The 71,486-nt window shown below is 41.0% G+C and overlaps 3 protein-coding genes across 6 annotated transcripts; 2 read left to right on the plus strand and 1 right to left on the minus strand.

Annotated features, from left to right (window-relative positions):
* Positions 1 to 4,400: 4,400 nt before the first annotated feature.
* On the plus strand, positions 4,401 to 36,130 carry LOC309695745 (uncharacterized protein). Its single transcript, XM_082516612.1, has 5 exons — positions 4,401 to 4,903; positions 16,830 to 16,911; positions 19,408 to 19,922; positions 26,900 to 26,953; positions 34,975 to 36,130. Exons 1-5 carry the CDS (start codon positions 4,835 to 4,837, stop codon positions 35,098 to 35,100), a joined length of 846 nt encoding a protein of 281 aa, XP_082372738.1. The 5' UTR covers positions 4,401 to 4,834; the 3' UTR covers positions 35,101 to 36,130.
* Positions 36,131 to 38,134: 2,004 nt separating this feature from the next.
* On the minus strand, positions 38,135 to 46,953 carry slc4a1ap (solute carrier family 4 member 1 adaptor protein). 2 transcript variants are annotated; one of them, XM_082517131.1, is made up of 14 exons: positions 46,171 to 46,953; positions 44,251 to 44,449; positions 43,992 to 44,120; positions 43,571 to 43,631; positions 43,323 to 43,462; positions 43,081 to 43,241; positions 42,630 to 42,699; positions 42,367 to 42,556; positions 42,187 to 42,277; positions 40,801 to 41,056; positions 40,364 to 40,462; positions 39,822 to 39,901; positions 39,659 to 39,728; positions 38,135 to 39,135 (listed from the first exon to the last, which is right to left on the minus strand). In XM_082517131.1, exons 1-14 carry the CDS (start codon positions 46,921 to 46,923, stop codon positions 39,086 to 39,088), a joined length of 2,349 nt encoding a protein of 782 aa, XP_082373257.1. In that variant the 5' UTR covers positions 46,924 to 46,953; the 3' UTR covers positions 38,135 to 39,085. The 2 variants fall into 2 exon arrangements, with proteins under 2 accessions (XP_082373257.1, XP_082373258.1); XM_082517132.1 differs by having other exon boundaries at positions 42,187 to 42,274; positions 46,171 to 46,952.
* On the plus strand, positions 46,332 to 51,118 carry supt7l (SPT7 like, STAGA complex subunit gamma). Of its 3 annotated transcripts, none has more exons than XM_082517148.1 (5): positions 46,332 to 46,415; positions 48,500 to 48,970; positions 49,201 to 49,525; positions 49,742 to 49,979; positions 50,641 to 51,118. In XM_082517148.1, exons 2-5 carry the CDS (start codon positions 48,534 to 48,536, stop codon positions 50,934 to 50,936), a joined length of 1,296 nt encoding a protein of 431 aa, XP_082373274.1. In that variant the 5' UTR covers positions 46,332 to 46,415; positions 48,500 to 48,533; the 3' UTR covers positions 50,937 to 51,118. The 3 variants fall into 3 exon arrangements, with proteins under 3 accessions (XP_082373274.1, XP_082373272.1, XP_082373273.1); XM_082517146.1 differs by lacking the exon at positions 46,332 to 46,415 and adding an exon at positions 47,136 to 47,224; XM_082517147.1 differs by lacking the exon at positions 46,332 to 46,415 and adding an exon at positions 47,151 to 47,235.
* Positions 51,119 to 71,486: the final 20,368 nt, after the last annotated feature.

Consider the following 71,486-nt stretch of genomic DNA (forward strand, 5'->3'; position numbering starts at 1 on the left):
TCATCCTTTCACACTTATCACCTTGCATGAAGTTGGCCATCAGCCACGTTACCCTTAATAAACTGACCTTTTTATTTAGGCTGCAGAACTTAGCAGACCATGGCCTGCAGACAGAAACAAGAGGATAAAACATACGTATTCAGCTGAATCTTAATTAAAATACCCAATGAAAACCCCCAAGAATGTTAACCACCTAAAGCTGAACTCCATGGCATACCTGCAGACAGAAAGTGAGAGACAGTGTTTGGAGTGTGTGTTATAAATAGGGACGTGGAGTGTGGAGGCACACTCAAACACACCTGCCTTCAATTAACTCCCAAGCACAAGCGCTGGCTCTGAGCAAATGCGAAACTCAATCCACAAAAACAAAACCAATCCCAAATTAGTACCAATCAATGTGAAGGTGAGTTGATTGAAATAAATGACAACAAATTTGTGGGATACAGAACCCAGTTAATTAAATAAAAGTAAAAGTAAAGTGAAAAGTCCTGTCGAAGGGAGTGTGTATAGTAGTATTCTCAGAACCAATTCTCAGAAGGGGAAACAGGTGTAAATACTGATTTCAGACAAACTAGCATTTCATAGTTGATAAAAAAGAATGATAAAAAGTCAAATATACTTTGAATCACAGTTCATAATTCACAGGTAAAGAGATTAGTGTCAGTAAGAACACGTGAATGATAAGACAAGACTGACGTGGATCAAACTCAGAGTGAAACATGGTTTCTTAAAGGCTTGCTGGGGGTTTCAGAGACATGCTTGACCTTCTGAACTGCATCTGTGTGGAGAACAGTTCACCCTGCAGCACAATGATGAAGCCCAAACACGCCTGAAAGGTTTCAAAGAGGTGACATAAAGATCTCTTGTTACATTGTAAATTTTTTATTGTGTCTTTTCAAATTGGTACAATAAATCAGTTAAAACCAGCAATCAAATTATCATCCTATAAAATGTAACAGACCATTTTAAGCACTTCAAACTTAAACCACTCCCAGCACTCACACACATGCTTTTTCTTTTACATTCTGGATATTTTCTTTGACATGATTCTCTTAGTCTTGTCTTGCATACAAATACTGCCCTCATGTGGGGGAAAATGTCAAGCAAGAACACCAAAAGTAGCATTAGACTTTCTGTTAAGGCATTACAATAACAGTGATGTTCTTTTTCTTTGGTAAAAATTATCTAATTTTTTTATACTTGACTAAAAACACAGTAAGTGTGTCACGGACGTTTCTCAGGTCTTGAGTACTGTGTTGTTAACAGCTTACCTATATTCAGCCGCAAATAGGATTTTCATTGAGCTTGACCGAGAGCCAAGCCACACAGGTTGTTTAGAAAGTTGAACAGGTCATTGACCGGATGTGTTACTCCATAAAAAGAAAGCCTCTATCTCTCTCTTTCTCCCTCTCACACATACACATGCACACAAATAAGCAAAGCCTGAAGCCTTTAAAGGTGCAGCAGATACAGCGTGTGTGGAAAGGTGTTGAACAATCAGAAGAAAAGTTATGGTGCACTAATCTATTGTCCATTTAGGAATAACCTCATAAGGAGGTGGACTGATGTGGCATGAAAAGTAACTGGTGTCATGGCTGAATGGACAAAAAAAGAGAGCTAGACCTGCAGAAACTCTCCAAAAATTCAAATCAATAATCTTCTGAATTGCAATGCATTAGAAGATTTAGCAATGCTTGCAGTATGCTGCAGAGCAGGACATGTGTGGACTATCTGTGCATGTGCAACACACTTGCAAAGAATGACATCATTGAAACTGGATGCCTCACTTACACCAATTATACCTGCCATGCTCTCCCACTCTGCTGAATTCTCTCTCTGTCTTTATGGGAAAATGTCATGAAATGGTCTGATACACTGTATTTGTTTGCTTTATATCTGCAGCAACTGCAACTGTTTCACCTTCATCCTCAAACCTGAATTATCGCTGAAAAGAAGGATTGTATGATTGTATCATGCTGCCCAGGCTTTAAAACAGTCCTCTGCGTTTTGTTGAACCTTAACAAAAAGCAGCCCCAATTAGAAAACATGCACTACTGGCTATTACTATTATCTATTGTGGGGTACACTTTGATTTATGTTTTAAAACGATGCATGTTTTAAAATGTTTTCATTCACTTTCGACTGCATACTGTCAGTGGGTTTTTGTGATTATTTTAAGTTTCTGGTTTCTCCAGTGCCTCCCTTTCTCTGTTTTCGGTTGTTTCTCGTTTTACTTTGATAGCTGGAATTCTTTTATGTCTTGCTCTGAGCTGTGCTTCCTGTTTTCTGATTGCATTCATCTATGTCTTCTTCACTACCTGTTTTCTAAACCCTACAGTTCAGTCTTCACCTTAGCCTTAGTCAAAATATCTCTTATGTTATGTTCTTTGGGTATACTTCCTGTCTTCTTGTGCTCCTTTTCATTTTTTCCCTTCACCTTTAGCATTACTGTTTGTACCATTTTCTCTTTGTTTTGGATTTTTAACCAGCCACAACAGAGGTCTGCTTTTTGTATAGCATCCATCCTCTGGTCCGACGACCGTGAGACGTGCCACAGAGCTCATGTTCATCTTACACTTTTAATCACAATGTCACAGTGATTTAATTAAAGTCACATGGTTGAATGACATATGGTAAATGGAATGGTTCTTATATAGCATTCAAAGCGCTTTACACAACTTGTACATTCACCCAGCACCTTTTTCTAAGTGCCTCCTAACAAACATCCACACATACTCCGATGGATGCATCAGAGAGCAACATGGGGTTAATATCTTGCCCAAGGATACTGGGATCAAACCACCAACCTTCCGGTGAGTAGGTAACCTGCTCTACCACCTGAGCTACAGCCACCCTAAGAATTCAGACCATATTTTGATCACACAGACACAAACGGTGAAGGGCAGTTGCACATCTTAAGTAACTGAAACAGCTAATGAGCTGTGTTTCTGTGTCTAAAGAATACTCTTCTTGTCATAGTTTCTACAATTACAAATATAGTTTCTTACAATTCGAAGAACATACTGCCGCTTCCTTTTCTTTGTAGTAGTTTCATTCAATGTCAACAAAATTCAAAGCTTGTTACTCTTTAGTGCCATCTAACTTTCTCAGATGACTATGGCATCCTTACTCTAATTAAAACAAACAAACAAACAAAAAACAAAAAACGCTGTATACATTGGGTAAAAGCCAGACTAGAAAAGTGCATTTCCTGTAGAACCTGTCAGAATGTGGGGCATCATCTCAAGATGTGGGACAGACAGACATAGAACGAAAATACTGTCTGGTCACCATATAGTCTTATGCTTGTTTTATACACTGAAGGTAAAAGGATGCACTACATCTCTACTGTAGTTCCTTTTACCAGCCTCCTCTTACCTAAGTTTTCCAAATGCATTTCCGTGAGACATCCTTTAACACTGAGAATACAACACTAATGTTGGTTTCCAGGTCACAGGCAGGAGGACACGGAAAAGTACCGAACTGAGAAAAGCCTTATGAATAACTTATGTGCAAAACCTTATTCTTCAAAATATTTTCTACACTTGTTTTCTTCATTGTATTTATTTTGCTTAGATAAAATAAGTATTTATAAAGCTGTCATGTAAATAGTGTACTAAATAAATATGTAAGTATAATTTCCTTTCTTTGGTTCATTTAAAAGGAAAAAAAAGAAGTAAATGACCAACTGAAAGGTGCAGGCTGAAGCTAAAGGTTATGTAACACCTATCCCTGATTCAACAATCAGAAATGAAGGAAAATTAAATCAGCCTCATATGTGCTTGTTATCTCTCATTTAACAGCTTCGGGATACGAAGTGAGAATTGGAGTATTCAATTTTTTTTATATTGACTACACTGAAATTGAAAGATAAAAATAAATATAATATGACAAGGACCTTATTATGATTGAAGGAATGATCTTTATTGTCATCATAAATAGTACAATATAATTCAGTTTGCCTTTCTCTTAGGATAGAACTTAAAATAACAATAAATATATACAATTAACAAATAAACAGAATATATAAAATAGGTAAGTACTTACAGATAAAAAAAACAACTAAAATTAGCAGCAAACGTAAAATGTAAAAATGTATATGGTCAGTTGTATAGGATAAAAAACATTTCTCAGTCTATATATGTGTGTGTGTGTGTGTGTGTGTGTGTGTGTGTGTGTGTGTGTGTGTGTATAATGTAAATGTAAATGTACATATCATATTTGGGCTTTTCTAAGCTGGCTCACATCAGATGGGCCCCAAGCTGCATAATGAAAATCCTGGATACGCCCCTGTTGAGGAAATAAACATAGGAGAACGTACGGCTTTAACTCTTAGCCCGCCTCCTCCTAGAGAGAGTAACACGACGTCACCGGGCCCGGCAGCCAATCCGAGAGCGATACGCTCTAGCTAGAGGAGATCTCCTATGTATTGGTGAAGCTGGTGTGCATTCGGCTGTGTGTATGTGTGTGAGTGTGCGTGTGTGAATGCGAACAAGTTGATATTCATTTAAATTTTTATTACCCCCTCCTCCCTCATCATAAACATATTTGAGTTAAACTCCGGGAGAGATAAAAGTAGTTAAACATACAGCAAAGGCAGAGTGACTCCGATGAACTCGAAAATAAGTTTGCTGCGCACTGCCTTTGAAAAGAAGCCGCATCTACGCAGTTTGAGGAATCTCGGTGTGTCGGTGTTTTTATCGACACCGGAGAGAGTCAGTGCAGCTGCTTTGTTGTGTGCCTTCTTTCAAAGTCGCTGGTGAAGTTGTTGTAACCGTCACGCTATAGGAGGCAGTAAAGCGGGGATAAGCCATTCACGAGAAAATAAGACAAAATGCTGAAGACGCTGACGAAGAAGCTGAGAAGACATTCACTCAATGAGATCCATCCTTTCCAAGTGAAGGTAAGTTCATTACACACCGTGAAATGGTTGTCATGAAACTCGCAGCACAAACAGCTGAGAAAGAAAGTGACTCGTGTCTGTGTGTATGCGTGTGTGAGCGCAGCGTGGCTTTACTTTTGTCTCGTGACTCGCTTATGAACCTTTATTAACACTATTTCTCTTTCACACGCACAGAGCAGCAGTCATTCCCAGCCTTATACACCCCGAGTGGCCACAAGCCCTATCAGATGGACTCCTCCATCTGCACCACCTCTGGTGGTCAAACGAGTTCATTTGGACTTATTTAAACGGAATCTGGACCACTTTCAGCTTACTGTTTACTCTTAGTGATTACATTCTGCTGACCATTTATCAGTTTTGGTTAGTAAATTGTCTCAGCTGTTTACCCATGACTCTTGGACGCTATTTTAACCATTAGTCCATTACTTTTAGTTACAAATTGAATTATAAGTTATTTATTACATCAAGCTACCTGTTTGAACAATGTATCCTTTATCTTAACGAATAGTTGTTATCTACTATTCATAATTTTGAGGTAAAGTCCTTCTAGGAGCTACTTTGACTTCTTGTTTATTACTGTTTGACCAATTCCTAAATAGCGTTTTCTTTCTGTGGGACAGGCTAGAGCTTCATCACTGCTGTGCGTGTTTTTGGAGGTACTCTCAGCCTCATTCATTATCAAGCAATTTACTCTTCATGGATACTACAGGACTTTCTCTGGTGTTTACAAGTTAAAGTCTTAAAAATCCCTCTTGAGCTAAACATGTTTGCCTCGCTGTCATATAAGAAAGGAGAAACACTGAGAAACATTGGCCTTCTGTGTGTAAGAGAAAGGCTGGTGGAAGTAGTTCAGAGTGTGCATATGTGTGTTTGGGGTGAGTGTGGGGGTACAAATTGAAGCTCATTTAGGATGTACACAAACAAACATTTCAGTAAAAACCTTATTACTGCAAGCTGCCCCCACATCTACATCTTTACCCTCCAATTATCCACCACAGAATCCATGTAAGTGCTCCTCAGTTGTTGCTGGCTGTTCAGCTTGCATAATGCCTCTTTTTGGGGAGTTGAACGGTGAATTGTAACTTGCACGGGTCACTGACTTGCTCCAGCTACAACACTATTGTGCGTCAACCAACTGTATAGTCGCATGGCAGCCATTTTGTGCCAAAGTGTGCCCATTCAAAGGCCTGGAGGTGGATATGGGGGAAAGTGTGCCATCCCTATTGTCTGCTATTGTTTGTGTTTGTTGATCTGCTCACTGGTGGAAACGTTCTGCCTGTCGTAGTGATGGGAAAAGTGAGTTGTGACAAGGCTGGTTGCCTTCATGCTGGACTGACACAGGATGGCCTGTGAAAGCCGCTACACAGCACTCTTAAACCAGTACAATGGTGATTTATAAGGAATTTCTGCTGGTATGACCCCTGCTCCAGGACCTGCACTAATGCAGTGTAATGATTCAAGAAGAGGCAGCCAATGGAGCACCTTTCACTGAAGGAATTTTAAATGATAATCAAGGTTTAGTACGATCTTAGAATCTTAGTTAGTGATAGAAAGTGTACTCATGTCGATTATTGTGACACAAAGCCACAAACAGGAAAAAAATTGTTGTTGTTTTTTTTTTTTTTTCCATCATGGCTGATTTTTTTATTTTATTTTATTTATTTATTTATTTTTCTTCTGGTCCTGCTTTTTGTTGTCACTAAGATAGTATTTAGTATTTTATCACTCAGTTGGAGGGATGAAGCTCGCTGAGGCCTAGAGACTGGTTGGCAACCATCTGGCAACCTTGAGTCATGAGGGAAAAATGTTTATTCTTTGATCTTATTGTGAGCGGTTGCTGGCAGTTGCTGTGGAAAACAATTATTAATGTCCTACTGATGCAGCCCTAGAGACCAGACATTGAGCTTCTGTAATCACTAGCTTCTTGGGAATACTCCCACCACTTTGAAAGTGGTTGGTGGAGGTTGCAAAGAAGTATGCAGTGGCAATACTTCCTTGCAATTGTTTTGGTCACTTGCATGTTGTCGCTGTCACTAATAGTGTGCATGGAAGACATTAACTGTCTGCACAAATTTGCAAACTAATTGCCAAGTGGCCATTAAATTGAAAAGTACAACGCAAACTGAAAATGAAGAACTCCCACCTTCAGAGTAAAAGTGCCTTTTACAGCTTTTACTTTGAAGTAAAAGTTCAAAGCGACAAAGGGGGTCATCTGATTTTTGGCGTTTTCTGTTTTCTTTGTATTATTGTTGCATGTTTTCAATATAAAGCGCCTCGAGGCAACAGTTGTTAATGTGCTGGTTGGAGTGTTAAAGCCCCACATTTTTTCTATAGATGAATGTTTCTAGTTCGTGTCACATTTTTTCAAGTAGCACTGCAGCTCGAAGGGTAAACGGTGAGTGTCCACATCCAAGTCAGTGTCTTCCATGTAAGTTTCTATCTGAAATCTGCTAGCGACTGAAATAATCACAAGGATGATTTTGGTGCAGCATCATCTTTGCGCTGATTTCATTTGTTGAAGTACCGTCTGGCAACCACCTCCTAACCATCTGGGGAAAACACGTTTCCTTAGTGACCGGTGATTCCCGGGTTTTGTGACAAGTCCTTAGCCCTGTGTAATTGAGACCTAACCAAGCTAGCTACCATTAGCTCATAACTTTGCTATCTAGCCTCTTGTCTAAATAGAGCTTAACAATAACTGCCCACTTTTTAAGGGCCCCAGTTCCGGAATTGAAATTCCTATTCATTCTGTCCATTGACGTTCCAGAAAATCCTTGTACAAAGAGTTTTAATCCTCAAACCAAGCCAACCAGCTTTGAAATTAATCATGACCATAAAAAGATTTAATTTGAATGTATAAGGGGTCAGTAGGCTCTAATTATATGTTTTAGCAGATTTTTATGTCAGATGCCCTTCCTGATACACCCTTAGTAGGATTTGTGCCTTTTCCCGAGCTCTAAAGGGAATATTTTATTTGTTAAGGGAGTGTGTAAACCACTACACTGTGGAGCCACAGGAACTACTTATCACACAGTGCATGCACAGCATATGCAAAATCCACAGCAACCTTCAAACCTTTTGAGTTTAATCCATGTAATGTTTTATAGTAGTATTTGTGAATATTAAACATTCATATTTCCATGGTAACAATGACCACCAGCAATCACAGACATCACAGTTTCAATTGCGGATTGTGGATAGAGTAGATCTTTTCCACAACATTGGAAACAACACAGTTTTTGTTAAAGTTGATATCTTAAAGATTTCTAGTTTCTACAAGAGCATGCACCATTGTTTCACAGTGTTGTAGCTCATCTACTTTAGATGTCAGTAACATCACTATGACGCATAATCCATAAACCCATACGAAGGACATGAACCTCACTATTGAACTCTGTGTGACGCTGCTGATATTTTATACCTAGTAAAATTTTGGAAATTATGGTCCAGATTTAAATTTTTGCAGCAGATTTTTCTTGTACACTTTGACTCCTCCCCTTGCTGTGTTGGCCCTTTACAGACTCAAAGAAGCCGATGTATTGGCTTCGGGATAGTTTAAAAGAGACTAAACGGTCTCTCAAGGTCCTGGAGCTTCGACAGATTAAAACCACTTAGAGCTACACTACTGTGAGGAAGATCCACCAGCTGAGTGTGAGCTGAAGACAGGCAAGCATGTCTGTCCCTATGCTGTGTGTCTTTATGAGAGGGGGAATGGAGTGTGACAGTGTCCATGACAGTGTGGAAGGGCAGAGCAAAGCTGATATGTGTGTGAACTGGGTGGTGTGTATTTGTGTGCGCGCACGCTGTGACATTGCCATTGATCCAGCTTAGCAAGCTGCTCAGTGATGCAAGGCACTGACAAGGATTTCATTCAACTGTTCTTGACACACAAACACACAAGTCTTTGTATGTGTTTGCATGCGTACACAATAGCAGTTTCTATGCTTTATTCCTGCAGGCTCATTTTCATTTTTGCTTATTTGTCCAAATGAACTTCAAGCACTCTCTTCTTTCTTTCTTTTTTCTTGTCTTCTGTCTTTTTATTCAGGACTAATGTAAAACTGTACTGTGAATAAAACAAAAGTATGACTCAAACTTTTCTCAAAATATCAGCAAATTACCAGGTGAGGAAATGTATGGGTCAACCAAATCTGAACACAATTCTTACCTGACCGCTTCAGAATCAGCTGATTTGTTTGGTTTAATAAGTATACCACATTTAATGAAGCCCTGCAAAATTTTACCTTCAAAATATGAGAATTTTTCCAAGTTACAGGCCCTCGAAGTATATCAGATTGGGCTGAAATTTGGTAGATTTTAATTCATGTGAGATTTTTTTTTTTCTCCTCAGCATGTTTCAGGAACATCAGTATGGTGAAATGTGTATCATATTTAAATAGCAACACAGTAGCAGTTTATTGTCTGTGATACAGAGTAGCAGAAGCAGGCATTGGTACCCCAAATGTTTAATTTCCTTTTCCACAATTCACTGAAAGGAAAAAGTGAAAAGTGCAATTTGGGTAAACTTCCAAAGGCCTTAATACTATGTGGGATAAGTGGCTAGTCAAAGCAGCATGTGCCTACATTGATTCCAGGCTCATCCTGTAACTGTGATTTATTGTGTGTCATAATAACTTTGTATAATGTAACTTGTAGTCACTTCCAACAGTTAAATGAGTTAAATGAAATCATGTTGATTTTGTGGGTAGTTATTCCTATGTTGATTCCAGGGAAATGGATAACTTTTAGCTCTCCATTGTAGGCTTTCTAAACTCAAACAACATATTGGCCACTGACATCTGTAAATGCTATCTTATTTGCTGATATATTGGTTCATAAAGGTCACCTTTTCTATTTTAAAGTTCTTCTGTCATACTTCAACTCTCTAAATGTTTTTTAAGTACTATATAACTTTACTCTTACTGAGCTTTGTAGTTAGTTTGGTGGAGTTATTCTCAGGTGTAGTGCAGACCCACAGCTCACAGCAGTCCAAGCCCTCACCTCAAACTTAATTTGAATATTTGTCATGCAAAGTAGCAGCACAGACCTGGGTAGTAGTTGGACCGGAAGATGAAAATCACCACCAGTGATTAACATCAAAATGATATTTGAATGCTGTCACTGCAGAGCTACCTCCTAACAATGTGAGAATGACTGTGGAGGGTCATTAAGCTTTTCAAATATTTTTTTCACACCTGTTTTCAGATTCAACGCGATTGGGACCTTAAATATTAGTGCAATGCTAATGTGGAAGGTTGTGCCGACTGAACTCCTGATTAGGTTGTGTTTGTGTTTTTTTTTTTTCTTTGCATATAGTTCTCTATATCAGTTAAAGAACAAATATAGTTCTTGGCCAGCTTTTCTTGGTGGACTGAAGGCTGGGTGAGAGGTTAAACTTGCCAAGCAGATGTTTCTCGCACAGCTTTCACCTACTTCCAAAGTGAATGGAGGAGATCATAAACTCATCATAAGACATATGATAACATTTATTAAGAGGCCCAAGAATAAGTTGCCTTATTTTCTAAATATTGACATATCCAAACATAACCTTCATTGGATTAGGTTCTTGTCTTTTTTTGTCTAATTGTGTTTCATTCTTGGCTCTCAATGTGTACTTCAGTCACAACATAATATATAATCTTTAGATATAGAGTAGCTAGGTAAGCTTCTGCTCACTTCTAATTTCGATGAACCTTGTAAATCCTTTTTATTGCAATGTTAAACCTAATCTTAAAACATTAATTTATGAGAGCTGAAAGAATTTTTGAAGAATGTGCTTACAGGTGGGGCACTACTGCTTTATATGCTATTTTTAGCAAATGTATTAAGATAAACAAAGTCTGTAAATAGTTGGGATTGTCTTGAAACTGATTGTTTGAAACTGGATAAAAACTGGCAGCCTGAAAGAACTAGAAAGTGTCTAAGTTTGCAATATTTAAATGGACAAAAATGTAGCGATATTGTATTGTGTATATATTATTGCTAGTGCACATGCAAATACTTTTGCAGAAATACTGTTTGCAAGGCACCACCCACTTTTCTGTAATCCATACCTACTCTGGTGTGATGCTGTGACAAGTCAAATGTGGTTATTACATATTCTCTAAAGAGTTGCAATTCCTCTAATAGCCACTTGAGGCTGGATAAAAAATGAGGCAGTTCCCATAGACTACCATGTTAAAATGCCCAACTTTACAGCAGAAATGAACATGTTTACTGCCTGCTACGGAAAAACTGCTTTAGTCTATATTTCTCATTTCCATATTTATATTAACTGTATATAGTTTCATTTTTTAAGTAAAGCAAACTTTTGTATTTTAATCATGTTATTAGAACCTGTTTGAGTCACAGGTCAGACTTGGGCAACTGTAGCTGCTACCTGTCTGCTAGGCTTGCTGTCAGCTGATTGGATTTACTGAACCAGAGCTCTGGACTGAGAGCATTTTAATGCAGTTATCTCTATCATTGTTTGTTTGTTTTTTGTTTTTGTTTTTGTTTTCGTAGCATCCAAGAGAGTCTGGGCTTCATTTTTTAGTGAGTGATATTGTAGTATGCTCAAAAGTTTAAATTGGAAGTCCATACCAGATACTTTGTTAGGCACATTTTGCTAATACTGGGTTGGATATAAGGTAAACCATAAGCTCTACGCTTTTTCTTATCAGACGGATAAAAATGCTAAGAAAATACATACATTTCTGTCAAGTTAACCAACTCAGAATCTTTAAATTAATTACATGCTTCCAATCGCTCATTTTTATCCAGGAAAAAAAATCGTAATATGATGCAGCCTTTTTAAGTTGGAGTTATGCATTCCAGGCTTGACTAGAGCATTATGCATGAACTGAACTCATTATCTTATGCAGACTACTAAGTGAAATACTGCTCACTTTACAGTAGCAAGGGAGCAACCATTAGCACCATATCCTGGAGCTGAACAGCTGGTGCTACAGCACAGTGTGATGGTGAATGTCAGTTAAGCAATAGCTAGAGTTTGTTGTAGCTAGCTGTGCCAAAGGAGTACCCGTATCAGATGTGGTTCACTGAGAACACATGCAAAGTTTTTCTCTCTTTCATAGTAATACCTGATATCAGATAACTGTCACACGCCAAGTTTTTGCTGTCTAGAAAAACAAAGTGAAACTTATTCAAATACTCATACATGCACCACGGCTTTGCTTCACACTCCCAGAGGAGATTTTGCATAGCTTATTTTTTATCATCTGTTGACATGTACTTGTTTTGCATTAAGAGAAATTCATCAGATGCTGTAGTAGCTTTTGAGTTCATGGGAAGGGGTCTCGTTCTGTTCATGCTTGAGCTGTTGTTGGTCTTTTAACCCCTTCTGGTGAGAAACTAGAAGCAAAGAACTTCTAAAGTCTCATAGCTTAGATAGTCTAGCCCTAAAGAGCCATATCCTCTCCCTCAAAAAACTTTCATGTGGTAAAAGTTATTCTTCTGTCAATTTTTATCACATTTTTAACTGAAGAGGTCTCCAGTTAAAGTCATTTTTGCTTAGGAAGATTTCCAAGTGAATGAACGATACCACTATATCAGTGCTCAATGCTACATTTATTGCATCCTTTAGCAAAGGGTACTTTGGAGCATCCTTTATGAAAGGAAAGTCCCACAATTCATAGCAACCATCAGTTTGTGAAAACAAATAAACATAAATAACAAGTAATAGAAGTCATGTAAATATTAACAGTGCATTTTCCATTTTGTGACCTAACCTGCTAATATGTATGATTCTTTAACACAGTGTTGTTAAACCCAAAAATGAACTCTGAGAATAGATTTTCTATGATTAAACAATTAAGATTATGAGCTTTATCAAAGTGATCAAAGTCATTTTAAGGTTCACTATAATTTAGTTTGCATTAGTTATGTCCATTATTGTATTGCAGTCTTTAGGACTGTCTTGACTTCAGTCCCAGAAAGTCAGAATAAGATCGTCTCTCCAGTAGGACGAGAAAATATGAGTGGACTTGATAAGCAACTAATCACAATCACTGTGACCTCCATGAGATGAAGTATTTAAGATGTGGATGTCATTGTCATCTCCGGCTAGTTCCATGTCAACAACATTCACATTGTTAAGTAGTCTTATGTAAGTATAGTTGAATTCCCTGAGCACCGTGGTTCACTTTTCCTAAGTCCTTAGAAATTCTCCTTTACAAATTTCCCTGACATGTTTTCCATTGAGATCAAGGGTAAAGTGATTAGGAAAAGGAAGTCATTTTTTTGGTCTGTTTGACCGCAGCCGGGGTCAAGAGAATAGCTGTTGCTCTATTTTCAGATTTTGATTGCATTAAAGTATCTTTCTGTCACAGTCAAAGTACCATGAGCCACTCCACCATCTGCCATTTTGATTTGTCTTTTTCCAGACACGAGTCACCTTCAGCCACCACAACCACATGCTTCTCACACACATGGGGTTTCTGTTGTGGTTCAACCACTTTACTAATGTTTGTTATCATTTGGAAACGGTTGTCATCGAGGGAGGACTTCCTACCATATATCCTTAGCCAACCAATTAGCATGCATTAGCAGACTCCTTTTTTGATGGACAAAATTGTAAGTGTTGGATTTTTTTTTTTTTTTTTTTTTTTAAGCTGACATTTTTTGGAGGGGGCGTGGGGGGGTCAAGATGCAGTCAGAGCATGTTCATGGACATTGGCATGAAAATGTCAAATGTAAACATGCCAGAATTTATCAGAATCATTCATTTTTCCGACTGACAGAGATTTGTCTGTGAAGAAGCTTTCAGAATTCCAAAGAAGCAGAGAAGCAAAAGCTGCTAACTTGATCTCAGTGGTGATCTCACTGCGAGTGAAAACAGATTTAAGCGACTCAGAATAAATTCCTGTCTCTTCTGAGTACAATTAAAATGTTTATAACCCGCAACTAGTACCAGTTCGCTCTTGGTATCCTACAACAGTAATGTTAACAGGATTTCGACTGCTTTATGGATGCTGCCCAACAATAACTCTCTGTAGTATACAGTGGAGTTGAAGCCCAAGCCAACCACTTGCCAAAACACATTTCCTCCTCACAGTTATTCCTCAACGTCTTTTTCATATGGAGTTCATGAAGTGAAGCTGTTTAACTCGAGACTCCCTCAGCCAAGGGGTTTTGTCTTGTGAACTGGCTCTGGGTCTGTTCATTGAGTATCCTTCCCACAGCTCATGCACCAGTGAAAAGCATGAAGGCTACACTCTTTTATTGCATGGAATATACCCTTTGTTACACTTTTAGGTGACTTCTAGATGTCTTCATTAAGATAGGATAGCATCCTCTGTATATGTTTTAGAAAATGGTTGGTGATAACTTTTTAAAAATCTTTAGTGGTAACATTGTTAGAACATCTTGCCTTGAGGTTCCTGAAGGTGGCATGTTTTTTAAAATGAATAAATTACTTTGAGCAAGTGGAGCTTCTGATTTAGCATTTTCAGCTGTAGCTCGTTTTCAGTTCGTTTCAGTATTTGTAGGATATTTATTGCTTCAGTTAATGTTCCTGTAGGGTTAAAAAGTTCTGTTAATTGTTGCCTTTCATTTTTAAGCATCGCCATGTTGTTCCCTAAACTCCTTAAACTCTTGTTGTTAGATTGTCAATAAATGTAGTAATTGCATTCATAGGAAATGGACTGTTTTGTACACTTTTCCATGCTTTTTCCTACATGAGTGCTTGGTGTCTAACATTCATACTACAATGGATGCATCAGAGAAAAACTTGGGGAAACATTAGCTGGGCTTCTCTACTGACTTAGCCTCTGGGTGCAAATTTTAAATGCACTACTCATGTAGTCAGCTGATATCTGGGACCAACCTTGGGGTTTGGTATCTTGCTCAAGGATAGATTGGCATCCAGACTGGAGTAGCAAGGGATTAAACAATCAACTTCCTGATTAACAGAAGACCTGTAGCTCCTGAGCTATAGCGACCCCGAATGGCCTTTAGTTGATGAGCCATGTCATTGCTGGTAGTATGCTATATACTCGGGGAATAAGTCATATTAATTTAGCACATAGCACTTGGTCAAATTGGACACTTTGGCATGTAGTGCTTACTACCTACTGCTAGCACTGTCACCTCGCACCAAGAAGGTTCTTGCTTCAAATCTACTTTGCCTTTCTGTGTGGAGTTGTGCATATTCTGTTAAAACCTGCTTGCATTCCCTCTAGATACTCCGGATACACACATGTTTATTTAACCGGTGATTCTAAATTGGCAAATGACATGTATGATTATCTGTTTCTCTGTGTTAGACCATATAGAATCTGGAATAGATTAGGGACTTGTCTGTGGAGCACCTCAGCTCTTGGTGGAAGTAAACTGGGACAGGTTACGTTCATTTCACAAACCTACCACCAGAAATGTTATCTGGGCTTCTCTGCTGACTTAGCCTCCGGGTGCAAATTTTGAATGCACTACTGATGTAGTCAGCTGTCTTCTGGGACCAAAATTTCTCTTTTGTTCTGCAAATCTTTGTTTAAGGATTCAAATTGATTAAAAAAATAATAGAAAGCTAAGCCTTTGATAATAGGCATTTGGGAAAAAAATGTCCATCTTTTGCACCCAGCTTGGATTGTTATCAGACTTGCTCTTGGAGAGTATAAGCAACTGAAGTTTTTAAAGGAAGCATTAAATGAAGGGGGAACTCCAGTTAAACATTTGTAAATGGCCAATCACAAGGAGGTAAAAAACCTGTTATTAGATGGTCATAAAGTTTTTTGGTCTAGTCTAAAATATCATCTATAAATTAACATTGTTTTCAAGGGTCATTTAGACACTGTCCTACTTTGTGAAAGACAAAAATCATTGAGCTAGCAACATAAAGTGTGGAAAGAGTGTTTGCAGTGTTACATCATCAGACTTGGTTTGGCCTATTCTTTGGTCTGCACTGATATGACACATTGGACTGTAAGTATGACATGTTTTCAGTCAGTTTAGCCTGTAGCAATTTAAGGAAACTACATTTATGATTAATAGGAGTTTTGGCTGACAGAAAGTCGGCCAAAACTCCTGTTATTCATTACTGCTGATATAAGATGTGAATAATGTGATTTCAACGGCCTTGATGTTGTTGCATAACAGCATACTCTGGAACTTCCACTTAATATGAATTGAATACTGTCCTCCCTGTATTTGTCTTTGAAACCCTGGCTCATTTCCCCCTTTTTCACTGTATTTTTTTGAAGGCCTTCAGAAAGAGGAGGAGGAGGAGGAGGAGGAGGAGGAGGTGGTGTGTGTTACACACTAGAAGGGAGGACACTGTATGTTTGTGTGGATGTATGTGTGTCATCGTACACACAAGCTCAAGCACAGATGGCAGCTGCTCAGCGAAGCCTCGGAGTGGTAATTACTGAGTGTGAGGCGCATTACTTAACTGTTAGCTTTGCAGTCTGCAGGGTATCTGTATTGTTGTTGCTGCTGTAGAGGAGGAAACGATTTTTAAAGAGACAGTCTGGTTTAGGTTGAATGTTTTTCTGTACAGCAACTTGTGTATGTTTACTGAAGCCAGGCAAAAATTTACTCTCAAGGTATGAATATTTTCTAACGTAAAGGCTCTGGAATTATATAAAAGTGAGTTAAAGTTTTGTGATTTTTAGTTTGCATTATTGCTGTCAAAGCCTGTGACCTAAAAGAGATATACACATGAAATATTCAGGGCTAAAAAAACCACTTTTAAGCCCTGTTAAAACGGCAAACAAATCAGTTTTACACCCACGCCAAGTGTCACGATCTAAGACCAAAATCTTCCTTTTCTTTGGCTTGAAAGAGAAGGACCCTTATATATCCTTGTATGATAAACTTTGTTTTTTTTGTGTATGTGTGTGTAATATTAAGATTCATATCAGCAGGGGATATGAGGGGTTAATTTAGCATTGCATGTTTGACCTACAGTACAAGCTGATGCTTTTTCCAGATTTCCTACCATGGCAGCGGAGAGGGAGGGGAGAGCGATGACTCAGAAGGGGAGAACCAGGAGCTTGCACAGATTGACAGAGGTATGTTCCCACTGCCAGGCAAATCACCTTTAATTGAAAATAGACGATGATTTTCTGTTTTGGGTCAAAAATAAAGATTAGAGGGGAACACTGATTACTGGAGGAGAATTTTGACTCTGGAAATGTCCTTCAAATTATTACAGTGTTTTCTGGGAAACGAAAAAAGTTTTAATCACCTAAGAAATGCAGTAAAGGTGAAAAGAGGATGCTGAAAGAGCCATTGATACTTATACTTGTTGTTGGCCGTAACAGATTGCTTACAGGAAACTTGAAAAGCGTTTCACTTCAATCAACTTCAGCTACTTCAGAAAGCTGCTGGCAGAAGTTTCATTAGAAAAAGGAAATACGGCCAAATACACTCAACAAAAATGTAAACGCAACACCTTTGTTTTTGCTCCCATTCCCCATGGGATGGACGTAGAGACCTAAAATTCATTCCAGATACACAATATAACCATCCCTCCCAAACAGTGGTCACAAATCAGTCCAAATGTGTGGTAGTGGGCACATCTGCTATATTGAGATAATCCATCCCACCTCACAGGTGTGCCACATCAGGATGCTGATCTGACATCATGAGTAGTGCACAGGTGTACCTCAGACTGCCCACAACAAAAGGCCACCCTGGAATGTGCAGTTTTGTCTCACAGCAAAATGCCACAGATGCCACAAGCAATGAGGGAGCGTGCAATTGGCATGCTGACAGCAGGCATGTCAACCAGATCTGTCGCCCGTGCATTGAATGTTCATTTCTCAACCATAAGCCGTCTCCACAGGCGTTTCAGAGAATATGGCAGCACATCCAACCGGCCTCACAACCGCAGACCTCGTGTAACCACACCAGCCCAGGACCTCCACATCCAGCAGGTTCACCTCCAAGATCGTCTGAGACCAGCCACCCAGACAGCTGCTGGAACAATTGGTTTGCACAACCAAACAATTTCTGCACAAACTGTCAGAAACCGTCTCAGGGACGCTCAACTGCATGCCCGTCGTCCTCATCGGGGTCTTGACCTGACTCCAGCTCGTCGCCGTAACAGACTTGTGTGGGCAAATGCTCACATTCGATGGCGTCTGGCACGTTGGAGAGGTGTGCGCTTCACGGATGAATCATGGTTCACATTGTTCAGGGCAGATGGCAGCTGAGAATGTCCCAGTTCTTGCATGGCCAGCATACTCACCGGACATGTCACCCATTGAGCATGTTCGGGATGTGCTTGACCGGCGTATACGACAGCGTGTACCAGTTCCCACGAATATCCAACAACCTCGCACAGCCATTGAAGTGGAGTGGACCAACATTCCACAGGCCACAATTGACAATCTGATAGACTCCATGCGACGATGTGTTGCACTGCATGAGGCAAATGGTGGTCACACCAGATACTGACCGGTTCTGGGTCCCCAGACCCCCAATAGCGCAAAAAACTGCACATTCCAGGGTGGCCTTTTGTTGTGGGCAGTCTGAGGTACACCTGTGCACTACTCATGATGTCAGATCAGCATCCTGATGTGGCACACCTGTGAGGTGGGATGGATTATCTCAATATAGCAGATGTGCCCACTACCACACATTTGGACTGATTTGTGACCACTGTTTGGGAGGGATGGTTATATTGTGTATCTGGAATGAATTTTAGGTCTCTACGTCCATTCCATGGGGAATGGGAGCAGTAACAAAGGTGTTGCGTTTATATTTTTGTTGAGTGTAGCAGCTGCACTGAGGTCATTTATAAAGCTTCTAGTTTTTAAAGTAGCTACGTCGTCTGGGATCTCATTATCTCTCAGACACCTTAAAAAGTAGATGTATTCATTGCACTTTTCTTGACTGATTCAGATTTTGTCTTTCTTTTAAATTCTAAATGTGACCTGCTGATACCGAATTATAACTGACAGAGCGTACAAACAATTTAAACTTTTCCTCAATGTAAAATTAGATTTTCATAGTAAAATAAATTGGTAAACTTCACAATTTTGACTTTATAGTTTGCACAAAGCTACAGGATCTTCTCTCACTTAAACAAGATGAAAATAAAGTGCTCTGCTACTGGAAGGAGGTGCAAATGATTAAAAAAAAATAAGTTGCCGAATGCCCACTTTTACCGGACATGTTTTACCTTACAAAAAAAAAGCAAATGCAACAGATTTATATAACAAATCCAAGTAGTTTTTGATGCGTGTCAGCTACAGTGATTGTCTTTGTCCCCTGATTTCCAAGAACTGGGAGAACAATAGAAAATAAATATATATTTTGATAGCGTAGAGTTGGGGTAATCTGGAATGATTACTTAGCCTTTATTAGGATTCCTGGTGACTTTTGTTCCTAGTCCTTTAGAGGAGGGAGAGAGAGATAAATCTGACTAGTGGTTAGCTTAAAAGTAGGAAACAGATGAGAGCAGAGGGGTACCTTGTTTCAGTGTAACTGGTCTGTTCGGTATTAAATTATAATCTTCTACATTTTTTAAAATTTGACTTATGAGTTTTTAATTCTCCTAGAGAGGCGGAGAAATTGTGCCCTCACCCCTCTGGCCACCAGCCAGCAGCACAACCAGGGTCCCCTCTCTCCTGCACGGCTGCGACGCCTGCGCCTCCTTTTAGATGCCAATCTGGATCGCCACTCTTCAGAGGAAGAACTCGAGCGAATCAGCTGCGGCGATAACAGGAAGTGGGTATCTTCACTCTCCCAGCGCCATGGCGATCACCACAGCAGTGCCTCCAGTGATGAGGAGGTGCGGGACCTCTGTGGCTGCAGGTCGCCTGCCGCCTCCGCCAGGTCGCTGGGGGAGCCCGGTGCTTGCCTGGCTGCCTCCCCCAGCCCTGTACTTTTCAGCTCCAGCCCACCACGTAGCCTCAAGCCACCCCCCATGCGATTTCAGCTGCAGGTGGTTCCGCCGGTTGCACGACCCATCATCTTGACCCACTTTGACCAATCAGCACCTTACAGAAAGTATCGGCACAGCTACGGGGGGGAACCAGGGAGACCCAGTCTGGACTTGGAGAAAATGCAACAGGTCCGTGAGTTAAATACGAGGAGCATGTATATGTTAGCGCTAAATTATTAAAGCAGGGTTTTTCCTGCAGCTAGTATAATGCACCCTTTTTATTCTCCCCTGAAAGAAGGCAGTATGTAATTAGTTCATTTTGTTTGTCTGTCTGTTTCTTAGCAGTCTAAGATTTACAGTTTTCAAGATGTCATATTTTTTGTGATGGTAGATGCAAAAAAACAGCTCAAACAGATTAAATTTGGGTAAAATCTGGGTCAAGGTCACACTAAATGTAAAAAAAAAACCCCTTTTGTATTACCCACAATTTGTTTTTTTTTTATCGCCTTCAAACTTCTCAACAATATACTAGGCCTCAGGAGACACGAGTATCTAGGTTGGCCAAGCATTTGACTTTGACCTTCATTGAGCCCAAGGTCAATTTTGACCTTGGAAAAAATCGCAAGAAACCGTACTGAGTAATACATCCTCTGAAAGGTTGTGGAAAGAACTCTTCAACACACTTTTAATTTTTTCCATCTGATGTCCTACGACGTCTGTGTTACCAATAACACGTTGAAGTCATCATATTGTAATAAAAACAAAGTTTTACTGTAGTATAGCTCTTGCCTTCGGGAGGACTTGCGCCCTCTGACCAATCTTGTTTGTTATGTTGCCTTAAATGACAAGAAAATGCCTACAATTTTGCAATTTAAGGTAAAACTTGTTGTTTTCATGTAGACTTATTATGTTATGTTCAGTCAGCCCCCAACAGCCAATTTTGAGTCCGTAAAAACCCTGTTAACGATCGTAGTATCAATGGGCCCTGAAGGAAATGGTTTTGTTGTCCATATTGGAGAAAATGGCATGCGTTTTTATACTTCCTTGACCATAACAGGGAACTCTCTTTTTGAGGCAACTTGTGAGGGCCCGGGGCACTTGCCTTTCACATATATCCTGCAGCACCGTGTACCACATTGGCTACACTTCAGTGGAGGCTCATTACGTTAAGTGTATCAAGTCGTCAGTGTATAAGGACATAAATCCAAGCAGTCTATGGAAACATTTAGTAAAAGTGCATCACAGAAAACTTAGAGTTCACATCTGACTAGCTCATAGTTTGGCTGTTGGCACTTACAGGTAAGTAATATGTGCTGGCGGCCTAGCACCCACACACAGAGTTGGCTACAAGGACAGGTAAAGACTTAAAAAATCAGTGACCAGATTCTGTTGTTAGGAGGTATTGTCCTTTAGCATGTAAAGGTCAAATGCAGTGTTTCAAACTCTCTTGCTAACTTATGACACAGATACTGCATCACATCAGGCCATGTTTTCTTCTGTGCAAAACTGAAACTCCAGCAATTACGGCAGTGTATGCAGCACTCACTTCCTCTTCATTTTTTGATGGTAGTTTCCATCATATTCACCAAAATTCTGCAAAGCTTGTGATTTCTATTTTTGATTTTTTTTTTTTTTTTTTGGGTGACTTGTAAATTTCCATAGGGAGTTTAGTATTAGATAGGCTAACATTTATAGCCTTCACTGCACATGCACACACTATAGAAAAAGGGTATGTCCTGCAGAGCCAGTTAATATTTGGGACAATATCTCAAGATGTTAGACAAGGGAACACGGGATAAAAAAATGCTTCACAATCCCACATAAAGAAGGATATCCGGTCACCTTGCTTAAAAGTAACACATACATGAAATTGCATAACAGTATGAATCCCTATTTTTACTTGTGGATTAACATGTAAGCAATATTTTGTTGTTGTAAATGGTTCGGGTGGAACTGATTAAATACTTTTGGTTAGTTTAAAGAATTACAGTGCATTATATATTTTATAACACTGAAATTTTCCTAAAATGTGAATGCACTTCTAGCTTTTAGCACAGTAAAAATACTAAGTACTTCCAAATTATGCTTCAGTACAGCACTCTAATCTACATTTACTTAATGGCTCTGCGGTTTAGTCCCCAGGGCACTGTATAACTGATTAATAATAATCAATTTTTAATTGCTATCATTCGTTATTGCTGTAATTGAAACAGATCACTGACAGACCATTTCTCTCTCAGTAGGATGTTTAACTTGGAGCTTGGAATGCCATAATTTTGGATAATCAGTGAGTTTATGTGGGGATGTTGTATTAGGAGCCAGATTTTCTTCCCTCAAATATTTGGATGCATTCACAGAATGCAGTCTTTTCATGTCCAACAACCCGTTTCACTGTATGCTGAAATAGATTCTCTGTACCTATTTATGTAATATCATATTTAATTCTGACACTATAGCAGTATGTGTGCCAAATGGCAGATGAGCCTTAACCCCCCCGTCTCCACCCCCCTGAGCAAATCAAACAGCGATCTTGGGTCACACATTTGGTCCAAAAATTCAATCGTGAATACTCTTCAAATACACATGCACACACGCAAACAAAGTCCTCCCTTTCCATAGCCGGACGCTCGCCTCCACGGTGGTCTGGCTGGAGAGGGATGAAGGAGAGGGAGCCACGGACGGCAGATGTCCGCCCTCGTTTTTCACAAAGGCTGGCGAGTGAGGGGAAACGATGGAGGGGTGGAGGCAGAAGGAGAGGATTAAATAAACAACAGAAAAACGACAGCCACTAATGAGTCACGGCGAAGCTGGTCCGCTAATCATTAAAATCCAATAGACTTGTTGGCCCACACTGTGGATGGGGAAGGGTGTGTGTGTGTGTGTGTGTGTGTGTGTCTTTGCAAAGAGAGAAACTGCAGGTTTCAGGGGTCCATATGTCCGTGGGGTTTTTAGAGGGAACGAACAGATGATAAGAGACAGCGGGCAACTTCGAGAGGGGTGAAGTGTAAAAAGAGAAGTAGTGTGTCGATGTGTATATGTGTGTGCATCCATCATCCTGCTTGTCTGTCTGTGTCTGCATGTGTACATCCTCCTGTCTGTGTCACTGTGTGTGTGTGTGTGCACGCTCAGTGAAGTGGAATGGGAGGTGCTGCAGGGAATACAAAAGGGGGCCTACAGAGGTAGCCAGCAGACACATTAACCCTTTAGCTGGACATCTCCCAGTCATGAAATCAGCCTCGACTTCTACACCTCATCCAGGGTCTGATGTACAACAAATAGCACATGTTCACTGGTGTTTGTACAGGAAAAAGTTAGCTTATAACCCTTGAATTTCTTATTACCCCCAAAAGCGATCTTAAATGTGTGTTAGAAAGATATATATGGCAAAGCTTCACATTATGTTTGGTCTGAGTACACCATAAGAATGCCGCGGTCAGACATTTAGTGGAGGACCTCGCCCACGCATTTGTAGTACAACCACTTCTCTCTTTTTCTATGAACATAAAGTTGACAACCTTTTTTATCCTCTGGTTTTTATTCTGTTCGGAGTTCCAGAAGCAATTTGGTGCAAACAGTGTTTTATATGCAAATGACTAATTAAGGAGCACAAGCCAAGAAGACTGAGCTCTATAAAAGACGACCATGCCAATGCACGGCTTTATAAATCTAATGAAAAGGATGCATTTCTGCCTGTGCTCGTACACGCAGCTTCAGTCATGAGTTTTATGAATCTGGCCCCCAGGGGAGCAAGAAAGGGAAAGAGATGCGGTTCTTGTTAAAAATGTAATTTAAAGGTGTCAAATATGGGGATTCTGTGCCAAAGGTGCAGGGAACACCTGAAACATATTCTTAACTACATCCTGAAACCATACAAATGGACATGCAAGCAAAGGAAAAGCATTTTCAAGGCCAGAAACGAGAAGAGTAAGAAATAAGTATATTTGGCCCAAAATATAGCCTCCCAGGCTTATTTTCAGTTAGATTGACTCATAGTCTATTTTTTTTTCATTTCGAAGAGACAGCTATAAAAAAACAAGAGCCATAACTCTGTACATGCAGAGTGGGTGGGCTTACACAGCTTCATCTTACAGGAAGATATTTGTACAGCAAATCTGAACACAATAAAAGAAGAAGAAGAACAACAAGACTGTTCCTTTAGTTCAAAATTAGGCTTGCAGATACTGCATAGAACTAAATCCCGGGTTATGTTCAGTAGCATACTCCAATATAAATTCAATTTAGTTAGTGTGGCAGATGCTGGTCATTTGAGCAAAACAAAAAACTGGATGACAATTTAAAGGAAACACCTGAACTGTACAGTGACTTGGTCAAAGTTGTTCCAAGTGATCGACTGTATCCTGATGTGAGTGAAAATAGCAAAAGATTGAATTAAATTCACTTCAAAGCACTTTATATCATAAGGTAAAAAGCCGAGAATAGTGAGAAAACCAACCAACAATTTAAAAAAACAAACAAAAAAATAAACCTGTTATGAGCAAGCACTTGGTGACAGCGGGAAGGAAGAACTCTCTTTTAACAGGGCAGAACCAGGCTTAGGGAGGGACAGCCTCCCTAATGATAATAATAATGATTAAATGCTGAGTGGTGTATAAACACATAGAGTGAAAAGACATGAGTGAAGATAACTGCACCCACAGCAGCCCAAGACTATTGCAGCATAGCTAAGGGAGCATTCTGAGTTACCTGTTCCAGCCCTACTTCCTTTAGGAGGAAGCTAATTTCGGTCACTTGCATCTACAATCTTATTGTTTTGAGTACTTCTCATAACTGGTGGGCGTAGGTGAGGAAGGAATGTAGATTGAGCAGTAAGTCATCTGGCTTGCTTTCACGCTCTATTCGGCACAACGGGCTGGTACCAAACTGATCTGTTGGTCTCTGTCTTCACTCAGCTCATGAACAAACCCCAAAATGTTTGAGCAACTCCCCAAACACTGAGTGGGCACTCCACTTTCTTCTAGGTGAAAACAATGGCCTCAGACTACCATAAGAGTGCATGGAAAAAAATATTAATTCTTCAGATTGAAATGGTCCTTAAATGCTGAAGGATATTGACAGTGCACTTAGTTTTGGCTCCGGTGCTCCCTCTCTAAGACCAGGGGCTAACGTGCAGGTCTATGATTCCCCAGTGTGACCGTAAATAATTAGAGTCATGCCTTTATTTATTTATGGGTTCGTTCATTTAGTCTCTGATAACTCCTTATGCTTGCTTGTCCGTGTCCATTCCCACAAACTGCACAGATGTTGTTCTAAGTGATCGACTATATGCCGATGTAAGTGAAAATGGTTTTGATTGCTACATATACTATAACATTCACACCCACCAGGTCTCAACCCAGCCAGTTATCTATGAGAGATTCTGGTCTGACCTGTTAGCTCTCTGCACTGTCATCCAAACACTAAGTGTTAAACTGAAATGAATAACACCACTGTGAAAGCTAAGTAGAACTAAAAAGCAAAGATTCAATTAAATTCACTTCAATTCAATATTATTTACATAGCACTAAATCACAACAATAGTTGCCTTAATGCACTTCTATTGTAAGGTAAAGAGCATAGAATAGAGAAAACCCCAACAATAAAGCAGCTCGGATTGAGCAAGCACTTGGTGATAGTGGGAAGGAATAACTTCTAACAGGACAGACCCAGGCTTAGGGAGGGGCAGCCTTCTGCTGGGACCAGTTGGGGGTGGTGGGAGGAAGACACACTGTGAAAGAGAGTGAGAGATTAAAAATAACTAATGATTAAATGCAGAGGGGTGTATAGGCATATATCATGAAAAGAGGTCAATGAAGATAACCCACTGCATCCTGGGAAGCCCCCAGTACCAAGCCAATTGCCGTTCAGAGGGAGCGCTCAGAGTTACCTGTTCCATCCGTAACTCCCCTTAGGAGGAAGCTAGTTTCAGCTGCTTCTGTCCACTTATTGTTTTCATCACTGCTCACAGCTGGTGGGTGTAGGTGAGGAAGGAATGTAGATTGAGCAGTAAATCAACAGGCTTGCTTTCTGGTCTGATATCTATTCAGCACAACAGGCTGGTACCAAACCCTTCGTGTCGACTTCACTCGTCCTCAGGTCATGAACAAGACCCCCAAATTTTTTAGCCCGGAGAGAGGTGCAAACGATGGCCTCACACTACCATCCATTATAAGAGTGCAGTGTTAAGGTAGTACTTATGCCCTGGATTCACTTTTCAGAACCTGGAGTCTACATCCATCTTAACTAGGCGGCCCATGGATGTAAACAGTGGTTATAGCTTTCACCAAGGATTAGCCTAGATAAGTCAAGGCTATTTTTGTAGCATGTTGCATAGAAGACAAGTTCTGTACCCACGTTTCTACAGCTCGTTGGCAAGCTGTGACCTGTTTAAGGTGAGGGTGGTGTGCAGGGGTGGATAAAATTATCACTTTGATTTTTCTCTAAGATGGGTTCTTTGAAAGTTTGCACGAGGCCAGCTCAAACATGTAGCATCTAAAATAAACATTGGATTTGGTTTGTTTTTAAATTCTTCTTCAAGCATTTTGCACTCAAATACTGTAGACTGTAGAGTCACCGATGGGAAGAGGGGGAAAAAAAGAAAGATGAGGGCTGGCAGGAGGTGAGCATGAGGGCAAGTGCACGTTGACTGTCTCCCACATCACAGCAGCAGGAGTCTTGTGGTGCTTCCATTCTCTCCTGCGCTCCCTTCCCCTTTGGAAGCTACCTCCGCGACTCCAGACAATTCGATGATTGTGTGGTCCCTCCACCCCCACTGTGTTTTCTTTCTTTTTTCTTTTTTTCTGAAAACAGTGGAGCTGCGTGGTCATGGAGGGGAGTGGGAGACAGGATATTGCATAAGCTTCATTGACCAACTGTTTATACTTGAGTGAGACAGCTGGATTTGCTGACTTCCTCGATCATCCCGAATTAAACATTAAGCCGGTGCCTACTTTGTTTTCATGTGTTGGTGTTTTGCTGTTTTTGATATGGCTGATTATAGAAAAATACTCACATGCACCGACACTAGCTTTAACCAGTCATTTTCTCTCATAAAAAGTTCAGTCTACAAGAAAAGGTGTGGAGCTTTTACTCTTCCTGTCACAGAGGAGCTGCTGCTGAAGTTTTAATATCGATAGAAAAGTCACTGTGCTTTCTTCTTGTCTTCACAGAAGATGCTGCTGAAAAAGAACTGCGGAGGGAAAACACGGACCATAAAGATTCGGGTGAGTTCACTTTCATTGCCACACGAATACCCTGCTGGCAGGAAACGCTCCCACAACATTGGCGAACATTGGAATAGTATTCCTGTAAGCTTCAAAGCTCAGCTAAGACATAACATTTTGACTGCAACACTCGAGATGTTTTGAGAATATTGTCACGGTGAAGGTTATGAAGTTTACTGCTATCAGCTGTACGCAACATTCCTACAGCTGATAGCAGTAAAAAAAAGAAATAAAACAAATTGTCAACACAACAGCTGGCGATGTTTTCAGGCTGTTATGAGCTCTGAAGGGACAAAGCGCTCATAATGTTCCTCTAATGGCATTTGTTAGCAAAGTTAGTAGTTTTGACTGCAACATATAGAGGTTTTTGGTATAACAGATGATAATATATTTTTTTAGCTTTCCCACATCAGTCAGTCCATCTGTAAACCCTTGAAGTGGACAGTATTGTGCAAAAGTCTTGAGCCAAGCCTCATTTCCATATATTTTGCTTCCAAGGAGCCAAGACACACAACCCAGTGAGTGTTGTGTCTACACAAAAGAGAAGAAAGCAAAAATCTGTCCCCCATGTTTTAATAGGATCTATGAAAAACTCCAAAGATAACACAATTTGATGGGCATATAAAAGTATTTTGACGCCAACAAGGTGATTCCCTAAGAACTAATAGCTGAAAACTTGGCAGGTTGTGCAGTTTGTCCTTAATAAATGTGAGGAAACTGGACAAGTGGAGGACACAGGAAGAAGTTGCGGGCTTAAATAAGTATTTGCAGAAGATGAAAAGTATTTGAAGGTAATGTCCGTCATCAGAAATGGTCTCAGAGGAAGGTGGCTGTCAAGAAGCTATTCTTTAGAAAGGGAACCAGGTTGAAAGGACTAAGGTACGCCAAATTACTCAAGAACTGGCCTGAAGATCAGTGACAACAAGTCTTATGGAGTAATGAATCCAAATTTTTTTTGGTTGGCGGTGTTGTTAATCTGTATGTAGAGCGGTCCAACAGTGAGTGCCTGTAGCCATGTTTAAAAACCATCCATGTAAGATAATAAACAGGATCCCATATTTAAATGAGGGCAAAATAAAAGCTTCGTTTTGAACTTTTATTGCTGGGTAAAAAAAATTTTTTTCTGCTCAGGCTGAAGCGTTCCATTTATGGGTTGTAATATCTTTAACAGGGGCATCATCATGATATACAGATGCTGCTAACTTGAAGATAAAAGTGATATAAAAAAACCCCAGTGCTATCAGTTAAAGCCACAGATTCACTTTGCAGTTTATCACAGCTCTCTCACTGCAGACAGCATCTACACACTTAATGCCTAATTAGAGCAATGTGACAACTGCTAACAGAGTTCACTTTCCTCTTGCACACCGAGAGACTCACTAGGCTGAGTTCACTCTTAGTTTAATTGCCTTTTTGTCTTCTCCTTTCTTCTCTCATTTGAGCTAACGCTAGCTACACACTGACTCAGAGGTGTCTGCTCAATTTGTTGCTGGCCTTGAGTCACTGCAGTGAGTTGCACTATTTTTACTTTACGAGACTTGAACAAACCGAGTTCCCCGTGTATCACTTTGAACCAGTGCTCATACTGGTTTAGCCTTATTGAGATAAGAGTGACTTAAGAGAGTCATGTTAACAAAATAAATACATCTAAGCATGATTTTCAATGATAATTTTCAATGGTTACATGACGTCATTTACAATAGTTATATATATTTAGCTTCTTTAGCTGAAGAACCAGTGAGCTTATCCAATGATGAGACGTCCGTTCCTTCACAGTTCACACCATTCTTCTTATTCTTTCCTTGAGTATTCGTCAGATTATAATGAAACTTGCACTCAACAATGGGTCTTCACTCAAAACGGTGCTGAAGGTCGTCCAACTCACGGTAGATTAGAACGTTAACCAACTATGAACGGGTTAAAGTTCTAGTTAACTTGAAAATTTAGTTTGAAATTAAGATCCATCCATCCATCCATCCTCCCATCATCTGCTGCTTATCCGTGCTGGGTCACGGAAGCAGTAGTCTAAGCAGAGTCCAGACCTCCATCTACCCAGCCACCTCCTCTACGTCATCCAGGGGGACCCTGAGGCGTTACAAGGCCACGCGAGAGATCCAATCTCTTCAGCATGTCCTTGGTCTACCTCCAGTTCTTCATCTGGTAGGACATGCCTGCAACGCCTCACAGAGGAGGTGCCCAGGAGGCATCATGGTCAGACAGATGTTCAAACTACCTCAACTGGCTCCTTTTGAAGGGGAGAAGTAGTAGCTCTACTCCTACTTCCTCCTCTATGACTGAACTTCTCACCCCAACTCAAAAGGAGAGATCAGTCACCCTTCGAGGAAAGCTCATTTCCGCCACTGAGGAAATGTGTTGGGCTGTGGTCAAGGGCGGAGGCCCTGGTGGTCCTATACCCAACTGCTGAGGGTGGATATTGGGACATGAGAATAAATTCTTATAATAAACTAGACATTATGGTTTATTTTTGGACCTATTTTTGATCGTGAACTTGTATCTCATCAGTAGCAGATGGCTATCAGGTAGCAGACGTAAAGCTGTTAATGAATCAACTCCATCTTGCAAATTATCTGGAAAAAAAGAAGCAGTGAAAACACCAAGAAGGAAATACTACTTAGGCTCATGTCATTATCACAGCTGTAATTATAGTTTTGGGCGAGCCGCAGACGATTTTCAGATTTCCAGATGGGTCTCGGCAGTCTTTAGAAATGCCTGGTATATGAAAATCTAAAATCATGACCGGTCTAATTCCTGATATAGTCAGCTCTTACAGAGGATGCACCAACAGGCTGCAGTATAAGATAAATAAGAATTATTTTGAACTGTGAATCACACAAAGCTACTGTAACAGAGTCTAAAAATAAAGTGAAGAAAACCAGTCAAAGCAGATTATCATTATCAAGTGTGTCTTACACGTAAATTAATTGAAATCAATTTAAACACGACTTTGCATGCAGAGCCTTTCCTTTAATGCTGGCTGATGGGCAGTCCAGATCAGGGTATCCATTACAGTCGCGATAAGGTTGCGAGGTTGCTCAGCCCCTGTGAACAGACCGGCCTGCCTTATTGCCAGCACCTTGATCTCCATCCAACTGCATACTGGGACAGCATCTGGCTGCAGCGTTTGTTCCCATGCCCCACTAGCTACTGAGCTATAGAGACTGTGGAAAATCTGATAGCGCCATTGGATTCCTTTTGCAAACTTTACTGCAGTGATACATTAGCCTAAGAATGAAAAAATGCCCTCCTTTTCACGTTTGTTTGATCTCTTGATTTCACTCAACAGCCTTTAATAGCTGTGCTTTCCGCTTGTCCCATTAGTGCACATTTACCAGCCTGAATACTTCTGTAAATACAACAGGAATTTCCCAAAGAAGTCCAAACGCAACGGCCAACAATTAATCATCAGCGATGCGACTGTGTACATGGTGATTTTTGCTTAGAAGGACGGAGAGCTGGAGGCTGGAACAAGCTTTGTCGTCTTGGCACGGAGGAGGGCGCTCCAGAAGGAGGCACAGTGTGGTGAGAAAAGTGACGTTATTATCACGTCGTGTGGGATAGTGTCAGTGGAACCTTATCACACACTTGTTTATGAGCGCACACATGTGCGTGCACACGTACACACAGCGACTGTAACAGCATCGAGTATACCTCAGTCCTGCATGATGATGAGTGAAAATGTAAAAAACCGAGGTGGCGATGAGAGATGGAGCTGAGGAGGAGGAGGTAGAGTGTGTGCGGTTCCCTTGTGGTGTATTTCCAGGGATGGAGTCATTTTCCATTTATAGCCTGGCCGGCTGCTATCTGTTTAGTTCCACTGATACGTGGAGATATTGCTCATTATCCCGTGTTCTCACTGGTGAAGCTGGTAGTGTTGCTGATGTCCCCGTCAGTGACGTCTGTGGGCACTGTGTTTGTTCCAGTTCAGAGATTTTTGTCTCAAAGTGAGTGCACAGTGGATTGATGAGCCATTTGGAAGCTTGTGTCCACTCTTTGTGCACTTTTTCCCCCTTCCATCTCCTTCTGTCGACCCACGGTTTCCTGGCCAAGATCCAGCACCAAGGCACTGGATCTCGCTGGGTGGGTGCAGGAGGGGGTTGAAACTGGACTCAATTTTTCAAGCATGGGAGTTGTTACAGGGGTTGAGGAGGTTGATGGTGGTGGCGGTGGGGGTTTTGTGTAGGAAAGAATGAAAACACAGCTTTGGACCCTGTAGCTGCTGCTGAGGCCACCCCCTCAGGGCCTGGAGGTGAATAGGAGAGTTTATTGATGAGAGCTTCCCCGGCTGTAGCAGGCAAGAGTGATGGCGTCTGGTTTCAGCCACTGTAAAGAATGGAGGAGGGAAAAAATTGATTGAGCTGAGGGAAGTGGTGCAGATATAGGCAGAATTGAGGGAGCTAAATGTAAGGAAAAAGTGGTGCATGACCCTTTGGTTTCTGGTTGAGGTAAATCCGACTTTTGTATTACAGCAAGACTGAAATGGACTCGAGGTGAGGGCTCAGTGAAGAGCTACAATCCATGCTCACAGCTTTGAGCCATCGACCAGCACCAGTTATGCTCTTGTCCTGATAACATCTCCCCCTGGCATTGCAAATAAATTAACACTCTGAGAAGCTATCACATTCCGCTAGGCGCGATTGTGTTAAATAGGGCGCAGTTGCTTACTGCAGACCTCAGTATCGTTTGTATCATTTATTTAAATATAGCAAATGTTGCAACTCTGAAAGAGAGACTCCTAAAATAAATATGCAACAAACTTTTTCCGTGCTTTGAAGTCACATGATTGGCACAGTAAGCTCTTAAGTAAATCCCGTCAGTGGCTTTTCGATGCCAATAGCGGCTGTTAAATCTTTAGAGTTTAAGATTCTTTTAGATGTTTAACTCAGCGGTCTCCAACCTTTTTTGCGCCATGGACCGGTTTATGCCCGACAATATTTTCACGGACCGGCCTTTAAGGTGTCGCGGAAAAATACAACAAAATAAAACTAGTACCGGCACCGAAAAAAGAAGATTTATTCATAAAGCACGTGAAAAGACCAAGGAAAACAGAGTTAACGATAAAAACGATAACAAAATAACGCTGAAAACTGATAAAAACCCTGAAAACCATACATTTCACACCTGAGCCTCAACTCTTGCGGCCCGGTACCAAACGACTCACGTACCGGTCCGAGGCCCGGGGGTTGGGGACCGCTGGTTTAACTGATCTTTCATGCCATCGTTCCTACTGCAGAGATCTGTACTCGGTCTGACCCTGAATGCCGCAGATGTAAACTCTGTGAGGAGGATTGTTAATGTGGACAGGGAGTTGTCCTGATGTATGACTTTTCTCTGCTGTTGGAGTAGCTCACAGCTACCATATGGAGAACATCTCAGCAGAGTTCACATCCATCAAGTTTACTGTGGCTCAGTCTCAGAGTGAGATTTTCCATGTCTCTCTCTCTCTTTTTTTTCGGCTCTTTATTCAAACATGAGTACACAGAGCGGCTCTAAGTGGTGATGGGAATTGTTGCTGAGTTACTGTTGTAGAGCTGAACCCCTGAAGATGTCGGTTGAAGTCATAGCAACACCTGTAGCTTCACATGCACTGATGTTATTGGGTGATTTTTCTAGCAGCGGCGGGTGCTCTCCCTGCATCTCAGGGGATCCACTTAGTTACTCTAATGCATCGGTCTCCCAATTTACAGCTCTCTGTATAAGCACACGCTCCAGTCTTTCCATGGTATCAGCTCGCTGCAACAAGTCTGTCTCTGAAGAAATGTGCTCCCTCCTTGGATTTGGCTCTGAGGGAGAAAGTGCCGCCTCACTGCCAAATCCAACAAAGTCATTTCCTGTTGTTTCCTGTAGGGAGGAGAATGACGAGGGCTAAATTTAGACGGAGGCCTTCTAGAGCCATGAGAAGCTCAGAGAGGGGTCTCTGCAAGTGGAAAATCATTTATGTCACTGAACCTGCAGTGTGCATAAATAAATAAATAAATAATTAGCGTGAAAATGTTCTAATTAGGTGCAGTAACTTTCCAACAGTGCCAGTTGAGTTTTCACTTTGCTCTGATGTGTCCTGAGGATCCAGCATTTCCACACTTCTCCACAGACTGTCAATTTAACTTGATGTGTGCTGCACTCTGTCGCACGTATCGAGCGCCCAGGTATCAAGTCGTCAAGACTACTTTATGCAAACCAGAAACATCCAGCCTCTAAACCAGGGCTGTCAAACATAAAGCTTGGGGTCCAGAATCAGCCCAGCCCAAGACTCCAATCTGGCCCACAAGATGGCACAGATACAGACTTCCCCCATGACCAGTCATACTACACCAAAGTAAATAAGTAATAGATTACAATACATAACTGCTTACAATTGAAGCCTCGGGCCCACTATGGTCAGTGATTTTTGTCATCAAACAGGGAGAGTGATGAGTGATGAGAGTGTGGATGTCTTTGTGCCTGCCAGTTTTTTGTGAGTCCGTGTAGTCATTATAAGGGGACCAGTGTGCACTGAATTCAAAGAGCTGTTTTGTGTGAAGACATTTTTCACTACCCACATCTTTGCAATTCTTCATTAAAACAACACAAGAGACACAGCAGCTCCTCTTCTTCCTTGTTGTCATTTTGAGTAGGTTCGTAGCGCCTGTGCTTTTTATAATGCTAGTGACTGCACATGTGAAAACAAATCCTTTGTGCAGAATTTACATGGACTTGTAATGACTATAATAGGATCACCCGATGTCTCTCTGAGTGACCTCATCTGCAACTACGTATATACTACTACTAATTTACACTACATAACTGTTGAGCTGTCAGGCTGAATCATTCTTTGTATTTGAACTACTGGTAGAGTCACCCTTTTCTCCTCCATCATTCTAGAAAAGGGAATTCAACCTTCAAGGGAGGGTTATGTTGTGCTTTTTTGCACTTGGGCAACACAAAATGCATCACTGAGGGTGGAAAGCATTACCTCAGTGCCTTAACTCAGTCCAGATAGGATTGGGTTATGGATTATTGTTTGGGTTATTGTTTGAAATCTAGGAGCAGACACAAGAAGTTCATTGCTCGCTGAAAGTGAGGAGATGCATTGTGACCGTTGCCAAAAAGGCCACTGTTGACACTCAAGTCGTGTGATTAACTGATGCAAGTCCTAGTTTTGCTCACAGATTTTGTTTTCAACAAACATGAAATCAAGAAAATTCTGATTTTTATTTATTATTTGAATTTGTTTGTGTTGTGAACTTCTCATTATCTCATCCCATTGTGATACATCCATAATTCACAGGGATCACTACTCCTCCTTCAGCATTGGTCAGTGAGTTTTTGGTGCTTTTTTGCCCTTGCCAGATAGTACAGTGAAGATGAAAAGAGAAGATGCACAGTGGGGGGCCTTGGGTCAAAATCAAACTCGGGTCACTGCGGCGTGTGGTCGCCTCCTAAACCCATGAGCTAAACTAGCAACCTATTGTGTCTTCACCCAAACTGTGCTCAACCTCAGCATCACATTTGTCATTTTATGTGCAATGACCTGTGATGGATCGTGAGCCACTGGTGCATTTGCTCTTTAGTTAATCTCAAACCAATATGACTCTAAGAGGGCTTAAAGCCAACAAGATTAAAAGTAGTGAAATGTTTCTGTAGGTGAACCTGTGTAAGGTTCACTAACGGTTGCCTTTGTCTACGGATCAACAAGGGTCTCTTACCCAACCTCCTTTTGCGTAACATGAGAATGACTGCTGTCTTGAGGTATTCACATCCCCTGCTGCTTGGGCCTCTTCTTGCTTGTATTTGGAACAACACATACCCCACAGTGGAGGCAGTGAAGTGGCAGGGGCTGGCGTTTGCCCTTGGATGGCTTTTTTGGTCAGAAACACCAGCTCAGTTTGGGTCTAACTCTATCTGATGGCCTTGTATATTTAAAGTTTAACAAAACTACATGTTAAAAATTCTTAAGGTCAGCAGGTAATCGTTACCAAAGGCTGCAGTCACCCAAACACATGCTCTCTCTGTCTGTCTTTCAGAATCTGACGGGCAGTCGTCCCCCGCCCAGGTACACCTACGACCCCTCCATCTTCGCCTTCCGCTCCCTGAGCACAGTCCCCCCCTGCAGCCCTCTGAGTCCGTCCGAGGATCCTCCCTGCTCATAAGGAAACATCCTCACACCAGATAATCCTCCCCACTCCTCTCTTCATTCCCAGACGGCTGCTTTTTTTTGTGGTGTCTGCCCTTCTTAGACCAATGAGCAGCTGGTATGAAAGCGTTTGTTTGAAGGTCGAATTCTTGCACACTCAGGTAATCCCACCCTGTCACTTTGAGCGTCGCTCTCTGCCTGAAATCAACAGCGGGCCCAGCACAACCCATCTGAGGATGCTTCAGGTTTTAGAAATCCTGTGATTGGAGGAAGAACGCTCCGGAAACGGACACGGCCCACCTGAACTTAAGTTTTCAGCACAATATTCAAGGGAAATAATGCATGTAAGACAATCAAATGCTTCCAGGGTTTCTTCCTTTGATGTGATAGCTTCATAAAAACAGCGAGGTGAGTCCTCTGACATCAGTGGTCACATTTGTCTGTTTGAAATTAAGTTAATAAAAAAAAAGCTTCTCTGGATGTATTATTGAATATGCAGGTCATGTAAGGCTGAGCTATAACAAACATGTATGGCTGTAGTTGAACATAGTCGACCTTTGACCTTTTGATGATGTACATTTCTTAATGAATTTGTCACTTGTAGTCCAGGTCAAAGTTCAGTACTTGTATCCTCTTTCCTTGCATGAATTTCACTGCTTTGCAGAAAGAGGTATGTGGATGAGAATAGTTTGCTGCACATTCGGCAAGTGTACACGGTGCTGTGTTCTGCATAGCCTACTTGTAGTGTGCCATTTCTTTTCTCCAATATTGTACCTCATTACTGTCTAGGTAGAAGAGGACCACTGGTGTAATTAAGATGTCCCAGTGTTTCTGCAGATCTCTTAATGCCTTGAAATGACATTCCTGTTGTGTTGAATGAAACTTGGGGTCGATCTCGGCCCCGAGAACTGAGCTGATGAACTTATTAAATGCGAAATGTCACCACTGTAACTAGGATTTTGCTGAAGTGAATGTAACATTGTGACATGTTTTCGTCCCTTGTTGCACAAAAATTAGTCAATAAATGCCCTGTGGCCTCTTGTTTAGGAGGTGATTTTTTTTTTATGTGATATTATGAGTATTTAAGGTTGGATCGAAAATTCTAGCTCACCTTCATGGGATTCTCTGGACTGTTTATCCTTGTGTGAAGGATCCTTGCTGGTGATGAGGTCTGGGTCTCTGGCAGCTACAGGGCACTTTTCATTTGAAGGTCCACTGTCTCCATGCCTGAAGTCAGCACATCAGGTGAGAAGTATGACCAGGAGCGTGCTCAGTTAATACTCTGAAGCAGCAGCCCCCTTCATAGTTTAACAATGTCATGTTATCATTTGTATTTGGGGACCATCGAGAGAGTTTATGGTGTCGTAAATCCTTAAGTGGACAACTGATGCTGATTGTGGTGCTTTATAGCCTAAAATTTGTGTTTTATATATTGAGATTAAATTTTAGATTCAAAATGGCCTTGGTTTATGACTAAAATATCTTGTTTTCTTTATTTCCCTTAAAGTCATTTTCTGCAATAATTGATTATGAAACTTTTTGTAACCAATAGCTTCTTTTGGCTGTTTCCTTGTTCCAGAGGCACTGCCACAGCAGATGGATCTGGATTTCTGATTTGTGACGCAAAGTTTTAGCCCCCAAAAAAGAAAAATCCCTGCAGCACTCTGCAAAGGTAGATCTGTAGAGAGTGGCGGCGACTCCCATTAATCACGTTGTACAGAAATTGGCTGCAGTTTAGCCTGAGGCACAACAGGGGGCGCTTGCAAAGCAGTTTTTTTTTTAATGGATAGGCATGCACACAGCTATAAACGGCTTAAAGAAATATTTACATTTACGTCAATTTAACTAAACCCACATACAGCCTTTAATTTTTCTTACAGTGAAGCCAATAAACAATTAGTTAGCTAATGTTGATGCCATTTGTCAGCTGTAGTTTAACAAAACAAAGCCTTCCTTTAGTGGTAGTAAATTCAACCACCACAGCAGCTGCTTCTTATACACAAACAGAAGTTTGTTTTGAAGGTCATCACTACAAGGCTGCTGCTACAATTTCTCAGCTGCTCCAGATCAAATGCATGAAATTAAAATGTGCCTAATACTTAAATGAAGCCAACAGGCGGACACTCACTGCTCACTGGCTACACTTTCTAGTTCTGTCAATAAAAAGTTCTAAATGGAACCTATGACAAAACAACAAAGCTCACAAGTGAATTGCATACCAGCTCTCCTCTGTGCAACACCTGGAAAATGGGAGGGAAAAAACCCCAGTAAAATATTTTCTGCTGATGGAAGACTCTTGGTTTAGGTGAAATGTAAAGAGGTAGAGACAAATCCCCACCTTACCTAAAATTACACCCAGGACAAATTGCTCAGCCACATTATTATTATTATTATTATTTTTTTTTTCAGTTTGATTTCTGCAAAAGTTAAAAATTTATTTAAATATTTATCTTCTACCACTTTATGTTCACTGCCTCCTGGCCAGCTGTCAACCCCAAACTTCAGTTTACCTCTAAGGAAGGAAGTGCCAACTGGTTCTGAAGGCTGATCTGACAGGTGCTCTCTGGCAGCAAAAACAAAATCCAGGAAGTTGTTGCTTATATAAAACCACCACCGAACAAAACATAAGGCACTGTATTCAGCAGAAATCCTTGTTGATGATTCTAGGGCTTTTCTCAAATGATGGTTTTAGATTGCTAGAATTTGACAGGACAAAAGAAAATCCAAAAATTTATTAATCTGCTACTTTTTCCTGTTCTTTTGCCTGTGTTCAAGCTTATGTTTCATCATGCTGTCTGTGCCTGAGAAGGGTCTCCCTGTGTTTCAGGAATCCATCGGCTGATTAGTAGGTCACTGCAAAGACCTACAGCCAAGACCAGAAGCCTCTTTGTACTCAATCGCAGCCAGAGAAACGCTCTTTGTGTGTGTGAGAGGGAGCTTGAAAGGGAGAAAAAGAAAGTCTGACGTCAAAACCGGCTTCGGTGAGAAGTGGAGCCCCAGAGAGGGAAAGTTTCAGATAATCCTAAAGCAATAAACAAACAGAGTAGCTCTGAGGTTATGTACAGACAATTTTATTATACATTTATGTAACAAAATACAGTTTATTAACTTGTGTTTGGAGCAAAGACAACAGGAAAGAGGGTGGAAAGTCTGGCAGGAAACCAAGAGAACAGCAATGAGTGGGATTTTGCAAAGCGAGGAATCCTGCTCCGGGCAAACACACACCAACCGCTAACTCGCTCATAAAGGCAATCTTGTTTAAAAAAAAAAAAGAACTTTGAGAAGGTTGGGCTCTGTGTGTGTGTCTGAATGGATACAGACACACACACACTCCACTTAGCTTGAGTCATTATCAGCTTGCGTTTCATCCAGTAAGCCATCCAAGTGTCCAGATGGTCAGAAAAGCTGCTCCAATGCTCTCCCTCTTTCTCCCTCCCTGCTACACACACTCCTTTGGAGGAGGAAAAAAAAGTTATGCCAGCAAGCGACTGAAGCCAAACAGGGGAGGGATACAGATTGGATGTCAGGTGGATTTAACTGCAAGAGGAGCAGCCAAAGACTAGAAAGCTGAATTTGGATCAGTTGCTGCTCTTGCTCTGTCTCCTCATATTTTCTGCTCAGATGTTATAGAATTCAATTGAAATTTCCCACCTTTCCTTTTAATTTTTTTTCTTTAAAAAGTAAAAAATTCAAGTGCTACCCAACTCCATTATTATGAGTGGGGAAGAGTGCCAGCACACTGGCTGCCCAGTGTGCTGGCACTCTGCTTGTTTAATGTGAACCCAAATGGTGTGCTGTTTCGAATAATCTCCTAGAGAGAGAAGTAAAAACGTGCAGCATTACTGTCTCAGCCCGTCCTGCTCTGTTACAGGCTTCTGTGTTGTTAAACAGTGGTTGGGCTGGGCTGGAGGGGGTTAATGGTCATGGCTAAGGAGACTGGAGGCTTTGTACTGCAGGTATTATCTCACGTAGAAACAGAAGAGCTCTGTTACGTTTCCCCCTCAGTAGCCATACTTGTCATTTAGGTGTGTGCGTCCATCTCCAGTCTGACCTACAAGTGAAGAAAAGACACGAGTAAACACAAAAGGTGCATCCTCCTCCTCACGCATAGAAACTAAAAAGCAAATTCTTGTCAAACTGGGCAACAGGAGTATCACATGCGTTTGCATACCTCATCATTAACCTAATCGGAGCAGTGCAGTTAAATCTGACCTAAAATAAAAGCTCAATCTGGAAGTTTATGCAATTCAAGCTTATCTTATCCCTTAATTGTGACTTTGATCTGCATTCCTCAGCAAACAATGAAAATGTTGCAGCTATTTCAGCTGTGCAAATGTACCATGAAAGCCTGTTTGATTCCTTTGGTCAGGAAAATATTTGGGCCTTTCTTCATTCAAGCAGAGGAAATATGCAACCCCGCCAGTGTCAGCGAGTCAAAAGAACTGCTGTAATTCTATCTCTTAAAACAACAGCAGGGTTAACCTAACCGCTACTGTTCCTGCTGCTTAACAAGATTGAGTGTGATGCAGGGAAGTGATCAGCTGAACGTCAGTCACACAGCTCGGGAGGTTTACCTGCAGGAGGCACCCACACAGAATAATCGGGGTCGTCTTGTGGATACTGTGCTGACAGCTGCACAGGAGGCTGTGGAGACACATGACGAGGAAATTCGCTTTATGCATTCATGTGGCAATAAACTGTACAGGTATACATTTACTGCTGTGAGTATGGGCCTACCCTGCCGGGGCCCATCACTCTCTTTTTCTTCTTGGGGCTGGGGTCTGTCGCTGGCTCGCCGGCACCTTTGGATTTGGACTCTGGGGATATGCAGGTAATGTAAATTAGTGGTGGAGCACCAAGTACTTGATGCATGCTCATCATCCAGGTAAGTAAATCCCAAAAGGTTGATTCTGTTCATCTGGACGTAGCGTTCTCAGTTGGAGAATCGTTTCGTCACTCATCCAAGTGACTTCTTCAGTCTCAGCTGACTGCAGGTTTCCCCAATCTTATAAACAGAACATTAGATCAATGACTGAAAGTGGGCTAGTTTCAGTCATTCTGCAAATGTACTGTTCACTGCATTCCTCCACCTCGACTCTTGCAAAGGTCACTCAAAGTCTTAGCAATAAAGTTCAAATTCAGAAAAAGGACATTTATGTGTTATAAAGGTTGTGGTAATCTTTTTTTGTTTTTTACTGAATGCCAGTGGGGAAAGAAGATTTAACACTACATCTAAGAGAGAGTACAGAGAAATATTTTACAGCAATAAAACACGACACCTGGACTCAAAAGGGCCACCGGCTTGTTGCTGCTATGCTCGGGAACCTGCTCCGCTGCTTCAGACTCCCCGCTCCTCCTCTGCTGTTTGTGGCTTTGATCTGACGTGAAGGCATGAAAACAGAAATAAAGTGTGTAATAATGAGGACACGCACGATTCAGCACATCCTGTTAAGACTTTAAATACGAGCCACAGGCACAGATATTACTTGACTTTGTACCTAAAGTGCAAAAAATAGAACATGAAAGAAGGAGATCTAAGCATTTCACTGCGACATATTTAATCTGTTTATATGTACAAGGAGGCGTTACAGTATGACAGCAGCATGCATTGCAGATTTACTGCCATCCAGTGGCTTAAAGAAAAATTTAAATTAAATGCATGAACATAATAAAAAAAAAAAAAAAAAAGGCATTCTGCATGTTTTTGTGCTTTTACCTTTCAGGTGTTCTGAGACTTTGAGTTGATCTCTTTTATTCTCAGAAGGAGATGATTCTTTAGACGTCGATACGCCGGACTCAGCAATACGTTTACCAGGTAGTTCATCATTATCCTCACTTTTGTCTGCCACTGCCTCCCCTTCTTCTTGTGCTTTTTCTTCTTCTTCTTCCTCCTCCTCTTCTTCCCCATCAGGTGGAAGTTCTTTCATGTTGAAGAGCTCAGCAGGCAGGTTAGGCCGCTTAGGAGGCAACTTCTGCAAGAGAAAAGACAATGCAGTTAGTGCTGGGTGCTATGACCTAAAATTAGCGTCACAGTATTTTATTAAGTACAAAAAATTTAAATAAAACAAACCACACAAACAAACAACTGAGCTCTGTTAGTAGGAAGATAAAGGCCACAACTTAAGGGAGGGTGACATACAATACAAGGAAAAGCAATTATCATAATAAAGCAGGAAATGGAAACAAGGAAAGCAGGCAGAGGTGCCGCCTCCTCTCCTTCATCCTCCATCCTACTGCCTGTGGCCTGGATGTCGCTCTCACAATGCCATGCTGAAGGATGTATCAGTTCCTAATGATGCACTAAAGTTTGTCATTTTCAATTTTGTAACAGTGTTTTTATCTTCAGATATAAAAGAGGTGTAACTAACAGCTGTACTGTAAAAGCCAAGGTGAGAGGAGGACTCTTAAAGCCACTGGTCCTTTTTATTCATGTTGTATCAGTTATTTAAGATAGTAAAGGACAAAGTCTGACAGTCTCTTCCTCACCACCTGTGCTTGGCTCTCATTCTCGTGGGGAGAATGTACAATTTGGGAAATAAGGAGAAGGGCAGTGACCAAAAAAAACAATAACAAGAACCAAATAAGTGAAATCCCTTACAAGAACCCTGCACCATTGCAGTTACCTTTGCCTCCCATGATTTGCTGTTGCTGCATGGGCAGAGTAACGCGAGCCTGGCCCACAGTAAAAGCCCAGTACAGGCACAACAATGAGCTCCTTGCTTAGTGCTCTCTTTTCTTTATCCTTCATTTATTTTTACTACAGCGCAAGGCCTTTCCCAAGTCTGCTACGCCATCTGGCTAGCTATCAAGCTTTTTAGTAATTGTGCAGTTATTATGTTAGACATTTTTATTAACCCAGACTTCATATGCAGTCACCCTAAAAGGCTCAATTTATGCAGGAAACCCTTGACTTATATTAACTTATTTCTATCTGATCAGAACCTTGAGTACGAAGTATGCACAGTTAATGCAGGTCTTACATATAATACATTTAAAAGTCACAGTTGGTAGGGGAGTATTTGAAGAAATCATATCATGCATAAAGTTACAACTTAAAAGCACCAACTTCAGTGGAAATGCAAGCATGTCAAAAAGCACATACCCCAATAGTACCAGTTTTCAGTTTGAATTTGCTCCCTCCCTTCATGGCTCCAAACATCGGCAGGGTCTTTTTCGACTTCTGCTCTGAGCTGCTATCAAATCAAGACAGATCAAAATATCAACTTCAATCTGACACATTCATAGGATAACTTTTAGGTTAAAAACTGCTGCTTTGTCTGACCCGGGCAGCAAGGAGGGCATCTGCGCCGGCCTCGTGAGTTCAACCAGTTTGCGGAGCCTCTGAGCATCTTTCCGCAAGTCGGCCATGTGCACGTGAAGCTTCCTGCGCTCCACCGCGTCCATCGCTACCTCGCTTTTCACTGCGGTCATGAAGGCCTCCAGCGAGTCCTCAGTCGATGACGTCAAAGACTCTGATAGGAGTGAAAAGTTACAGACTGGACCTTTTAAAGTCTGTAGAAGTGTGAACAGGTGATCACAGCTCACCTCCTTTTCCAGCACTGAGCTTTTTCTGAGTCTCTGCCAACTCCTTCTCCACCTCTTCCAGTTTGGCCACCTACAGAAAAATAATCAACAGTTATGGACACGTGCAGAAAATCGCTTCTTTCTTTAGATGTGTTTTAATGGCTGATGATGCTTTAAATGCTCTTGATTTGTCTGTCAGGTATAAAATCTCCTTCTCAGTTTGCAGACAGACAAGTCCTGGACATACTACATGAGTAAACTTCTTTGAAGTTAGACAGGATGAACTGAGGGGCGGCACCATGGCCCAGCATATAAATATGGAGCTGGAAATTTACAGAATAGGTCCCCTTACAGACAGTGGAGCCCTTAAAACTTTCAGAAAACAGCCTGAAAGACAGTACCCAGTTGATGCTCTCACTGTTGTCTGTTGTTTTTACGCTCCTGTCATTTATAAAACTATGCAGATGTTTACCAGTGAGTCATAGGTCTCGGGCCGCTCCTCGAGCTTTCCCGCTTTCTTCATTCGTTCCTGCCTTTTCCTCTCCACTGTGCCGGTTCTATCCAGGAAGGTGTCATCATCGCTGTCATAGTAGTCATCGTCTTCCCAGTTCTTCTTCTTGCGCTTACGGGACACTGAAAATCAGATGCAGAAACTCTTAATGAATTTTCCAACACAACTTCCAGTCCTCTCAACACGGGACTGAGCACACAAACCTGCTTCCTGGCGCAGCAGCCCTCTGGCTTCCAGCATGCGACACGCCTCAAGACAGCACTGGATGGCAGCTTCTTTCTTCTTTCCTGTGTGGGTCACCTCTGCAACCAGCTGACGACCCATAGCGTCGTCCACCGGCAGCCTGTTTTTAAAAAAAAAAAAAAAAAAAAAATTAACAGTCAGCACATACAGCTCGATAAACACTTCACAGCCTGCCTGGAAAAAAAACAAAAGAATTTATTCCCCTTACTTTATTCTACAAAGCCAGGTGCCGTGGTTCTTGTCCTCATACTCAAACTCCAGCTCCTCCCCTACAGAAGACAAGCAAAGAAGTTCAGTGAAAAAAAAAAAAAAGCAGAATCTGCTGTCTGTGAGTTCTAGTTAACTGCTAGTTAGTATATTCTTTAACCTCTACAACTGAGAGTATTTAACCATTCTTTAATCTCATGAGACAGTAAAGTTTCTTTTGGATTTTCAGCTGTTGGTCATAAAAAACAAAGAATTTGGACCCTTCATTTTGATGTATGGTTTTTAACTATCTTAGGCCAACTTGCCCAAAATAACCCTCGACCTTTTGGAGTAACTGATTTTTTTTCCAGCAAATACGTACAGACCTTAATTTCCTTGATTTTAATTTCAGTCTTTTAATGCCCTGCGATACTTCTTCTCACCTTCTCTGTCATAAAAGCCCTGCAAAGCCTTCTTGGGGTCCTTCAGGTAGGCTGCTTCCTGGTCTTCGTGGAATTCTGTTGAAAAGGGGTTTTCCTCGTTCTCGTCTTCCTCTGGAGCTGCTTCTTCGACTGCAGGGAGGATTTGTGCAGAGGTAATGTGAAAGGTAAGAGAAAGACCCAAAACACTGAAATCATGTATCAAACCAAATGACACGTAACACACTCCAGCTTCATCCAGCAACAGCAGTGACACACTCACCCATTCCCCACGAACAGCCAGAGTCTTCATTTGACACTCTGCCATCGTCCCTGTTTTCATCCTCCTCCTTTTCTTCTTTTTCCTCATCAGAACCATCTCCCATCATCCTCCTCTCCAGCTCTTCCTTCTGTTTGCGAGCTTTTTCCCTCAACTCTGTCACTGTCAGTTCAGACTCGTCTTCCTCATCAAACTCTGGACCCTGCAAAAAGAAAATGAAGCTCAACACTCAAATGTTACTCTTTTTAAAATATATCCCTTCACACCTGAAAATCTTACATGCATAAAACATTTTTCTGGTACATGAAGAAGAAATCAGTTACAGTACTGAATGTTTGTAATTTTGATTGATGGATGATTCTTTTTCTTTGCATAACACACAAGCTTCTCTCTCCCAGCTCTTCTAGAAACACAGCATGGCATTTCAAGCCAGTTAAAAGAAATGTTCTCTCTAGTCTGTCCTGAATCGCCTCCCAAATGGACATGCCCAGAAACACCTCAGCAAGCACACATACAGGAGCAGCTTTACACGTCTTTTGGCTCTTTTTGATGTTGAGCAGCACCAGTCTATTCTCTCATCCCATCTCTTGCCAGTGTAGAAAGACCCCAAGATAACTGAACTTATCATACCCAGCACAATCTGGATTTCACTGCTCGGTAAAGCCAGCAGACATCATTCACAAAAGGAAAGTTGTGATTCTAAGGCCACCAGCCACCCTCCACCTTCTGGCTGTATTTAAAAATTAAGTCCATAAGAGTTATGGAAAGAATCATTGATAAAGTGCAGCCCTGGGACTCTCATGAGTCTAACTTAGTGCAGTCAATGCTAACCAGGTGTACATGCAGTAGTACAGGGACTGAATAACTCATAATAAAGGGTCATGCTCCGAAAACATTGACCAAAGGACTGCCCTGAGGTATGAAGTTGAATGCCTTTTCCAAATTTATGCACCCAAAACATCCCTGATGTAAAAGGCTGGCTAAAAACTGCACTCACAATCTGGGAGTGCTTTATATGATGGATAATATATTTTTAATGATTAATTGGTTAACAGCTTAATATCTTTCTTGTATCATGTCAGATACACGCTGATGTAACCTTCTAAAAGTAAAGAAAGATGCTTGCGGTAACTGATGTGTGTGGTACCTGTAGAGTAACATATGGTGGTATGACAAGTAGTGTTTTCACACCACTTACTAAGTATTATTATATATTGTGGCAAATAGCAGCCACGATATTCTGCCTTTTTTAAAGTAACTATCATACTGCTGGTACATATGAAGAATATTGCCTCTATATTAAAGTAGACCTCTTGTCTTTTTTGTATTTTCCGTCATATATATCCTGTTTCAGTTGTGGCTTATCATGTTAAATGTGGCCAAAGACTGAAATGCTAGTGTGTAGATAATTTGTGTAAGCTGAAAGCTCTAAACATGGCATTTCTTACAGTTTTCCCCAACACTTTAATCTGTATGATGCCATAGTTATACTTAGGCACACAGAAGCCGCACCCATCTGCTGCTCAAATGTTCTGCTTAAATGCCATAGCCAATCACAATACAATTTCCTTAATGAGTGAGAAGCTAAAACTGCATACTGCAAACAGAGGATGAACCAGGGAGCAGCACAAAGGCCCAGTATGGGAAAAATTTGGATTATTTTGAAGTGTGAACCACGCAAAGTTACACTAGAAGAGTCCAAGAGTAAAGCATAAAAAGTATCATTCAAAGCTGTTTAATAATGCACAGGCATGATTAACTGAATTCGTGTTTATTCTACAGAGAAACATTTTTGTGTAGCTGCAAGGAATCCATAAGAGAACTTGATCAGCCCAACCAGGCAAGATTAGCACTGTGTCAAACAGCTAAAATCAAGACATTTTAGAGACCCTCCCTGTCATCGTTTATCACAACAGACATTACCTGCAGGATAAAAAGCCTCGTGCTTCCTCCAAACTTCAACACGTGCCCCACGCGGACTCTGATGTAAGTTTTCGGTGGGATCTTGTTCTTGTTCACCACAGTGCCGTGCGTGCTGCTCAAGTCGTAGATGTAGAAGCCCTTCTCTTCTCCCATGCAGCCCGCGTCCTCCCCGGCCTCTCCACGGTATTGAATCACTGCGTGGTACCTGGAGATCGAGGGGTGCTCCAGGGAGAGATCGCACACAGGTAAACGTCCAACCACAAAGTAGCTCTTGTCCACTAATGGCACCTGATCCACTATGGTGCCATTTTTTAGGATTTCAAGAGCGTACGGGGTATCCGAAGCAGTGCCACCCCAGGGAGGCTCTGTGTAAGGGAGAGGGGGTAATTTGCCAACTTGGGGGGCTTTAGTAGTGAGCGCTCGAGGTTTAGCTTCTGGTTTGGTTTTGTCCTTTTCGGACTTTTTGTCCTTTTCTTGGCCTTTTTCAGAGGTTTTGCTTTCGCCATCAGCTTTATTTTCTGTGATGGGTTTGGACGGAGCAGTGACGTTGGTGCGTTTTGCGGTGAAGCTAGGCGCCGCAAAAAGAGCCGGTTTCTTGAAAGGCTCCTCCGCTTCTGGTTGTTTAGTTTTACCCGAGTCTTTCTCTCCGGCTTCCTCTCCATTTTCTGGTGCCAAACGCTCATTAGAGTCCATTACAGAGTTCATTTCGTCGCCTGTGTCCATCACGTCTGCTGCTGGCGGGGAGGCAGCCATGTTTATTTGGTGCAGCTCTCAAACTTGGCCGGGTACTTTAACCTTTAAAAATTTACAACTACATCTGATAAATTATGTAAATCGAAGGAAAGCCGTCGGATATTATAAATTCTTAAACAGTCCCACATTACATGAATATATTTTTTAATTTGTACAATTCAAAACGAACTTTTTGTTGTGGAACTAAACATTCAACATAGCTATTTACCCGAGTTCTTTTCCTCCAAGGACGAAAACCCTTAGTTTCCCGTTAAGCTTTCTTCAACATTCAATCAACAGCAGACGTTTCCTCCATCCCAGGGTAACAGCAATGTGTGTTTTTTTTTTAAACCTCATTTACATTAATAAACATGCCCGTGATGCATTAAAATATGTAGCTCGAGGTTGAGTTAAAATAAACGAGTGCATCAGTAACTCAAACCGCAAAGGTCCTGGAACCCAGCTTTATACTCCAGCCAGACAACAGACATTTTGCGTTTTTCTGTCATTCGAAAAACATCAGGTTTTGTTAATCATAGACTTCAGACTTTAAAGGAACCAATGCAGTTTGATCTTCTTTTCGGGATATAAAAGCATAGCGAATAGACATGTATCCTGCCGCTCTTTCATCAGTTATTAAGTTTGGAGAGGCTGCTAGCCACGCTGTCTTGGTTTATCATAAATGTTGCCCTTAAAGTATGTCAAATGTACGAAAAGTGATCATGAGATAACAATGTAGTTGTAACAGATCTTTTAAATGTTGTGTTAGCGTTTTCAGCTTTTCACAAAACCAGTATTTCACAACTTGTTCGCCTGTGATCAACATTTGGCGTAATTTGCTCTAAAATTAACCGGAGTCGTATACATTTAACGACTCGGTTTTATTTAGAGACCTTTTTGTCAAGAGGCATTTAAGTACAACCCGAAAGCTGGACATTATTGAGGGTGATTGGCCTCGCAGAATATTTAAATTAATTGCAATACTGGTGGTGCAGAGTGGATCAGGATAACGTAAATTGAATTGTTCAAGTGGTTTTCTTGTAAATAACTAACTTTATTTTTATTTATTTACATTTTACAGTGGGGTTTAAATTACACATATGCTTGTAACATTGCAAGAAATAGCAGGAAGCTTCACAGACTTCTGTTAGGGTGAGAAATAAAACAGTTTTGGTCCCTCTCTAAAGAGGCTTTGAAGTCCCAGCAAACTAAATCACAAGAGTTTTAACAGAAAAAGATGACAATCATTTGTTTTGTACAGTAGGTTTTAATTTATGCGAGCCTAAAATACTTATAGGTTTACTGTTAATTATGTTAAGAGAGGCTCATTGCCTTAACTAAATACCTGACAAAAGGGTAGCTTTGATTCAGCAAAGCTCTGTGTGTTCCTTTGGCAGCTGCACACTTTGTTCAGTGAAATAATCACATTTTAATGCATGGTTTAAAGCCAAACCAGACAGTAATGCAGGAAAACAAAGAATAAAATTGCTTGAATTTAAAACAAAATCAGTTTCATACTGAACAAATTAATATGAACAATAGTTGCCTTGATGTTTTCAAAACTTATTCACATTTTCTATACCCCTTTCTGTTTTAGTCTCAACTGCAGTCTATATTCTCCTTGTGTGGTCATGATGCGTTACTGGGGTGAGATCCCGGGGCCTGCGGGGGCTCCTCCCAGTCGCAGTTCGTTTGACTTGCTCCAGCGTGAGTTTCGATCTGTGGAGATGCAGGACCCTCCCTTGCACCAGCCCTCTGCACAGCGGCCACGGCCCACCACAATGCTTGATATCCCCTCTGAGCCGTGCAGCCTCACCATCCACACAGTGCAGCTGTGCCAGCATGTTCGCCGTCTCCGAGGTCTTCTGGCAGCAGCCCAAGCCCAATCTCAGGGTCAGAGCTCAACATCCTCCGAGGGTGGCAGCAAGCTGGACGAGGCTGATACCAACCTGCCGTTATGCCCTCCCACCCCACCTGTTATGCCAGATGACCTGCTACCTGTGGATAGCAAAGCCCCCCGACAGCCCTTTCAGCTCCGCCACAGCGACCCTGAAAGTGACTTTTACAAGTAAGTTTCAGATTGCAGTCCTCTTTTCTAAATCAGTACCTCTATATCTATAAAAAATTATTTCATGGGAAATCAATGACCACCTCCAATCATGATCAGCTGATGGGAGAAGGAAGTAATAGATTTAGACACTGAAGGACTCTAAATCCCAAATTTCTGTGTATTCCACATTTCTCATATAAATCTTAGTCAACAATGATTCTTTATCTCCTTCCTTCTTCTGTTTTTAGAGGTAAAGGCGAACAGGTCACAGAACTGAGTTGGCCCTCCTGTAGGCAGCTACTGTATCAGTCTGTAGCGACTGTCCTGGCCCATGCTGGCTTCGAATCTGCTCAGGAAAGCGTCCTGGAGACGCTCACGGATCTGGTCCACGAGCATTACCTGCGTCTAACCCGCCTGCTGCGGGTGGCAGTGGACAGGGAGGCTCGACTTGGAGCCAGTCCCTTCCCAGATGTGGTGGAGCAGGTGTTCCATGAGGTGGGAATTGGCAGCGTCCTGACCTTGCAGCGATTCTGGCAAGTGAGGATCAAGGACTATCACAGCTACATGCTGCAGGTAAGGCTGGAAAGAAAATAGAAATTAAAAATAAATACATGAGACAACATCAATTTGTCATCCTCCAAAGTCTTATACTAATCTGTTTCATATCTCTGGCTGTTTAACTGTATGTTTTTTCTACATTGAATTAGAGCTGAATGACTTCATAGAAAACCCTTAACAGTTACATCATCCAGACTCCTACTTTACCACAGAAATATCTTATTCCTACAGCTCAGTAAGGATCTATCAGAGGAATACGAGCGACTGGTAAATCCAGAGAAAGCTCTTGAGGACTCAAAGTCCCCGAAGATCAAGGTGGAGGCCATGAATGACATTCCCTTCCCTGTTAGTGAGGAGCCTGAGGCTGACTTGGCCTCCGGGGACCAGGCTTTGCCAATGGGGGTCCTTGGTGCCAATGCTGAGAGGCTGGCTTCAGGGCTGGATGGAGATCATTCTCCTCATACCTCAGGTAAGATCATCCTAATCAAATGTTCTCTACCACTCGGACTGATTAGTAGTTATTTCCAAGTTCAGTAGTTTAGTGTTTGAAATGCTTTGTGTCCACAACAGGTCATTACTGATCCCAGTGGTTGCATTACCCTCTTTCAATTACAACTGCAGTGTTGTCTGTAAGCTTTAACTCAGTTCTAAGATTTGACAATATTTGAGGGAGAACCCTAATGAGTCCCTATAAGAAGCACTCTGAGATAGTGGGGAGGAAGAACTCCCTTTTAACATTAGCAACTTTATAGTAGTTTGTAGCAATGTTATTTGTTTGGTAATGGGGATTCTTAATTAATCTTAATTGTCACTTCAAGCACAAAGAGAAGTTAATATATATTATAGAACTGCGACAGCATGGAATTAACCACATTCATATACTTTAACGAATGATTGTTGTGTTTAGTCGTAATTTTCATTTACTAAGGTTTTCAAAGCATCGACTGTAATTTTAAAAGTTATACATAACTGGTTTCTCTCATGCTTCTTCAGCTTTCTCTTGAAGACAAGGTTTCTCGCTACAGCAGGTTTATTTAAATAAATGTGACTAAATCCATTTGCCCATTTAGTGGTTAAAAAAAAAATTCCAATTCGCTCCTTAATTCGTTTTTGTTTCATGCATTTCCAAGGTGGAGGTGTGGCAAACAACTCCCCTCTGTGGCCTCAGGTAAAAGTGGAGCCACAGGACGGCGAGGAAGGCCAAGCTTCGGCTCACCATCATCATCACCACCACCACCACGGGGTCCTGGGCGGAGATGTGTTTGAGGACGGTGGGCCCATGTCCACCATGAGTGAGTCAGGAGGAGTAATGGGGCCCTCACCCGGAGGGGTGGGATCTGATGGAAGCTATGCTTCCCATTCGCCCGACTCCATGATGGTTGACGATTTTGACCAGAGACCCAAGAAACGGACAAAGAAGATGTGAGGCTGTTTTGGCAGAGAAATTGACTCTGAGCCAAAGTGCTGAAACACACCAGTGTTAATCTGACAAGAGCGCTGAACTCATGGTGGAAGGCGGGGCTTTTGTAGTTCTTTGTTTTTACTAAACATATTAATGGAGTTAATCACCAAAAGAATAAACATCTTCTGGGGAACCAGCTGCACTAATTCTGGTCATGGAGTGTTTTTCATAAACAAATCTATAAGGAGTTAGTCAACAGTTAGCTTAATGAACAGAGGAAAAGGAAAAACTATGAAGCTCTAATACAAATTGTTTAGTTGAACAACTAAATAATTCAGCTGCAGGGTTTGTTTTCCCGAGCCATTAAGACTCTTGCTCCCTACACACCAATTGTTACCATTTAAAATTCATTATCATTAAAAGATGCTCTAAAAAGAGAAAATCCTTGTTCTCGTGAGCATGTCTCTGCATGCGATTATGATGTGTTCTCAACTTTGCCTGCTTCGGTTCACTTTACGCCTGGCCCGACAGAGTGGAACGATCTGCACACACCTCACACACCTGTCAACCTGAAGCCGCTCCGCAGAATTAGCATCTGTTTCGGTAATGAGGCCAACCTGTGAATGCAACACCAGAGGCAATTATGGGTTGGTTGTGTGCATCGCGAAGGGCGACATCAATCCAGTCTTAATGGCAAATTAATTAGGCCAGGCATAATTTTGCATGTTCAATGAGCAGGCCTGTTTGAATACATGTGCTTTGCTTTTGTGTGGTCCTCTTTGGTTTTTACAATTAGCCAGGTAATTGTCTGTGCCTCAGGTAGGTCCTGATGGGGGTCATAACTATTGATATTCAATTAGCTCCATCTATTGATTGATGATTGATTTGTTTTCTGCAGTTGAATGTGTCTGACTGCACAAAACAGTCTTCCAACTTATGAGGGAGCTATTCGAATTTCGTTCCTCAAACACAGTTGCGCACTGTGCGTGCAAGCATTCTCCACAACCCCGCGCGTCCACACGTCGTCCGTCAAACTGTCGCTCTCCTGCAAAACTTTGGAACTTCATCACCCACCCACCCTACAGTTCGGACTTCGCACCAAGTGATTCCCACCTGTTCCCAAAGGTGAAAGAACATTTGTTCGGAAGGCGATTCTGCGGCGTCGGCGAGCAGGTATGACATGGGCATTGTAAAACTGCCTACAAAAATTTCTACAACAATGCATCGACCGAAATGGCATGTAGACAAATAAGTCTTCAAACTTTAAAATGATTTAAATATTATGGAAAATAAACGGTTTTTTGTATTTATAAAAAAAATAGAAGGCTTTACTTTTGGGATTGGCCTCGTACTTAGACACATACATCAAACTGCTCGAGCACCGTGCCTTGAAACAGCCCCTCACTTTATTCCGAGAATAGCTGTTTTAGCTCTTTCTGTTATCTGGGACCTTCAAGGATAAAACTCCTCTTCAGGATCCAAGTTTGTTTGATCAGTGTGATATGTCCAAACTGTTACATAACACTCCAATGCTATTTCTCCATGTCACAGCCGCAAGCTACAGTCACGGTCAAAACCAAGTACACCCTCTATAAATTCTAAGGTTTTACATATTAGGACATACATTATCTAGTTGTTACCAGGTTTTAAAATTCCTGCCAAAGTCATGATAAATGCTCGATGATTCAGATAAGGAAATTAAGCTACATTTAAATTAACTTAATTAGCGTTCTGGGATCCTGACAGTATTTTAGTCAGCCTGAGGTCTGGACTTTGACTGGGCCATTGTAGCACTTTAATTTCTTTCTCCTCCAGCCATTCTGTTGTAGATTTGCTGCTGTGTTTAGGTCATTGTCATGCTGCATGTCAATTTTGGCCAAGCTTTAGTTTTTAGACAGATGGCCTCCCATTTGATTCTATACTTTGGCCGTAATGCACAGTACCACATTTGGCTGAAGCCAAAAATCAAAAGCAAACATCTCCATGTTGATCTTCTCTGTCAGGAGGACATTGTTCCAGATGCTTTGTGCTTTGTTTTATTGTGGTTTGCATCTTTACTAAGCTAAGCTGTGGTACCATATTCATTTTAGACAGAAGAATCTTTTCTCCCGGAAATGTTTCCCAAGAATCCACATTTGTTCAGTCTTTGTCTAACTATATGTCATCAACATTTTACATGCTAAATGAGGCTTGAGATGGAGATCTTGGGTTTTTTGGGGGCAATTTCTCTGAGCTTTTATTCTGACCCTCTGTACGTACACTCCTGGAAAGATTGGTGGCTGTTTTGAATGTTTCTATTTGTGAATAATTTTCTCACTGGAGAATGATGGACTTATAATCCTTACCAAATTGATGAATAGCAATATTTTATTCTCCAGAATCATGATGTCTTTTCTCCTTGGCATTGTGCTAACACACATCTGAATGCTGCAGACCAGCAAACCATTAATAGTTCTGCTTTTAGAGAGGTGCTCATACTTGCTGATGACGATTTAGTCAACTGCATTTTATTATTAACACCTGGCTGCTACATATACTCTAACTCCAATGGAAGCAGTGAGGGGGTATACTAGGGTTTTCACACAGTCCTGCATTTTGGCTTAATTTTTGTTAAATAAATAATGATACAGTGTCATAGTGTACTTTTTCTTTTTTTGCCATGGCTTTACATTCATCGGTGGCATTGACATGAAGGTAATATTTAGATTATACCAAGACAAAACTATTTCAGTGACAGATGAGCAACTTAAGGCAGACCCATTATGCTAATTTCTAGCTCCAGAACTTTTTTTTCCCCTTAGACGTCCCTCGGGTGGAAAAAGAAATTAGCATTCTAGACTTTTGTGGGAAAACAATAATAGTTCTAAGCCACGTCTGGATTATTTTCTGCTTTGACATGCAGCTGGTAAGCTTCACAGATGGAACATGAAGGGAATTCTGTGCCAGTTGTTGCAGCAAGAGGTGCCAGCACCGTCTCTTAGGTAACTAAAATGCAAATAACCAACATAAATCTGCAATTTTCCCAGATATCTGGACACACACAATTCATTGAGTAGTTTTAGGAACCCCACCTGCCACATTTGTATCTTTTCAACCCACCCCTTTAAGGCAACTCTTGTTTTAAGCTGACTTTTTTCTTATTGGCTGCCACTCGCAAACCTGAGATATGAACAGCAGGTGGGCGGGGCCTCTGATTATAGCCAGGGTTGTTTGCTTAAGATCATCATCTGCTCTCATTGTGAGCTTTCAGGCCTCACTGCCTTTGTTATTTGAACCTTGGGTCATTTTAAAATGAGCACCCACTATTCAAACATTGTAGAAAATTAGGAAAGAAAATGTGTGCTGAGGATTGAGGCGATGCGTGCCCCCTTAGACTATACTAAATATCTATTTGAACAATACAGAAACATTATGTTCTAATCTTTTGCTTTTATGATTCACTTTAAAGTGTATTGCCAAAATAACTTCTGTCATGTGTTGTTGACAAGTTGATAAAAAAAATTTTTTTTTACAAACTTAATAAAATTGTGGTGTAATGGCCATTGCTGTGACTGGTGGGATTAAATGCATTAAAGCTCAGTCTTTTTATAAGTGTGCTCTTTCTGTTTGACCCCCCCCTTTCCAGTTTGTCAACAGCTGCCGAGCTGCTTTACACTGGGGAAAAAAGGTATAATTACAAAAATGTCATGATGGTTTTGGAGAAGGGGTCTCTGAGTGGGGCCAGAACGCACTGAGAGCCAAAGAAAGCCCCCAAACAAGTGATTAATTACCTTCCTGTGTGCACCCTTATTCTTTTAGCATGAAATTTAATCTCTCCAGCTGAGTTGGGAGTTTGTGAGCAGAATGAAGAATATGTTTAATTTTTACACAGTGAGCTCAGAGAATCCTCCAGGGTACATGTTTGTCTATCAAAGACTCACAAGAAAAGTGGAAATAAGACGCTCCTTATAAAGTAGTGCCATCATCCGATTTCTCAGACTTCTATTTATTGTAATCACATAAGAGATACTTTACATGTGCAGTGGGAACGAATAATATTTTATGAGTCAAGATGATCGTATCAACAGAAAGATGAATTGGCAGACATATGGGATGTGACAGGTACAAAGTGTCCCATGTGGCTCGCGCCACTGTTGTAGCCCCAGAGATGAGAAAATTGATTGCATAGCGTCAAGAGTCGCAGCCTGACTCGATCAATGAAAATTTTCTCTTGGGTGATGTGACTAAGAACGTAAAATGAAGCAAGAATTGATCGAATGGCCAGAAACACAATAATGAAAACTGTGCATCAAAAAGTTCAGAGTTGAGTTCAACCAATGTTACAGCCATGTGAATGAAGTGTATGATGGATGCAGCCAACATGACGTCACTCATTAAGTACCTGCTAATTAGTGCTAAGCAACATAAGCAAACCATATTTTTGTACCAATCATGGTAGAGAGGTCCCATTCGGTGACTACACTTAGTAGAGATTATTTGGTTAATTCTGTCCCGAATGCATACTTTACCATGAGCTCTTGTCCTTTTGTGCAATAAAAATAAAAATAGTATCCTGAAAAGTTCTAGACCGCTTCAGCATGCTAACTAGAAAAAAGCATGTTTGTTTGATGTTTTGTTTTCCTCTTTATCAACCCAGCGTGCAGATAGCTGAAGAACTTTTGCAATAAAAGTAACAACATGATTGTAGCTGTAATGTAATTACTGAATTTAGTACAGTAACGTGTTACATTACTACATTCCTGAAAATGTAATGTGATTTCAGTACACTCAACACTGGTCACAAGTTGGCATTACCTGCAGATGCATCCTATAAATTCTACTGAGGATATGCTGATTGGCAAAAAACATGGACATCACTATTTGGCTCATTATTAGCGCTCAGTTCAAAAGACTGCACCTGTGGTGGTATTGGGGCGCATCTATGGAATTGGCAGCTTGCATATGTGGAAAGGCACCATTATGGACTGTGATACACAGCGGTAAACATGGGCCTGTTACAATTCTTACGAGGCTGCCATCACATTCAAAATGAAATACTCAAATATCTAAGTTGTGTGTTTTCTGTGTTTTGTTATGAATAAAAATTGGGTACATGAATTTTTTCTTTTTTTTTCCATTATGTGTTCTAACGTTTTTTGGAAATGGGGTAGTGGTTTATGATTTAACTGAAAACTAAGAAACATGATAAAATACAGTAATGCCTTAGCAACTCGAAAAAGGGCAGTTACCCAAAGAACAGTGTACTCCATCCTCCTTTTTGACTCTAATGGGACTATAATTTCTAAAATCATTATCATACCATTATCAGTAAGACTTGAAAGTAGTGGTTGAAACTATAAATGTTATAGGAAATTGTTTAGTGAGGTCACATCAAGCGAGGTGTGGGATAATTGTTTTTTTTTTTTTTTTACAGACCAAGATCTTTTTGAAGTGGAGTGAACATTTGAAATTGGTTACACTTTGGAGGTTGGCAAAAATTGAGCAAGTTTAATTATCTCTACCTCCACTAGCTAGTGAGTGAAATTGGCATACCGGTTCAATATAAAAAACCCCAAATGTGGCATGATCGACATGATTTCCATCAATTATATTTTTGTAAATAAATGCAACACATTTGCAACATTTATAATAAGAATGCATCAGTTTTGCTTGTACTGGAGTGTTTTTACATATTGCATCGGTATCACATCCAAAATGCTTCACACAGCCTGCGGTCTTAGGTTAACAAGATAGTTTGAGGATTTGCAATGCAAAGAGCACATATTTCTGTGCCACTCAGTTAAATTCATTATAAGCAAGTCAAGGATATATCCATTACTCCCAGACATTTGTTTCACGGATTTACAAATCCAAAAATGTAAGAACATCTGCTCTTATTTGCTTAGTTGCTCTCTGAGGTACATCTCACCAAAAGCCCCACCATATAATTTTATTTAAACAGCACATCCTAACCAAAAAAATCAAGGCCTTTTGACTACTCTATCTGCCCTCAGTCATGTCTTGCAGGCAGGCCTTCAACCGACCACTGTCACACTGACTGACTGGCAGATTCTAACACATATGCACAACCAGATGTCAAAGGCTTTGATTGGTACTAGCTCAGAGGCAATATCCTGTGTGGTCCATTTCCATGTCGCTCTGGGTAATGTGCTTTTATTCTGTGGCTTTCATCTTTATGGAATAAAGTCGACTCTGAAAACGAGCCACTCTGTAGCAAATCCATTTTACTGGAAACAGTGCTGGCCTTTTGAAATGACACATTTCTGTGGAAAAGCTGGTTCTTTTCGCTCTCTTCCACTGGAGGGCAGTCTTGTGCCACAGACATCCTGCAGCCAAACGGTGGAGTCCTGCAAGTACAGGACTTTGCATTGTTACAGCTAACCACAGAGACCTTGGCACTCCCACTCCTTCTGAGTGAGCCAGGGTTTTATGGCATCGCGTCACTCCTGAGACGTTACCAAGTGAATCCTTTTCCTCCACACATGGCAATAATTAGATTGCTGCTGCTAATGCATGTGTGTCTCGGGGTGTTTTGGTTGGATGCATCTAAGAAGCACAAACCAAAACATGAGCGCAATGCACAGTCGGATTTGCTCCTCATCAAGATATAAAATAATTCTTCAGGCCCGTCACTGTTGAGATAATACCCTCTGTGAAGCCTGTTGCGATTTCTATTTTGCATTTCGTTTCACTGGAACACGCAAAGTAAAAATCAATTTTTCAGTCACTAATTTAATTCACGGAGCCAGTTGTTGAGTTATGTGTTTTTCCTCACATCTGCCTTTGCTGCACAAGGGCCAAGGTGAGCAATTAGGGGACTGTGCCTGCATGCAGCTGACAGCGCACAGAAATAGCACCACCATTTTCTCATTTCATTCTACCACAGCTGCTATAACTGTGGGTAATGTATTCACATCAGGGACTGAAGCACTTTAGATGGTGGTATTGATATGGTAAAGAAGCCTTCAGTCCCTCCCCCTTTCAGTCCCTTTTGTATTCATCATTATGCAGTATGTTTTTGGTCTTTATGTTTTTTTTTTTCATAAATAAGGAGTCTGACACTTTTGGAGCCCAGGCAATTATTTTTTATCTCACTTCAGCTTAGGGGATAATAATGATCTAAGTTATGAAACCTGTAGTTTGGTCAGTATAACAAAAAGACATACCAAAACTGACAGGTGACTCACTGATTGGACTGTTTTTGGTGATGTCATCTTGCAACAACAGGATTCGCAAGGGAAAAAACAAATTTCGCTAAATTATTATGCGCATAATTAGTGGGTTATCACCGCAAATCAGGTGGAGTCAGAGTGAGAATGAGGTGTCTTGTAGACAAACATTCCTTTCCTGGAGAGCAGGAGCAGCAGAAGAATTTAATATGGTTTAGCTTTTGAATTCACTGAGCTGCTTTCACAAAAATATCATCCCAGGTCTGTTTCTTAAATGGTACAGTTCTTTGGTCAACCATTCTCATTTCCAGGGCGTCAAATTCTGCATGTTGCCAAAAGCTGCTGCAGTTTCCCATTTACACATAAGGTAGTGCATAAACACACTGGATTATGGTATTAGTGTTATAGGCCTGTCGTTTCCAACTCATCCTACATGGATGCTCTTGAACAATATTCATTAGTCACATTAAAATCGCACGAAATAAAGTAATCAAATTTAGAGTTATGCCCTTTCTTGTGCAGGGAGTGAAAAAAATAGAAGAATGACCTACAACTTTTGAGGAGTGGTGATATAAACATTATTTTTATTTTTAATGCTCAAAAGGACAAGAATGTGATGGGAAAGTGTAATCTGTGTAACATGCAAAGTTTCTTAAAGCACAGCATCCATATATAAAACTAGCAGCTAAGAAGCTGCAGAGCAATGTTAAAGCCGAGTGTGTGCCAATGCTAGCCGGGCAGCCAAAGCATAATTTTCAGTAGGTAAGAAGAGGAATGATGACCCGTCGTGTTTGTGCCATTGTAGCTTCCATTTCTACTTTGTCTCTATTTGTACCGCAGAGTCACTGCGCTTCCAAAATTGTTTTGTGAAATGTTCTTTGGGATGATTTTCAGCGTTGCTTTCAGGTTTGTGTTTGTACTTAAACATTCAAAGGACCTTGTGTGTGTCCTCATTAGGCTAGGAGTTTGTGCCAGAGCGTGGGACAGCAGCCTTAGGGTTATATTGTTAACTGATAATTAAGTAACAGTGCAATAAAGGCAACGTTACAGAGTAATGTAGTAATATAACAAGTAGCACAATGAATGGCTTTCTGCAGTGGTAAATAAGTCATGTAATGTGTTACTCTTTCAAAAAGTGACAATGTGTATTATATAACTTTTTTTGGAGTAACAACACTTATAACACTGCTTGTAAATGTACACTTTGCATGACATGTAAGTCCAAATGTAACCGTGAAAGCGTCATTGTTTGGTTTGCAGGGTTACTGTTCCTTCCTTCCATCTGTCTGTCTGTCCGTGTCACAGGGGCAGGAGCCTGAGCAGAGAAGTCCAGACTTCCCTCACCCAGGCAACCTATTCCTGCTCATCGAGGGGTGCAGACAGAGGGGGTGCACACAGAGTCATTTCCAGGCCAGCCGAGATAAATAATCTGTAGCAACTCCTTGGTCTTCTCCAGGGCTTCCTACTGGTAGGGTGAGGGAAGAGACAAAGAGTGATTCAGAAAACCCCTGTGTTGATTGATGTTATATCATCCTTGATATGTGTGTCAAGCATGAATTATTGATTGGTTATTTGACACAAAATTATGCATTTATGTGTTAATGATTTTGAAATACCTAAAATGCCTCCATGAGCTGTGTGGCCACATTGATCATCAGGCCGAACCACAACACCAGCATGCATCTATCACTTCCCTCTCACTGCCTCTACCTCGTTTTTCTCCTTCCTCTGTGGCCCAGTTTGCAAACCTCTGCTGCAGGCATGACATTAGCTGTTAGCACAACACAAAACTGGATTCATCAGTGCTTATAAAATGTTAGGTTGTCAGTCTGACAGGCTGGGATGCAGTGGGAGGGGGATTATTACGGGCCATGCACTGTATCTTCAAACTGCAATTGTCCAACAACTGTTCTGGAAAGAACAGGTCACTGGGTCGGTCCACTTTCCTCCTCGCGGCCTGTTCTTGGAAAGTGGCTGTGTTAAAATCTGACACGCTGACATGAGCCTGTGTCATTTTGTCACACGGCGGTTGTGAAGCTGTGACGCTTTGATGAGTCCTGAGTGTCAGCTTGTTGATACCGAATATATGACGCCATCCCTTCCCCGTCTGCTATCCGTCGGCACGTTCTCCGGAACTGTCAAAACACTTTGGAGGCTGTGCTAAACTCGAGTGCAAGCAAGCGGTGGCGCCTGACAGGAAGATGCTGCGGCTCGGAATGAAGGCGCTCATCGTTTGATATGTGTGACACCATTCAATCATGATGCTTATTGCTTGTTGGTGTTCCCTCCCAAAACTGCTGGAATTAGATGTGCAGAGGGCCGCCTGGCAGAGAGGAGGTTTATTTACTCGCTTAAGGTGATGCTGAAATGGGGATAAGACGGTAACCTAACCTTTCTGTAAAATCCCATCAGAGCACAATTCGAGGTAAACAGTCTGGTTCAATCCCAATCAAAAAGGCCAAGAAGCCAGATAATGCAGAGAAGAGAGTTTCTACAATCCTTGCAGTGTGTCTAATAGTGTGCCAGCTTAACAGCACAAAGTAACACTCTTCCTCCTCATATTCCTGCTACTTATTATTCAGCTCCCACTCAAACTTAGTCATCAAACTACTTTTCACATTCAAAGCTATAAATTCCAACTTCACAGGTTTTTGGAGCATGTTTTATTTTCATCTTCACTACTTTTCATGCTTTCTGAAATGTTTTCTTTCATTGGCAATTACTGTCACAGAAAAGATATGGAGGAATCAGGCAAGCTCATGCTGAGAAGCCCGGTGCTGTTTCACTCCACTTTGTCGGGTGCAATAAAGTACATGGTAGCACTTTTAGGGCCTCTTTAAAAAAATTTTTTTTTTGAAGTTGTATTAAAGTTGAATTCTGTCAGAAGTTGAGCCTTTTGTCAGATCTTGTTGATTTTTGTTAGACTGCACAGCAATAAACTGCAACAAAGTGTCCATAGTTTGAATGCTTAACCTTGCTGATTTGTGTCTCCTTGCATTGCTGACTCACACTTCAGAATTTTCAATTTATTCACTGCTGCCATTGAGATAACCTTGCACGTTGTTGACAATGAGCGCTTTCAGGAAGCGCACTGCAGCAGCTCCATGGCATTCAGAAAAATTCAGGTGACAGAGCATATTTCCTACTGGCAAGGATTGTCCCTGAAATGAAAACTTACTGGAAAAATACTGTCTGCTTTGGCTGCTCGCTGCACTGTTGTCAAGCAATGAAACAGCAGGGCAGAGCCTGGCTCAGCTGAAAGGATATACAGCAGCTAAAGAAATGGTTTGACATTTTCAGGGATGCAGTTATTCGCTTTGCCAACAGACACAAGAAAAGAATGACACCACCCTAGTGCCTTTCTGTTATAAACAGCGATAGACAAAACAGTAATCGGTACTGTTCCTTCTTTAAATTAATAACAGTGCTTGCATGCGGTTTGTGAGGTGTGGGAGCTTTTCATTTTTGGGTGTCAGGCCTTCAGGGAGTCACTGATAGGCTTGTTCCCATAAGAAGTGCCTCAAAGCAGGTGTAAATGTTGGAAGGTCAGTTTGAGAAAGTTATAGAGAACAGCACAGTTACATCCTATTTAAGGGGACCTATCCAGTCATCTGACATTTGGTTTAGACAGACCATAAATCCACCTTATGTCTTCAGTAGAACATGCACTGTCTTGTCAGTGCTATAGCTTCCACGTCCATTGAATCTGCTTGGGACTAAGGGACAAATGAATGGAAACCTACATACACGCATCATCCTAACAAAGAATTTGCAAAAGGTGGACTCACCGTTATATCATCTTATGTTTTTTTAAGTCTCTGTTTTAGCTTTTATAGCCACCAACATGTTTTTTGTAATCAAACGTAATGAGGGCAGCATGCAAACTCCAGGCTGATTGGGTACAGCAGATTCCTGCTAATTAATGCTAAGTTTCATACAAATAAAATAGTAGAATTTCACTCATATATTTCCATTAAAAATCTTGTGAGCAGAACCAGAAACATGGTTGAGAGGTCCAGTTTAGTGACTCAAATTGATGGTAGCAAAGCCCATGTGATAATCTCCAAAAGTTGATTCTGTTCATCTGGACGTAGCATTTTGTGGGAGAAACTTTTCGTCACTCATCCAAGTGACTTCATCAGTCTCAGCTGACTGCAGGTTTCTCCAATCTCATAAACAGCATAATGACATAATGACTGAAACCAGCCCACTGAGGAACAATGGGCTGGGAGGTCCATTCCTTAAACGTTTCTTTCACAAAATGCTACGTCCAGATGAACAGAATCAACTTTTGGAGATTTACTTTCCTGGATGATTGAGAATGCATCAAGACCAATGTGATAACTTTTAGTAATGGCTGCCTGTGTTTGGTACACCAGTCAAGGCAGCTACATCCTGAACTTTAATACTTCACAAACTGCTGAACTTCAAACTGAGCATCAGAATGAGGAAGTAAATATGATTTAAGTGAATATGAATGTCGTATGGTTGCTGGTTCCAGACAGGCTGGTCTGAATGTTTCAGAAACTGCTGATCTAAAAAAATCAAATAACCAATTGTATGCATAGGAACACCAATGGCTGCACAGTATGTCCGACCTTGAAGCACACAAACTAGAACTCTGGTTCACTAGTAGTCTTTAGTTATTCTGTTGTGAGTTCCTTATATTCCCAGTTTAGTTCCTTGATTATTTAGCATTTTCCCCTTGTGCCTTCGCCCTCGGTGTCTCTCGCTCTGTGTCTGTGTTTATATAGGTTGTGTGAGTTCTTGTGGCTTGTTTCCACCTCGTGTTTCATTCTGTTTTCCCCTGCCTGCCATGTTTCTCCAGCCAGTCATGTCTCTGTGGCTGTATCGCAATTCAGGTTCTGCAGCCTTAAAGTACGCAACCTTAACAGTCCTCAAGGGCCGCGTACTTAAAGACCGCTGAGGCTGGAAGTGCGAGGCTTGTAGGCTTGTGAAATGGGACGGTCTAGCCTCCGTCGCGCTGCCCAGGTGGCCTAGCAACCATGATACTAACAGCTGGAAACGTTTCATACAGCTTTGTTTGACAGAAATGAAGGAGAACATATTTTGTACATTTGTTTCTACATGAGCTCTGTGTGATTTGATAAGTATCTGAGTACTTTCTCCCACACTGAAAACACTGGAATGATGAAATTATTTGAACATTACCTAATAAGACTGATTCAGGACAGACAGTTATTTTAAACTTTTCTAGCAGTCCTTCACAAACAGGGAACAGTCTGTCTATTCTCTCCATCTGTCAGCTGCTGCTGGCTCTTCCTCACACACTGCTGAGTTTGTCCTGGTGGATCATCAGGGGTGCAAAGCCTCACACATGATGTGCAGCAGTGGGTCCCTCAGTCTGTCCTCACTCTGGACACTTGCAGTTGTCACACATGGAAATCAAATGTGTGATAAGCTGCGGGATTCAAACACAAGTGTAACTTATAAATACATGTTCATACATTTATTCCACAATCAGAGAGAAAGAAACAGAGAGAGAGTGCAGGACAGACAGACAGGTGACAGTCTCAGGTGTATACACTGCTACAAAACAGCACAAGAGAAGGAGGATTTAGTGTTTGTGTTATTACGAGTGCTAAACAAGAAGAGTTCCCAGATGGTACAGTGGACACATGTGTGACTCCTGTGATTAAAGCATCTTTCTTTCAGCTTAACGAGTGAACCGTCAGCTCGTTCAAACACACGTTAAAGTCCGTTTAGCTCGACACCTCCGAACAGAGGCAGCAATATAACATAGCTAACATTAATCGTGGCTCAAGAGTTGGGAGTTCGCCTTGTAATCGGAAGGTTGCCGGTTTGAGCCCCGGCTCGGACAGTCTCGGTCGTTGTGTCCTTGGGCAAGACACTTCACCCGTTGCCTACTGGTGGTGGTCAGAGGGCCCGGTGGCGCCAGTGTCCGGCAGCCTCGCCTCTGTCAGTGCGCCCCAGGGTGGCTGTGGCTACAATGTAGCTTGCCATCACCAGTGTGTGAATGTGTGCGTGAATGGGTGGATGACTGGATGTGTAAAGCGCTTTGGGGTCCTTAGGGACTAGTAAAGCGCTATATAAATACAGGCCATTTACCATTAACAGTGCAGTGGATCCTGCTTGTGCCGTGATATTCAGGACTGCAAACCGAGCAGCATCACTGACTTTCAGCTTATTGTGTTTGTGGATATATGACTGACTTTAATTATCCACAAAATCATCACATCTCTGTAAGATTAAGGTCGACTATCTAACGGCGTATAAAGTAAAGGCTTTAAAACAAAGTAAACACTGAAAGTACAAACATCGCTAATGTCACATAACTTTGCCGACATGTAGCCAACAGTAATGTTTTAATGTTCTTCATTATTAAACATTTGCACATAAATAAGTGACATAATATTCAGTGCTTACTTTTGAAAGTTTACTCTTCGGCCGCTCCGCTTCCACCATTTTTTTCCGGCAAAATTATCCACACCCACCGCCGCGCTATGAAGTCTGGGATATGTTGGGCCATGAAGTCATCCTTAAAATTCAGGGAAATGAAGGACGAATTTGAGGGCCGCATTTCGAGCAGCCTTTGAATTGGGACAGCCTTCGTCGCGTTGCTGTGACGTAATCGGCCTTAAAATGCGGCCTTTAAGGCTGCAGACCCTGAATTGGGATACAGCCTGTGTCTGTCTGTGGCTCTGTGCGTGTGTTCCAGTTACTTCCTGTTTTACTTTGGTAGTCTCCTGTCTGTGTGCGCCATGTTTTGTTTTGCTTCTCTTACTTTGAAGGTACCTCGTCTCACGTGTTATGTTTAGCTTTGTGTCCTCTGTCTTGTTGTGTGTAATTTGCCCCAGCTGTGTTCCCCATGTGTTTCCTGTTCCCTCGTCATTCCCTGTGTATTTAAGCCCTTTGTTGTCTTCTGTCCAGCGTCGTGATCTCCCTCATCCATGGCTGTGCGGTTTCCCTATGTGCCTCATTGTGTGCTAGCTATAATTTCCCAGTCTAGTTTTGTATAGTTTTGCCATTCAGCAAATGATGCTGTGTTTCTTTGAGTTTCCGTCTGTGTTTGGGTCCTTTCCTGTCTGCACACAGCTGAAACCATGACATGTTCAGGCTGATGGTGGTGGTCTAATTGTGTGGAGGACATTTTCTTTGCACACTTTGGGCTCCTTAGTACCAACTGGGTATTGTTTCACCAAGCCTTACTTAAGAATTGTTATTGATCCTGTTATGGCCACGTGTGTGCCCATGTTCACTGTACTCAAATGGCCTCCACAGTCATCAGATCCAAGTCTGATAGAGAACCGGTACAGTGGGAGATTCTTGGAAGTGAAGCCACTGTGTGATGCTATCATGTTGATATGGAACAAAAATCTGGAATGTTTCCAGCATCTTGTTGAATTGATGTCATGAAGAATTAAGTTCTGAAGTGAAAAGGGGGTGGGTGTATAACAGAACAGATCAACATTAAATCTTTTTATAGTGTGGTAAAAGATTTGCAGTAGAAGGTACTTCTACAGATATTTCAGCAAATATTATTGCATTTAAACTGAAAACTCCCTGTCGTAAAAGTAACCGATTTTTTTTCATTGGAAACATTATTTCACTGACAATAAACGTGTCACAGCAGCTCTGGTAGTGCTGGACTCCCCCTGAGCACAGCTACTTGACTCCCAATGATTTCACAGCTGAAACTGTTGCTGTGTCTCAAACCATGTAATATTTTTAGTGCATAAGTGCCTTCACACTACAAAGTGCAGCCACATGAAGTACTCTACACGAACTGGGATACTGTAGTCATTCTGCACTCACAGTCAAGAGTAGAATGCTACATATAAATGTTTTCAGTTAATTTTAGGCAATCCAAATACAGCTGATTTGATTTATCTAATACAAGTGGTTGAAAAAACCCTCAAATTAGCAGATTGCTAACTGGAGATCAGCTCACAGTGGTTGTTGTTGCTAAGCAGTTGTCACGAAGAAACAAACACATTTACGACAGGCCTAATATTCATTAGATTTTTGCCCACTTATTTCAATCCAATGATATAAATACCAGCACAAATATACTGACTACAAACTTTATGCGTGCAGTCTTTTCTGCTCTGTGCTGTCTCGCAGATTTCCATGATTGTATTTGTATCTTTTCCATGTATCTTTTTTATTCTGTGGGGAAACCAGGAGATATAAGTTAAGAGGATTAGTTGAGGCAACAAAGTGAAAACGAGGTATTCGATGCGACTGTGAATTCACACATTGTTTACCGTTGTTTGCTTTAAGTTGGCAGAAAATAAAAGGTCAAGGAAAAAAAGAGTTTTTTCCCAGACTAAAAATCATCATCAAGGTGACTACTGCAGTCTTTAGGCAGTCGTATTGTGTGTAAGTCACATTCATTTACAATGCTGCAGTAATCCAAAAAACTTGAAAAGAACTATGCAAATTGCTTTAACTCATCTAATACATTACAGATTATTGAGGCCATTTATTCTGTAATATTTTCATAAAAGTATCACTTGAATTTGTCGCACATTGAAGCTTTAATCTTTTGTTTAAACTTGGTCAACTTAAGCGTGATTTCCAAAGAGACACACCATGATCGATATAGCATGACGCTTGGAATGACAGACTGAAAAAGACAGGGGAATGAAGTTGACATTTATCATCTTCACTTCAGTTCTCTGGAGCACTGGAACCAGAATGGCCATGTTTCAAATTTACTGCAGTACTGTTTGGGTACACTTTGGTCCTGACTGCAAACGAGTCTATAATGACTCTGTTTTATTCTGTGAGATGATCTAAGGTAAGCTGTGAGCACCACGATATTCTTTGTGCCAGTGCAGCATCCTGGTCTGAACTACCAGAGTTTAACAGGCAGGATGATACCATTCTGACCTGGAGCTGCCCTTAAAGTGATGGCTCAAATTCCACTTTTCTCCTGTGTTGCAAGTAAACCTGCATTTCCTTTGTAGAAAATGTAAAGAAAAACAATTACAGCGACTTGCCTCCTGTCAAACCTATAAAAAGGAGCTTTCTGAAACACCTTTTCTGAGAAGTTCCTGCTGTATGCTCTTTGGTTTTAAAAGTATGGCCTTCAAATGTCTTTGCAACACAAATGATTCAATTACTCCTCCTTTTAAATGTGCAAGCAAAGATAGCGTTATGCTGCCAGAGAGGGAGGAGAGAATGAAATTAACCTCTGCTAACTCCCTCTGCCCTCGACACTTGTATTATGATTTTCTATTAAAACCCTATCTTTTTTTATAATGAATTCAGTTCTTCTACAAGAGAAGTGTCTCTGCATTTGCCCAAACTAATTTTTGTTTGTGTTCAGGTGAACTCTAAAATGAAAGACCACCTGATGGTGTGGCCACAAATGTAATGAAAATCCTATTAAAATATTGGTTGAGTAAAATAGGTTTTTACACCAATGAGATGGCAATTATCATTAATTCGAAAACTTTCTTTAAATGATAAAAATAACCAATAGCTTGTTTACAATATCGTTACTAGTCTATGCTTTTGGCACATCTAAAATCATTCACTACATGCACCACATGGTAGTGCAGTGGGTATGAATGCACCGGCCAGCTGAGCCCTTTCTGTGTCATGATTTTGCAAAACATGGACTCAAAGAGCAGACAGACTACTGATAAAAGGTACAAAAGATTTATTGACAGAACATTTTGAATTAGCTACTGGAAGGAGATCTACAGGGCAGGAACTAATCAGAACTGGTGATCAGGGACAGTCTGCAGATGTTGACCTGGTGAAGTCTTACAAGTGTTCTGGTGCATTTGAACAACAAACGGTTTGTCTGTGGGTCTAAAGGTTTACCTCTTGCAGGTCTCATACTTAAGCAATAAACTACAAACTACTTAATTAAGACACACAGCAGGCCATCATTACTTTGGCATGTGAGTAAAAAAAAATTTCAATAAAGATCATAAGTTTCTACAACTTCAGCGATTCCCCCCCCCAATCAAACGCTATGATGAAACTCACTCTGATGAAACTCGGTCTGATGAGGTCATTCCCAGAAAAAAGAAGATCAAGAGTTCCCCTTGCTGCTGAGGATGACTTCATTAGAGTTACCAACCTCCAAAATCACCAATTACCACACTTCAGATTAAAGCCAACATCAGTGCTTCCCAGAGTTCAAGCAGCCATCTTAATATCAACAGTTGGGAGGAGAATGTAAATCCAAATGCTGCAATGAAAACTCTTCTGAAGGAGATTCGGACCTCTAATCTGTGGTTAGCTTTACCCAACATGCACATTTGCTAAAATCTGTCTTTGCAGCAAAAATTCTGTTTTTATCTAGATGAAAAAGGTTGGCTCTCTGTAGCTACTTTTCTCTGTCATTAGATCTGAAGACATTGGAAATTGGAGATGTTCTTTTGTTTTTTTTGTAAATATCCAGCCTTCTATTCTCTGCAGCCTTCAATTAAATCTTTTTACAGTGTAAAGTTACTGAACCAGATCAGTTGACTGTTTTAGCTGTTGGTGCTATTTCAATCATTTTAAATACGTTTCTCTCAAAAATATTATGGCTTTCAGAAAAGTTAATTTTACTAAGCAGTAATCCGAGTGAATTAAATGTTACTTAACACAATCCAGAGTTAGCCCCCCTAAAAGCAAACTTTGTTTGATCATTCTTTTTTACTCTGACTACAGTAATTTATGAAATGAGCATCATGTTAGCATCATATAGATTTCTATGTAAATCCTTCTGGAGCAAGAGGAATCACCCCCTGCTGACCATTAAAAATAATGTAGGTTTAAAGCAGGGGGTGATTAGCTTTGCTTCTTATTTTAAATCTGGAAACTGTTTAAAAGTTTCTAGATACTGCCAATCATGCTTGCTGTTATTAGCTAAGAACTAATTGACCTTCTTGTGAAAAAAAAGCCCTTCTGGCTTCAAAAACCCAAGATTGTTCTAACCATGAATCTATAGTGGAGGCAAACAGCAGGCAATGTTATTGCCCTGTTCATCTTTTATTTACAGTCTTTTGCTCGCAAAGTAAACACATGTTGGAGATGCATGGTGATTAGCTCAACAGGCATTTATGCAGTTAACTCACTTATGCAGTTAGCAAAATGGGTACTCCAGATGGCAAATTTTAGTGTTTACTTTTAGCAAGACTTAAACACAATTCCTCAAAATGATTCCTCATTTGCTCAAATCTCTAAAATGTAAATGGATGCTAGAGTCTATAGAGCCATCTTAACAGGAAATGGACCTTACTTATCCTTTAGTGCCCACGGCTTTGGAATTGCATTTTTAGTAATCCTTTGAAGGTGTGATGCTCTGTCTTCATATTTTTGCCAATCCAATATTATATATTATATAAAGGAACCCATAATGACATGCTGTTGTAACTGTCCTTATTATTATATTATTAGAATAGATCTTATAGTGGTGCACAGAAGGCTGAGTAGTCTGGAGTAAAGAGAGAGGAGTTGGCTAGTGCCTGGTGGCTTAATGGTGCATTGCAAAAATAATTACTCTGTCTGCAACAGCAACTTATAGAGTCTGTATAGCACCTACTATACCTACTTTAGGCCACACAGAATAATTAACACTATAGCTGGAGCTTCTCTGGGACTTTTTTTCTCTTTTTTGTGATCAATTTCTATTCAGATCTGTTCCTTTGGCCACGAGGCATGCGGAGTTGTTTCCATGCAGCTGCTCCGACAAGGAGAAGAACTCGATAAACAAGATCAAATTGCACAGACAGACAGGGGATGAGCTGTTGCTATGGCAACCCCCTACACCATTTCTCCCCAGAATCAAGATCCCTCATTGTAGATGCCGACGATGCGGGGGAGTCTGATCTGGCAAGATTTAGGAAGTGACAGACAGGCAGGACACTAGTCACTGTGGATAATCTGAGGTGGGTGTCATGACCTGATGGCATCAGTACTGCATATAGTTCCTTTGAGTACTGAGACAGCCATCACAGAAAGCTTTTAATAGTGAGGGAAAAAACTGGAGCAAAACCTCAGCAGTGGTTTCTGCATGAATATATAAGCAAATTATGAGCAGAGGAGAACAGACATCAGCACACCTGCACATGTCTCAATGCACAGCGATGCGTGGACATAATCACTGATATACATGGTGAAGTACTGTGGGTTATAAACTGCTGCTATGCTCATTTGATTTGCTATGACCTGAGCTGTCAAATGCATCCACTTTGGTGCAAACCACTTTGAAAATAATGCTGAAGTAGTGGAGTTTTTTTCCCCTAGCCACCAGATGAAGCCAAAGAGCTTTACTTGCTGTTATCTTATAACTTTTCTGGAAAATCTAAAGCCTCACTTTTGGTGTTTAGGCCTCTGCCATATTGGAAAGTACCGCTAATTAAGAGATTAACAAAGAGCTCCAATTTCATACATTTGGATGGTGTATTGTATACAGAAATCAGTGTTACCTATTCAGTCATTGCATTTGACATGCACAAACAGGTAGCAACACCCCTATTACAGTTGAGAAATTCAGTTCATTAAGTGAAACTGGTGAATGGGATATTGTGAGGACGGTGACCAGCTACAGCAGTGTTAGCACACCTGGTCATTTGAAGCCTTAAAATATAAATTCACTTGCTGGTCTTTGCTTTTGGACTTAGACTCTGACTTAGCCATCAGAGGACCTGTGGCTTTTGTTAATTCTATACTGGCTTAATTTCATCCACCCTTAAGGCTACTGCATGTAGCATAGTAACATGCGCTCATCTATTCTCTTCTACTTATCTAATTCAGGGTCACAGCAGGGCTGGAGCCTATCCCAATTACCATAGGGCAAGAGGTGGGGTACACCCTGGACATGTCACCAGCCTGTCACAAGGCTAACAAAGAGAGACAGTTGCACAGGTTGCCTGATAAGAGACAACTTTTCTGCAAAGAGCTGCAGTCTAACTTGACCTGACTTAAGTCACTCTCAGAGAGGTTGTTGAAGGTTTGAAAATATTTGCTGTCTAATTAATAAATGCACATCTCTTTCTGATTACATGTACACAAGACAATATGCTGAAACCTTTTTTAACTCTGATCAGGGGTTCTAATTAACTCAAATGAACATTATGTTGTAATTAGTGAGACTTGAAACTGACCATTCAAATCATTAAACCTAAAAGCAAAGTCTTTACTGTGCTTCTGCTTAGACTTCGAGATCTATTTTTGCAACTAGAGGTTCGCCTCCGCTGGCAATTAGAAAGAATGCAGGTTTATGGCATTTCTGCCTTTGCTTAATTTTCCAGACATGAGTAAATAACTTCTTGGTCTGTATTAAATCAGATTGTCATATAGCCACTTTTTACATGCTTGAAATCTCCACATCCTGAGATTGACTTAACATTTAAAAGTTCTGCTGCACGATGAAAAAAAAAGACACTTGATGGCCATGCACATGAACAAACAG

Source organism: Aulonocara stuartgranti, assembly GCF_965226115.1.
Source record: "Aulonocara stuartgranti genome assembly, chromosome: 19".
NCBI classification, from domain to species: Eukaryota; Metazoa; Chordata; class Actinopteri; order Cichliformes; family Cichlidae; genus Aulonocara; species Aulonocara stuartgranti.

Coding starts and splice junctions, on each gene's coding strand:
- slc4a1ap (XM_082517131.1), bottom strand. CDS start 46,923: ATGGCTGCCTCCCCGCCAGCAGCAGACGTGATGGACACAGGCGACGAA. Junction 43,463..43,570: donor ACCTGGCTTTGTAGAATAAA/GTAAGGGGAATA, acceptor TTTTAAAAACAG/GCTGCCGGTGGACGACGCTA. Junction 40,463..40,800: donor AGTCTCAGAACACCTGAAAG/GTAAAAGCACAA, acceptor CCTTCACGTCAG/ATCAAAGCCACAAACAGCAG.
- supt7l (XM_082517148.1), top strand. CDS start 48,534: ATGATGCGTTACTGGGGTGAGATCCCGGGGCCTGCGGGGGCTCCTCCC. Junction 49,526..49,741: donor ATCACAGCTACATGCTGCAG/GTAAGGCTGGAA, acceptor TTATTCCTACAG/CTCAGTAAGGATCTATCAGA. Junction 49,980..50,640: donor TCATTCTCCTCATACCTCAG/GTAAGATCATCC, acceptor TGCATTTCCAAG/GTGGAGGTGTGGCAAACAAC.
- LOC309695745 (XM_082516612.1), top strand. CDS start 4,835: ATGCTGAAGACGCTGACGAAGAAGCTGAGAAGACATTCACTCAATGAG. Junction 19,923..26,899: donor ACTTGGAGAAAATGCAACAG/GTCCGTGAGTTA, acceptor TTGTCTTCACAG/AAGATGCTGCTGAAAAAGAA. Junction 26,954..34,974: donor CACGGACCATAAAGATTCGG/GTGAGTTCACTT, acceptor TCTGTCTTTCAG/AATCTGACGGGCAGTCGTCC.